The sequence below is a fragment of the Ctenocephalides felis genome, unplaced genomic scaffold, assembly GCF_003426905.1.
Source record: "Ctenocephalides felis isolate EL2017-DRISC unplaced genomic scaffold, ASM342690v1 CF-g0.4_SCAFFOLD_00845, whole genome shotgun sequence".
In the NCBI taxonomy this organism is placed as follows: Eukaryota; Metazoa; Arthropoda; class Insecta; order Siphonaptera; family Pulicidae; genus Ctenocephalides; species Ctenocephalides felis.
This window is the reverse complement of record NW_020536999.1, coordinates 46,881,981-46,954,069: the sequence shown is the minus strand read 5'-3', so window position 1 is coordinate 46,954,069 and position 72,089 is coordinate 46,881,981. Positions and strand designations below refer to the sequence as shown.

The following is a 72,089-nucleotide window of genomic DNA, read 5'->3' as shown; positions in this document are numbered from 1 at the left end:
TTCCATGCTATTTCCATAACAATGACATGCAAGTGGATTTACATGTATTAAAAAAATCCTTTCAAAATTCTTTGATGACTACCGAAAAATGTTGAAGCGATTGCACACGTTTACGAATATTAAATATAAATTTTAATTTGATACAAAAATTAATTATAAATACTAAAAATAACAATTACTTGCAGAAAATATATTATATTTTGATTATATGTTCAGAATTTGGACTAAGAGAATCCAATTGCAGCTATATATTTCTAGAACAGCTTTTTAAAATAATATTTGATCTAATTTATTAAACAAATCTAGATATATTAGACAACTTTATAAAATATATATAGAGACAGATTTATACTCAGAAAAATAATAAGTTAAATATAGTTTTATTTTCTTAATACATTTGACATTAAAAAGTATGTTAAATCTTCTGTAATCAGGTGTTCAGTGAATAAAAATTAGTTACATCTTAGGACTGAAATAATACTTAGTATTTCTGGTATGATTGAATCTGAAAAATCATATCAATATATACAAAATCTGGTACTTTTATGAAATAAAATTATAGTAAAATTTTATTTTCTCTATAATATGAAGTATTAAGTTTTTCCTTAAATAGTTAATGCCGATTTTGCATAAAACTATGTAACAAATTTTCAGTCACATCAGATTATTGTCTTTTAATTTTGACAACAGTTTTGTCCTGGGCTCTTTACTAAAAGCTTTGCTCTTACAATCACAGTTTAAATGTTTAATTCCCTTCTCGAACAGTCTAATATGGGGCAGTATTGATATCAATCTTTTTATGAGAATATAGATCTGAATATGATTTGAAGTGGGAATAGATTTTTAGAGTATCACTTTACTATTGAAAATACTTAATCATAATCTGGGTTACCTACGACAACGACTGGTTAATCCTAGGTTTTAAGGTATCACATCACAACTACCTCATAGAACACTAAGAATTGGTAATAAGAATTATTATCATTGCTGTTCAAATAAAATATTCTTGCTGCTAATTTTACGTACGCTTAATACTATATATAATCAAAATTAATGTTCCACAAAACGATGTAATCAAATGCATAATTTCGTGTGAAAAACACACATTACAAATGTATTCCCGAATTTCGGCGTCTCAGAATCTTACAAAAAGCAAAAAAGAACTCTATCTCGATTATCTATCTGCTCGACAATAAATAATCCTCACCTGTGTAATAAATATAAAAGTCGAATCGAAAAAGAACCACGCAGAGATGACCAAGACATCGGACACAAATCACATATTATGTAAAAAAAACTTAACCAAATGTACAGGTTTCCGGAGGAGCACATTAACATTACCGGAATTACATGGATTTACCTGGAGTCAATATTTCACAAAGTTTAAAGACACGAGAAGAATTTTTGAGATTTTAATTAGCTAACGTATGCCCCAAATTTTAAATATTCGATAAATTACGATTGGAATCGATTCGATATGTTGAAATCAATGTGCCGATAATTATTGAAATTTGATACTGTAATGGGATATTATAGAAAGAAGTGGCTCGAAAAAGGTAATTTGAAATGAATATCTTTTTAACAAACTCTGTATACAAAATTCAATGTATTTGTTTTTTATCTTTTAATATATTATCTCATATATATAATCCAAATTGTATTGTATATCTCATTAATTATGCATTGGTATTTTTGTACATATTATAGAATTTTGTTCTCAATCATTATTAATACCGCAATTATAGTAATCGCAAAATAATCAAAATTTTTGCATATCTCCACGTTTTGAAGGTTTCTGAACATTTTGAAATCCCTTAGAAAGTGGATGTATGTGTGTGTGTATGTATGTATTTTTGGATACAATTTTTTACTTATACAGTTCAAGCAAATTTAAACATTTTCAGATTTTTTTTTTCATAATTTTTGAAATAAAATTATTTTAATGAATTCGACGAATAGCATTCATTGTTTGTGACGCAATATATTTTTTGGAAAAGTTTATTATTAAAATCGCTACTTAATATTTTAGAATTACATCTCTATTTGTATATGAGCCAAAGTTCAATTTATAACAGGACAATTTTTTTTAGACTGTTAATAGGACATAAAATAAATCAAAGCAATAAGTATCCAATAAGACTCTTTTAGACCACACAGTTCAAATTCTAAATTGTTAATTAATTCTATGTCATGTTATATAGATTGATGGATAATTAAGAGCTTTGTAACTACGAAGTTTTACTTGTAAAACTTTAAATAAAGAATGCTAATCTCTCTGAAACATAAATAAATAGTTGTTGAACAGAATTTGTTATACTTAATAATTTTTTGTGTTTTTGTATCAATAATTATTATAAAGCCTATTACCAATTGTAGTTATTCAAGCAATATAATATGATATTATAATAAAATTTAGAATAAATTTTAATGTCTGTTTATAAAATTAGAGGATGGACCACCGCGTTACTCAAATGAAGTGATTCACAGTTTATATAAAAATAGGTTCGAAGAGGTGGCTAATATAGAATTTCCTTTAAAACCAGATAATTATTGATTTTTGTGGCATTGCGATTAAAATTATTGGAAAATATATTCAATAATATAACAAAAGTGAATCAAATAATAATAGTACAAACTTTGGATACAAAGTCAAGGCCTTGCTTTTTTCAACGCAAATCTGTGAGATCTTTCAAATTAAGCAACAGTTCATCAAATGATTTTTATATTTTGATATAAATGTATCAATATAATAATGTAGCTGCTTCATAGATTTATCCTGCTAATTTTTTCATTTTTGGTTCAGAACCATTAATTGATATTAACATCTAACAACATCTAATTTATTTCGGCGGTTTCTCCATCATAATGGTGATATATAATGCTGAAATATTGATTTTTAAATTTCAAAAAATAAAAAAATCACAAAAACAAGCTTGATTATTTTATTTCAGTTTTATAATACTGCAATGAAATCAATTCAGCACCCGCGTACTCTTTAGTAATCATTTACCAATAAAATCTAATAGCCAATTTGAGCTTCGCTAATAAAATCAATATTGTTGCAATTTAAATAAAATATCAATTCCAATGTGATATTCCGCTATAAAACAAATATGCAAAGCAGTTAAAATTTTTATATTTTGCATGTCATTAAAACATTGATATTCTTCGATGCTTTCTTCTAAAACGTACAATGACTGCTGTTTGGAAGACTTTCGCGAAAACACATAATAATTGTTGCATTATTTTTTTCAAACTTTCTCTGATAATTACTTTCAATTTCTTATTATTATCGTCTATTTTGAATTAAATGTGAGTGCGTTTTTCAAATATTATTACGAGATTCGATAAGACACAAATAAGAAAGACTAGGATTAAAAAACTAATACCAGAAATAATTTATATATGAGGTGATAACAAATTTGCCAAAATGATTTTGATCGAGTAATCTAAGATATATGCAAAAAATAAGCTTTGACTTACTAGATTGTAGTAATAATTTTTTTATTAATTAATAAATAGCTCTCAAAATTACATATAATTATTTAAGGTATTCTGCTAAGATTTAACAAAAAAAATATATATATAATTGAAGAAATGATATTAATAATAATATAAAGATTAATGATAATGATAATGATAACAGTAATGATAATAATAATAATAATAATAATAATAATAAAAATATAAAATTTTGAACCTGATTGTTTTGCGTGGTTTCTCTTATTTTATAAAATTTAATAATTTACTTCCAACTTAAATTGAATAAATTATAAATCTTTCAGATATCTTGTGATACTTCCTTTAATGTTGGTACTCCAGATTATTTTACAATATTCAAAATTTTAAGTTTATAAGCTATTTTTAAGTTTTTTTTTAATTTGTACTCGTTATTGTTGAAAAATAACTAACGAGTAATTTATATTTTATTATATTCAAATTCATATTTCCATCACTATAGATATTTCGAATAAATATAATAAAAATGATATAATCAAATGTATAACTTCGTGTGAAAAACACGTATTATAACGTATTCTTAAATTTGGTCAAAAAAGCAATTTAAATTGAATAAATTATGAATAATTTGAATTTTTCAAAAATTATGCTTTGGCTTTAGCATTCTAATAATTTTATTTTATTTTATTCATTTATTTTAGCTTATAAATTTAAATATCAAAGTTGTTAATAATGTCAAAATATTTATTTGCTTTGTACTAAACTAAATATGGTTTAACTATTTAAATTTTCTATTTTATTTTATTTTAATAACCATTTTTCATTTTATTATACTGATCTATTAATTCATAGATATAACTAATAAATATAATTAGATTCGCCATAGATATAATTTTTCAAAATTACGTTAAAGCACCAAATTACAAGAAATTATTTTACTATAGTTTAATTTTGAATCTATCATTTTAATATCAAATATCAAATTTAAAGATTTTAAATTATATTATCATGCTTATTTTATGGAAAAATCTGATTTTACTAAAAAAATTTATTCGTGAATTAAAATGAAGAAAATTTCATTAATTCAGTGACTTTCATCCCTTATTTTCATCGTTATAGGTATTGTTTTTTTAATGACGATATTTTTCAAAATTTAGTTAATTAAATGATTTTGTCACATTGTTATTCTATTATAAGTACAGAATATAAATTTAAAAAAAACGGTACTGAAACTCATCATAGTCCTGTCATTATAATAAGTCCACTTCGAAATTCGATATACCCAGCTGTAAGTATGTAAATACTTGTAAGTTGATACCTAAAAGTTGTCTCGAAACCTACATATGGTAGGGTGTACGCAATATATGTAGGTTTTTAGACAATTTTTAGGTGTCAATATACAAGTATTTACAGACTTACAGCGGGGTATCTCGAATTCCGAGATTCTTGCCTAAATAGTAATACTTACATCTCAAGATGCTCAAAGCATTAGGAAATCATTATTATCATCAAATTATCGACTATGAGTAAATAAAATAAAGGGTAGTACTGTCCTAGGGCAGGTCCGTGGGCTGAGTTAAACTACAACTCGATTCAGAACAAATAGTGTGAGAGATTTCCCATTGTAGTTCTACATGGTGCTTATGCTTATTTTCAATTGGAAACATAATTTTTATCTATATTTTTAAGTAAAAATTTATATCACCACTGTATGATATTAGGTTATCTAGTTTCAATCGGGGGTTCAAATTCACGACCCTGTCCATACAAGGCAGTGCACTTTTATATAACTTTATTTAATTTTATGTAACACAATTTAATTATGATTACCTTTTTAGAACTCTTGCTAGTATATTACTTATATTTAAAATTTACTATTAATAATGTATTTATTGATATATGTGCACTTACAAAGATCGCTTTGTTGACCTTATGTGCGTCAACTATTAATTCTACCGCGTCTTCATGGGCACGCGTTATTAATAATTTTATTGAAATTTAATTACTCTCTTCGAGTTTATTAATCCATAAAACACATATTAATAAAAAATCATCATCCGTTAGTTGATGAACTCTACTGGTGTGTCCGACCTCCATTAATTATTTCGTCGTATCCATTTGCATAGCTCCGGTGGAAGAACAGTCACCTTTTACCTAAACTAGTTTTTCTGGTTTGGCCAATGGGGGTCACTAATATCGTTGGCGTCAATCAATTTTAAGTATATATGTAAGAACGAAATTTGTACGGTACTCGTTATCTGGTAAATGAGTTTGATTAAGCGCCACTTAATGCTTTTTCGGAAGATGAGTTCACCTGAATTCGGAAGAAAGTAATGCCAAGAGGTATAACTGGATGTAGAGCGAAGTATTTTGTTATGTTACGTTTTTTAATGTTTTCAAATTAAAATACACTTAATTCTTTATCAAGAGTTGATTAATTTTATATGCATTCTCTAAAATTTTTATATTTCCTACAAATTTTTGAGATAAGATTTAGTGTAATTTAATGTAAGTATTCACTATTACTCATATTTTTTTATAAATATGTGTAATCTATAACATACATAAAATTACATTAAATTATTAGTTTTTGTGTTAATTTAATGTATTCGAGTCAGAAATTTCACATATATTTAATAATACAGTAGTAGATTAGAGCGGACTTAAAAGTTCGTGGGTAAAAAACTATAACATACATTAAATTACATATATTTTTTAGTTTTAGTTGAAAGTTCGTGGGTAAAAAACTATACATACAAAAAATTACATTAAATTTTTAATTTTAATATTAATTTAATTTAATATATTCCAGCCTTAAGCAGAAATTGCACATATATTTAATAATATAGCAGTAAAGAAAAGCGGGGCTCACAAGTTAACATTTTTTTAACAACAATATTTTAAAGTAGAGGGAAATAGATGTATAACCAGCGATTACCTTGCTTCTTACGACGTCGCTATCAAGATTTAGATGACAATGTTAAAAAATTCAAAACAAAAGTAATTTTTAGCGTTGTAAGTTTTTTTGGGTTGTGAGCACTGTTGTTTAGTTCACGGGGCCTTAATATAACTTTAAGGTATACGTTACTTAATGGTTTTCTAAGATGTATTGCTATTATTAAAGTTAGATTCTACAGTTTTTTGAATAATCTTTTTAAAAGCTTACATGTGGGTAGAGTAAAAAGGACCGTCTGCTCTGACAAAGGTGTGAACAATAATAGGTAAATGGTTTGGTTTTTACAATTTAATTGCTCAAAGTCAAACTGGACCTTTGTGCCCCGCCCTACCCTATGCATAATTTTTAATATAATTTGGGTATAAGATAACTATTCAATATAGGTTATATATTTCTTAAAAACATTGTAATCATATATTTAAATATAGTAATGTTTTATATTAAAATCTAATTATTATGCATGCTTGTGACCATATCATTTGTTTTTTATTCAATATATTTTTATGAACCATAAATTTCATCAATTAAAAAATTTATTTTTACTATTCAATTAGAGCACATTGTCCAAATAGTCGTAAATACGTCTCAATATAATTTATGACAACAAGTTTTTATTACGGCTAACAGGTAGTTGTTGGAGATATATAATATAATATACATCTTGTGAAATTTTTATCTATTCTTCAAGTAAACGCTTCAATATCATTAATGTTAAATTGATTTAGTTTTGTAAACAAAATTAATGTTAATATTGCTAATATATTTATCAAAATTGATAATTCAGCTAAAATTAAAAATAATTATTTTAAAAGTTTTGTTGTACTCATAGGGGGAAGTCCCATAACGCCGGACGGCACCTAAAGCCGGACACTCTATTTAAGCGAGTATAAATTTTTTCACGCGCCAAGACACACCGGTGACGCACACGGCCACGGCTGGAGCAACCCTTTGTTGTTTTAGGCGCAAAAACACGGCGTCACCTAAATGTCAATGGAAGTAATTCTAGTGTATTTATGCATTTATCGTTTAGTGGCATTCAAAAATAAAAGTTGTAGTTAGTAATAAAAGATTACTGACGATATTAATAATAATATTAATAACGTTTTTTTTAAAAAATCGTTAAAAATCAAAAATATCAGTCATCTCAATTTGTAAAATTAATTAAGTAGATATTTTAAGGCCGAAAGTTCAATTTAAAGATATATAAATATATAATTGCAACGTATTGGTTTCAAAAAGTGAAATTGAAAATATGAAATAAGTTTATTTACTAAAATCAATTTTACACAATATATATATATATATATATATATATATATATATATATATATATAAGTTTGCGTTTGTACATATTCATATATACATTTCGGTTATTTAAAACCATATAAAATTTCACACCAAAGTAGCAACATGAGAATTCTGCTCATTTCTCGATCTCACTACAAATTGCAGATCAAGTCTGTTTGAACTTGATATGTATACCTTTTCCTCGACCTGCTACCTTATATTTTGCATTAAATGGTTTGTGCTTTATGAGTATAATGAGCTTTCGATTATATTCCTCTGAGTTCCGTTATAAATTTGATTTTCGGTACTCCATGTGTATTTTGATATCATAAAAAAGTAATAAAATAATGATGGCGAAGTATGGTGAACGATTTGCCAATTAAGCGCATGACCTAATTAAATAATGTGGGTCCAAAAATTTAATTGCATTATTAAAAGAATTAATAGATATCGATCGAAATTGACTGATTCGATTTTAATTATTAAATAAGAATTTAGAGCTTTTGATTTTGTACGTATATTTTGCATAAATATTAAAATATATTTATATATAAATATATATATATATATATATATATAAATATTAGGGTGGTCCTTAATATGGACATATTTTCGAATTTCCTTGCTCCCAAGAGATCAAATAGTTGCAAATTGATATAAAACAATTCTCTGAAAGTTTTAGCTCTTAATATTGTCTTTTAGATAGAGCGCAATTCAATCAAAGATTTGTATGGAAATAGCATGAAAAAATTTTCAAACATTTTGCAGAGCGTCGAATTTTCAATAAAAAATGACCCGAATTTTCACTTTTAATTCATTTGTCGCTAAGTTATACCTAATTTTTTTTTTTTAATTTTCAAATTTTTTTCCATGGTATTTCCATACGAAGTTTGATTGATATGTATAGATATAAGATCTGGTAAATAAGTTGATAGTATTGATAGTAACTATCTTGAAAAAAATAGAAAAAAAACTATTCCATATGTAGTTTAATTTAAGTACATTCCCACGCCTTGGTGAAACTCATTTCTCGGTCATTGTGGTCAATTTTTATTAATTTTGTTTATTTGAACTTGGGATTGGTAACCATAATTAATAATTCTAGAACCATAGTCATAAATAATAACACAATTGCCAAAATTTTACTAGAATTATGACTATATGTTATTTGTTATTATAAATTTAAAATTTAACAAGTGGTGCACGGAACGGTGCCTCAAGACAAATGGAACTTTGGGGCTGTTTTAGGCACTTTTTGCTCCGTATTTTTTAAACGCCTGGACCTGCCTTCGCCAAAAACTAATCAGCACGTCTCCTTATCAATGGGAATCGAATGTTTTTTTAATTATCCAAAACGGTTGTTCCGTTTTGGATATCATTGACAAAAATTCGTATCCGCACGCATACAGACACATACATCAATTTGTTCTAAGTTATGCCAAAATGTTCAGAAACGGGAAGTTAAAAATTGGTCGACATTTAAAAGCTACCCCTAGAATAAAAGTACTTAAGGGTGTTGGAAATTTGCATTTTTAATCAGAATTACAAAATGGTAAAATACTTAATAGTTTCATAATAAAATTATTCGAGCAAAAACAACGTTTGTTTCACTTTTAGTTGAAATAAAAATGTATTTTAGCCATTTGTAAAACTAATAATTTTTTATAAGATTAAAAAATCTATAAATGTCCCTTTATATAAGAAAATGATTTTATATAACCATATATATAATTTGAATGATTTATATATATTCAGACTACTTATTGTCTCACAAACGTTTATGCACTAAAGATTTTAATAAAATACTTAAAAAAAGAGTGCATTGTGTTCTTATTTTGAAAGACAACTAATAAAATTAGTATTTATTTCGTCAATTTTAAACTAGATTTAAAAATAATAACCATCTTTTAGTACTAGTTGGCAAATGATAATGAAAAATGAGAAAAGCTTTTTAAAATCATAGAATTAAAAACTTGAAATGTGGCTGGATTCACACGACAGGGATCTTTGGATCGAATCCCGTCATTTGACTTAGAATTTATGAAAAAAAATATGTGTAGTTAATTTGAAATTAAATAAAAATTGTGTTTGTTAAGTAGAAATTAAATAAAAATTAAGAAAAATAGGAATTACAGAATTCGAAAAGCTGAATTGTATTAGGAGTAAGAAAAAAAATATCAGAATTTGCTGAGATTGAAAAGAAGAATGAAGAAGAAAAAATGGAATTAGAAATTTGATAGAAAACGGCAATAATTGAAGAAATTAAGAAGTAGAAGAATATAGAATAGAATACATATAAATTAAATATGATATAAAAATTGGTATATAGAATGTAAATAATTGAAAATATTGTAGGTGGATAAATGCTCAGAGTAAGCGAGACCAAATCAAAATTAAAAAAAAAGAACTGGAAATTGTCTGTAAGTGTGATTAAGTCAAGCAAGGTACAAGTCAAAGTGTTCGTATAAGTGTTCATCTACACCTGTACACTACCTACTACCTGGTACACTTGTGTCAGCTCCAAACGTGGGAAGTAAAGATGTTCCGAATGCAGAAGCCACAAGCCACTGTTTTGTAACGGTCGAATCCTAACCGTCCAGAACCCACTGGTCAATGGGCCAATGTTACTCTTTTGCTCCAATCTGCCACGGAAAACGATCGAGTGCAGAAATTTTCGATCTCCAGGGTTACGTGTGCTATTTCACATCGATATACCTTTATATATTTTGAAGATATCGTGAGAATGATATTCCGTATAAGATGCGTTTTTGATAGTCGCGAGATGCACGTTCTTAGGTAAAAGGTGAAAACGAATGTATTTATGAAACAAGTGTATTTATGATCTTGTAATAATAGATTTATGATGATAGTGAAAGTTTTGCAAAAACATGCAGTTTCTTGATAAGCTTATTCAGCTCTGAATTTCATACAGAATTTAAAAAAAAATGCCTTTTTTTGTTAGCCACTTGTTGATTTGTGTATAATTAATATTTATAATTTGTCGGTGATTTGCGTTTAAAATTTATTTATGATATTGCCATTTTTCGTGACATATTATTATTATCATAATTCGAGAAAAAAAATATTTTGTTTATTATCACAGTATATTTCAACAATCATATTATAAGTATCAGCTGAAAGAGAATGTTGAAAATCAAAGTCATGGAAAAATGGAAGAAAAAATAAAAAAAATAAATCAATGAATAAGTGATTATTAAATAATATTAAACATAATAATAACAATAATAATAGTTAATAATATAAGTAACTTGTGGAGAACATGTTTCTCTGCATAACAGAAAAAAATATGCTGTTGATTCCGGCAGATCACTTGGCCATTTAGAGAACAAATGTAAAATATAATTTATGATTTTTGAAAAAAAATTAATGTTAGGTATTTATGAATTTTTAAGTTCACTCTTCATAAATTTTATCAAACTTATTAATTTAAAGCACTCTATTTCATTTCACGTGTTATCAAATTTATATGCAAATTTTATACTTCATGATATATAATTTAAAAAAATAAATCAAATGAAGTTAAAAATGTAAATTTTGTAGCTATGTTTGACTACATACTTAACAACTTATTGAAATTATATCTGTATTTACTGAGAGCAGTAATTTCCAATGCAAAATCCATGCACCACAATGTAACAATTCAAACCTTGGAAAAGCTGGAATAATCTTTGATATTTTTTACCAGAACAAAATAGTTTTTCAATATAAAAAGTTATGTTTAGAAGCTAAAAAATTATAGAGATGCAAAAGTTGGTTATTGTTTCAAATAAAAAAACAATGGTTTAGACCTTAAACTTTAGAGCATAGGTTCCAAACTTCTTTATGCTTTGAGAATGACTTTGAGAATCACTAGTTAGAGCAATGATTTCCAAATTTGTTTGACTTACTGACCCTCACCCAAAAATATTACTCATAGCTCCCTATGGGAATTTAAATTAATAGCAATTAGCAAGGAATATATAATGTTCAATTGGTACGAAGAAAAATTTATGAGTAAAAAAAATTATAAAGTTTTATCAGTATATTGAATTTTACAGAAATATTATATGTATTTGTAATAAAATATGCACCCTATAATACAGGATATACTTGTTCTTTTATGTGAAATGATAAATACGAGTACAGACTGAAATATTAGGATCAAACATAACAAATAATGCAGATAACAAAATCCGCAGTATATTGTTACATCTATTTACCTAAAATTCCCATATATCAAGCATCTCTAATTACCATCATCATCATTGCTTATGTAAATAAATTTCTCTGAAGAAAAAAAAATTATATTTCCGTATTGCCACGGTATGAAATCGAAAAAGATGTTGGAACACGTTTCATCTGACACTTATTACATTGTATCAGAATTATATTATTATCAGTTTATAGAATAATCGTGTAACGCTATATAACTAATCGCCAGCACTTTATTTGATCATGGGAAAGTCTTATGGAATAGTCTCGACGCCGTCGGAGATTTTGCTATCAATTAGTATGAACATTTGATACCTCCATTATAAAAACATGTTAAACATTTGTTTGTAATGGATTTACATTGTTATAATCAATATGTGACTGTGGAATATATCTTATTCATTTTAATTTTTGCAGTTCAAATATAAAATGCAAGTATAGGTCTTGCTCGTAAGGAGGTGACCTAAAAGACTGGAACTGAATCAGAGATCCCGGGTTCGATCGCGTTTCGAGCATTCTGTTGTCTAGCAGTAGTGACAACGGTTTTTATTTGGAAATTTAGAAAGATTTTATTTTTCAAATGAAAATGGCCCTGATCCGGAATTGCTGCACCAATATATATTTGCCCTATAACAGAAATTGTGATAATAATTCATCTCACAGAGATGGTGCAACTATTGCCATTTCTAAAACCGAGTAGTATTAAGTCTAATTAGCACAACAGTTCATAGGACACCAAAGATCAGATTGCTGTTTAAAATAATAATAAGAAAGAAATTGCAATTGTTTATGCAGTATAATTGACATAGTTGAAACTGCATTGCGCTCCATGAATTATTTAATCAATCTTACTGATTTTCAATACTAATCTTTCATTATACTGACTTCTAAAGCAATGTCATAGAAAGTGAAATCATACGAGTAGTATTTTATAAATCCTAAAAACTGTTTGATATGATAAAAAATTAAGAAAATTTGAAACTAATTCTACATTGAAACATGGAATGCATAGGTGACTCAATCTCAAGATGCACAGTTTTATTCGAAGGTGCCACAAATACTCAATTATTGTGACCTTTTCTAATCTAGAAATCATTGATAATTTACTAATAATGCACAAATATATATAGACTTTTAGGGATAAAAATAATAGTGTTTTAATGCTTTAGTATTTATTGTGGCCAACTTTATACGTGCGTGTTTCAAATGAGTTTCCAAAAATATGCATTCATTCGTTAGAAATGGTTCTCGCAAGTCTTATACAAAAACTCTCTACCTCGGATATAAATTATCCACAAAAACGATTTCTAAACACCACACCGTGTAATTTATGAAATGTTTGCGAAGCTACATGTAGTTGAGCAAATAATTTCCGATAAAGGTACCGATTATATCATAAATATTAAAACAGGGACCGCGGCGCATCAATTGTGTTGATTTCACTTCGTGCATATTGGTAAACTGAACCATCTCATATGCATTTATATGAGAGATAGTAATAAAAAGTCGAAAAAGTCGAAAATCAATGTGTCAAAATAAAATATAATTGTATTTAAAATTGTGGAAATTGAGAACATAATGTGTGTCCTGTCATTTTTTAACCTACTGTAAAGTAGAAGACAGAAGATGTATAACAGGCCATTGCCCTAATTCTTACAAAGTCCCTATCAAGAGATGAACGGCCATGTATCAAAATTTATAGCTAAAGCTTTTTTGTCATTTCTTAGTTTGAGCTATTTTATTTAGTTTATGATACCTACTACCTACCTCAAAAAAATTTTCAAGTATACATTAATCAATTTTTTGTAAGATATATCTTATATTGTTATTTTTACCCGTAGGGTAATTAATTTCCCATAGGGTAAGTTATTGAGAGAGAAATTGAAAAGTTTCTGAACATTTTGGCATACCTCAGAAAAAATGGGTGTGTGTGTGTGTTTTGTGTGTCCGCATTTTTTCGTTCACGTTTTCGGGCGCACGGATCAACCGGAATCAATAGGAATGGTTCAAAAAACATTCCATTCCTATTGATAGGGAGATGTGCTGATTAGTTTTTGGCAAAGGTAGATCCAGCAGTTACGAAGATAAAGAGCAAAGAGTGCAGAAAATAGAAATCGAGTTTTTGAGAGAACGGAGCATCCGATTTGAATAATCTAAAAAACATTCAATTAGTAATGATTGGGAGAAGTGGTTATTAGTTTTTGGCAAAGGCAGGCCCAGCCATTTCGAAGATACAGAGCTAAATGTGCAAAAAATGGCAGTTTTTGGTAGATCTAAGCGTTCGATTTAAATGATTCTAAGAACTTTCTGCTTGTTTTAACAAAATAATTGAAAAAAATTTTTTTTGTATATCGAAAATAAATCAGATTTTATTTTTACTTCTGACTAATGTTCTAATATACTTTAACGGTTTTATGATACGGGAAGTTCCAGCAATTTGCCTTATGGCACGATGATTTTTATGTAACCTCTATGAAAACTTGCATGTGAGTAATAAGAACCCTTACACTGGCAAAGATTTAAACTTGTAAAAAATAGTAAACAAAGTTGAAAAAGCAATTGTATAAGAGATAAATTTTAATAAAGATAGCTTATAGTTATTCCAAATCTGCTGATGAATATTTCTGATACAAAACCAGATTAAGGTTATATACAGTATGATTTTTGTAAAGAAGGTCACCATGAAATTTGTATTGGTTAAATAATGTAGCTGTTATTTCGAAAAATCCATTTAAAATAAAAGCCAGACATTGGGTCTACTTGCCGCATGTCCCTTTTTACCACGTCTATGAGGTGAAAAGTGACAGATAAAAAAATTTGAAAAAACAGTAAACAACATATTTCTATAATTAGAAATTAACTAGGAATTTTAATAAATTTCAATAATTTTGATAGTTGTTTGTTTGACACGTGTTATGTGTTGTAATGTAGTTAATTTGGTTTAGACAGTATATAGTTTCTGAAAGCCAAATTGAATCGTGTGCCTCGTTCAACCCTATGACTTGAGGGAGTCTTCTACCTTGTAGCCTCAGATACTGTTTTTGAGAATGAATCATAGGCAAACCAATAATGCAAATAAGGTGCGGTTTTTTAGATTCAACGTAATATAAATTTTACTGAAAATATACAGTCTCTCATTTGATCGTAATTTGACCTTGAAATGTCCCTCACGAAAAATACCATTTAGCTATTGACGTTTTGACAAATAATATCAATGACAGTAAAAAATTATTGTTAAATTCTTATATTAAAATTTTCATTATCTGTTACTAAAGAATATCTCCTGATATCGACTAAGATGTTCGGATCGCACTATTAAGCACCTGTCTCCATGCTTTGTGATCATTTGGAAGGCAAAATCTACGTCGGTTTGTGCACGATTTTGCGCTTTATTATATTTATTACCATCTTCGGCAACACGTAACTGCATAGTTATTAGAGTGGACAAAATTGATAGACGTGGGATTCTAGTTATTCGTAATGGTTATGACCGCGCGAATATATGTGTCACCGACCGATTTGTCGAAGATTCTTCCATATCTATTGTTTCAGTCAAATATAATGATTATTATTGCAGAGAAAATTTTGTTTGGTCACCTAGATAGAGAAATGTAATGAGCACTGATAAATGTCAGTTTTACTGGCAGTAAAAATGAAAAATAGTCATTACTGTAATATTTGCTTTACACGTGATGTATTTGTTGTTTTATATTTTCTGGTACCATATTGTACTAGAAAAGACTATATATTTTTTTCATACTAATAGAAATAGCATTGTCAATTAATTATATGTAGAATTTGAGACTGTAGCAACTGAATTGGTAAAAATATTTTAAATTGCATAGGTTAACCATTTAAATATTGCACTAAGTGAATTATACATATGGGGGCAATTACATATTCATATTATATAAGAAAGTTTTTCATCTTGCTCAAATGACAATTTTAATTTAAGCTTGATATATGTCAATAAAATGTATTATTTTTATAAATGCAATAAATTTGGAAGATCGACTCTATTGGAGTGCACTGGGACTAAAGCAACAGAATTTAAAAAGATTTTTTATTTTGTACAGTTATTAACCATTGAAATATTGCAGTGAGTTAGTACATATGGGGCAATTTAATATTTTTATTATATAAGACAGTTTTTGCAACTTGTTCAAAGGACAATTTTAATTTAAGCTTGATGTTAGACAATAGAATATATTATTTGCATAAATGCAATAAATTTGAAAGACTCTACTAGAGTTAAGTAATTTGACTATCTTAGTACACAGTATAGTTTTTATTATTAATTGATGTATAAAAAACAGTAACTGCATTTTATCATTTTAATACTAATGTACTGTTATATATATTATAGTAGAGTACTAATAAAATAAATACTATATACATATTACGAAATCTTGACTAAATTTTCTTAATATATTAGATAAAAAAAGGTGAAAAAGAAATGATTGCTTGGAAAAGGCACAGATTATACATTTGGAGACATTTTCATATAATTGTGATCAAAATATAGATTATATAGAAGTATTAATATTCATAGGGAAAATCAGGAAAAATGTAACTGAAGATATCATTCTAAGCAGATTGAATCTAATTCCTTTTTAGATTTTAAATTCAATATTTTTTTCTATAATTTTCGATACTATTGTTATCCCTTCAACAGCTAATTTTATTTATTGTTTTGAACAGCAATCAGAACTTAAGAGTCCTATTATATGTCAAACTAATTTGACCAAATACTATGACAATTTTACAGATGGCAACCTAAACAATTGTCTCATGCATGTGATAACTTTTATTCGTAATATTTCTGTATTAGGTCGAATATTTTATTGATGCAGCAATACCAAATGAGGGATTGTGTTGAAAAAATATTGCTATGTATATTTCCAAGTGAAAACTGATGTCACTACTGCTTGACATCAGGTTTATCAAAGCGGGATCGAACCCGAGACCTCAATAATATCCTCAAACAGCTAAATATTTAAAATTAAAAATCCTGCTCATGTTGTATGATTTTCGTAAAAGGCAACGTTTGGCAAATAATTTGACCAAAATACCTATGGAATCAATAAAAATACACATCAAACTTAAATCAGTTTGCACAATTTCATTACAATACATAGTTTTAATTTTAAGAGAAACAAAAAATGCTATAAACTTTACCTTACTTCAAAAAAAATTGACCTAATAAAGCGATGCAATTACCGTGATTTATAGATTCATCACACATATTAATATCTATCGCATATTTGGGTTCTAAAATTATCCGTTATATCATCCGGTAACACGAGGTTTAAATGAACAAAATAGCTTTCATGAATTATTGGTTAACTTGTGTATAAATTATACAGAAGAAACGTACACATTAAAGTTGAACAAAAAACTCGAATTCAAAGCTGCTTTCTACGCAGAATGCGTTTTGCGTGAATAAACTTTTCATGAATATTAATGTTGTATTTATGCACGATTTTACACCGAAAGATTCTGAGAATCATTCATAGAATCGTTTAATTGTATAAAGTATGTGTATATGGAGAGCAATACAAAATGCGGTAATTTTACGCATTTTTGAATCTGGGTTTTTATAACCTATAGCCAATTATCATATTAATTACTTGCTCCATAATAAATTATAAAAAAATATAGTAAACGCTTTTGGCAGTACCATACTTTAATTGAAAAGTTTTTATAGCTTAGCGAATACTCTTTTAACATTTAATTTTCAGTGGCAATAGAATTAGATTTTAAAAAAATGTACACTGCAATATTAACTAATATTAAATGAAAAACAAATTTACAAGCATATATTTCAAAAAAAAACACACAAAATCTCTAGAGTTATTTTTATGATCTTGAAATTATTTTTGTTCATTAAGTCATGTAAACCTTAAGTAACCTTCAAATTTATACTTTTTTAGATTTATCTTCCATGGATTATAAAAATAAATGAAAAATAAATTTTTTTTTTTTTTGATCAGTTAAAAAATGTTTTTTGAATTATTCAAATCGGACTTCGCTTCGCCAAAAACAAATCATCACGTCTCCTTATCAATACAAATCGAATGCTTTTTGAATTATTCAAATCGCTTCATCCGTGTTCTCGAAATCGCCGACAAAAATTGTATCCGCACACACAAACATACACGCACACACACGCATACATCCATTTTTTCTAAAGTATGCCAAAATGTTCAGAAAGTTTTGAAAAGTAAAGATATATAAAAATGTTTTTTTTATATGTTTCTAGAGATTTTTTGCGATTACTATAACTTGCCATACGGGAAGTTAATAAGAAAATCCTATCTAAATTCTTTAAATTTTAACCCAATTTATTACGAAGCTTTTATCATATCAGCTGAGATGTAATAACAATTAGTTAACTTTATTGTGAGTATAATGCTCTTGATAAAACTGAAATTGGCTTATAAATTCGCCTCGAAATCCTTTTATCGCTAAGAGCTTCTCCTCGATACAACCACGAATCGCTAATTGGCAGATTATTCAGCGTCTGCCATTAATTAAATAAAAGCACTGCGAGAAATTCGTTGGCCGACGTGGATCGTGGATTCCAAAAAGTTATTTTTCGTACGTTCATTTTTACGATCATCACTGTTGTCTTGTTATTGTAATTATAATCAAAAACTCGAGTTAATGCGTTTACATAGATATGAACATGTGGTGTTATAATATATTTGACCAAGTTTGTTTGATATGTGGGTAATATTTTAAAGGAATTCATATCTTAAGCTTTAATGCAGTAGTCAGGGAACTTGGGATAAATTACCCAAAACGGGGTAAAAATAAAATTTTGGGAGTAAAAAGTATGTATTTTTAATTGATATTTACTGTATTTGCTACGTTGTAGTCTGTATGAGGATAATCTCTCTCTCGCCATGGGGATAATATCAATTTAGACAAAAATATTTTGGGGTAATGAATGAAAAAGTTCCCCGATCGCTGCTTTAATGTATCATTCAGAATTAAATTATAATTTTGTCATGCCATGAGGAAATAACAATGGTTAAATTCTTACAATTCACATTCTGAAATAAATATTAATTATATTGTATTTATTAATTTTATATATTTAATAAATTAAATTATATTTTATTTATATTTTTCAATAAATTTATTTATATTCCATACGGCTTATTTTGAAATTGTAAATTGGGAATAAATAATTTTTATAGATAGTGGCTTTTCGCTCTGATTGAACTTTCCGATATGTGTAAATAATCTTCCTTTATCAAAATATTTTTTTATTAATGTTATTTACTTGTCTACCTTTCTACATTTATTTCCGTCCAATTGTTTAGCCATATAGCTGTTCTACCTGGCCACAAGTTTACCTGTCTACCTATCTACCTACCTGTATATCTGTATACGGGTCTACCGTTTTAATAATTATTCTATTAGTATACGAATCATTAATAAAGATTTGTAAAGATCATATTTGGCCAACAAATGTCAACTTTCGCAATTCGCAATCAAGTAAAATATTTTTTGAATCATGCAAATTGAATACTGCGTTTTTGCAAAAACTGTAATGATTTTTCATTTTTTATCCCACATCTTTGAATCGACTGGAGCTGTTTATGCCACAGGCTGTCAACATGAATTGAATATATTTTGATTCAATCTAATCAGTTGAGCCGTTCTCCACTTTTTGCCAGGTACCTCTGAAACGACCTGTCTTTGCCAAAAACTAATCAGCATGTCACCCCATCAATAGAAATCGAATGGTTTTTAAATTTGAATCATTCAAATTGCTTGATACGCGGGCTCATAATCGATAACAAAAACTAATATCCACACAAAACACACACGCATACATAATTTCTTCTAAGGTATGCCAAAATGTTCAGGAGGTCATGAAAGGTTAAGAAATACTATGAAGAAATTTTCAGTTTTGATTTTTTTGCGATTACTGCAACTTACCCTTCGGGAAGTGATAAGGGATGTCCATTATTCACGTGAGGTTTTTAGGGGAAGAGGGGCTTTGACAAAATATTATAAAATATCACGCGGGGGAGGAAGGGTATCGTAAGATTTCACGTGTATTTATATTTACCTGTTTTTTTTAAAAAAAAAAAATCCAAAAATTTAAAAAAAAAAATTCAAAATTTCACAATTTTTTCTCGTAACTAAAAATACACGTGATGTTTGGAGAAGGAGGGCGTAATTTTAAATATTACCATCACCAAGGGGGAGGTGTGTCCAAAAATCCTTAAAAAATTGATCACGTGATTAATGGACGCTCTCTTAATAATATATTTAATATATATTATAAAGTGCCTGGAAATCTCTCTAAAACAATTATGCATTGAAAATTTTGGTATAAAATGAAGCAAGGCGTTACCTTGAACTGTAAATGTTTGTGATGTTTTACATTTTACTATAGACAAATATATTATCCATTGATCGAGCAATTATAAATTAAAAATATGTCGGTGAAATAAAACAATGTTCCACATTTGTCTAGTTTATAAAACTGCCAATGCCAAAACTTCGTAATAACCTATGATAGCTTTATATGATAGCATTTTCTGATCTGATTCTGGTGTGTCATCGTCCCAATGCATATCTACCATACGGAAGAGTTCGAAAAGAACAATGGGAATATACAACTTATAGATTAATCACAGTATACATCACGACGGATTTGCCGTAACTTGGCTCCACGGATAATTCGAATCGTTCCCCATACAATTGTGCAGTATGCTCGAGTTCCTGGCATGCACGACTACCAGCTTTGAAATATAACACCAGAAATGGACTATGCTGGACGTATAACACTATTGCCATCGTGCTTAGATCTGAAATGTGGATAAAATCAGAAATGTTTGAGAAAATTGGCAAGATATAGATCAAATATGAGGACGAATGTGAGACGATTTGGGTACTGGATATGGGGATTGAATACTATAATCATTACAATTTTTCGGTTAAGCAACAAATTATTTGTCATAAGAGTAAATTTTTGTTTCCAACAAAAACAATATGATTTTGGATGAACAAAATTTTCATAAATGCTTATTATAATAATTTTTGTTGTAGTGAAATTATAATTTATTTGGCTTGTAGTTTGTGAGATTTTTTTTTATATATTTATTAACAGCAATCAAAAATTATAAATTTCTATAAGTTATTATGCTAAGTTCTATAATTAAACATACATTACAGGAAACCACATACACATATAAAACACAAACAAATATACAACATAAAAAATAATGTGAAATAGTACAGTTTGAGAGATAAAAGCGAATTTTAATTCAATTAAAAAGTTTATTGAAATAATCAAAATATTATAGATCTTTGCGCTTGACTGGTTCATCCGGAGAAATTTTTTATGTCAAACGTGCAGAATTAGCGAATTATTTGAATTAATGTGTAACGTTAACACTTTCTACATTTAAATATCAAAATCTTGTAGTGACATTCAATATTGGCCTAAATATCAAAAATATTTTCTGCAGACTTCATAGAACGCTCTGTAAGATTTTGTAGTTGAGAGAATTTGGTCAAGATTACAGTAATACTTCTTGTCGAAATAACTTCTGATATCTCTGTTTGTTATATATCTCAGCATTTTTACCGTTATTATTAATAAATTTTAAAAGCATTTAAAGACTTGTTTCAAAAAATAGCTAATTGTAGAAGAGAATGCTAACAAAAGGAAGATACAGAATACATGTTATTTACTATGAGCACAAATTATCAGATGACATTTTTATTTTATTTTAAGAGTAGTCAGAACCAATTGGTGTTCTATGAGCTGTTTTTAATGCTGCTTGATACTGGGTTTTAAGGAATTATAATTTATATTAATTTCTGAACGCTATTAGAAATCAACGACATGACTGTTCTTACTTGAGATTGTCTTTATACTATAACTTTAAGTGGAATTTGACATCATTGTAGTTTATGCTTGGCCACCTCCTTACCCATTAAGCTACCGCCAGCACAAATATAAAATTAATAATTTTTGTTAGTTAATGTACAACGTATATAATATTAATATAATCGATCAAATTCTCTCAAATCATTTATAATATAGGCTTCGATGAATAGTATAGTAAGTTTTTTTTTATACATATATTTATTAACGGCAATCAAAAATTACATATTTCTATAAGCTATTCGGCAGAAGTATACAAATATACATATATATATATATATATATATATATATATATATATAGATATATTTAAAATAATTCATTTTTTTTTAAACAGCTTAATTGCATCTCTAATAGGCTGTAATAATCCGATTAAACTTACTTTATTAAGACCTTTACGAATTTAAATATAACCTAAAACCTTTCGATCTAATAAAGTTAAAAAAGATACTCCAATTAACAATATAATAATTATTAAAATTATACTAATTAACATTATAAATAAATTTATTATATTATTTGTATAATAAACATTTATGAATTTTAAATTCATTGCACTAATCTGCCAAAATAACAATTTTATTCAAATTTAAACAATTATTATAAATAAATGGTCTTTTAGTATTAATTAATTTTAAAAAATTAAGGATAGAAACCTAGATAATTTATTATTATAGTTAATGAGCTTGAAATTAAGCATATATTTTGAAAATATAAAATATAATTAAATTTCATTAACTTTATTAAAATAGTTAACTATAAGGGATATAATAGATAATTAATTATTAAATTTTATTATTATATTATTAATAATTTAAGAGATAAAATAATTAAAATATAATTTAAAGTAATAGGTAAAAATCTTTTTCAAGCTAAATATATTAATATATCTTATCGATACCGAGGTAATGTTCCTCGTACTCAAATAAATAAATAAATATATATATATATATATATATATACGTATATATATATATATATATATATATATATTTATATAAACACAAACATGAAAAAATATTTGACATATTTTTGTAGTATTCGAATCTCTCCAGCTGGAGATTTACAAATAAGTGCTAGGTAAGTAAAAGATAATATTTTAATATGAATATCTTATCTATAATTACCAGTAAACAAATATTAATTAATAAAAAAAAAAGTTAATACAAAATTTTTTTTTTCCAAAATCAATTATTTTGTTAAGACAAGCAGAATCATTTAAATCGGACGCTTAGTTCTCTCAAAAACTGCCATTTTTTACATATTTATCTCCGTATCTTTGAAATGGCTGGGCCTGCCTTTGCCAAGAACTAATAAACAATTCTCCCAATCATTACTAATTGAATGGTTTCTAGATCATTCAAATCGGATACTCCGTTCTCTCAAAAAGTCGATTTCTATTTTCTACACTCTTTGCTCCGTATCTCCGAAATGGCTCGACTTGCCTTTGCCAAAAACTAATCAGCTCTTCTCCCTATCAATAGGAATTGAATGCTTTTTGAACTATTCAAATCAGTTGATCCGTGCGCCCGAAAACGTGACTGGAAATTTGTATCCATACATACATACACATACACACACACACATCCATTTTTTTCTGATGTATGCCAAAATGTTCAGAAATCTTCAAAACGTCGAGAAATGTAAAAATTTTCAATTTCGATTTTTGGCCCATTACAATAACTTACCCTACGGGAAGTTAATAATAATAATAAATAACTAAAAATAACTAACTAACTATAATAATAATAACAAATGAATAGAAATAATAGTCATGTTTTTTTTTTCAATCCATAATGGCACCTTTATTAAGCACCTTTTATAAACGCTTCTGAACAACGCAACAAATATACCGAATGAATAAATTAGAATAACTCAGACCAAACCTCCTATCATTGTTGTCTAAGCATAAGATCTTTGCCGTTTATTTGTGAGCAAGCACTTGATCTCGTCATCAATTACCTGTGTTACCGAATATTTCTTCCGGTGATAGTTTCCGCATACGGGCGTGACTCCACCTCGAGACACCTGGATGGGAGAAGGTGCTATCAATATGGCTGCTTCGGTTATGTTTTGATTTCTTTCATCGTGATCCGATATCAGTCCGGGGACGACCGCGGCGCTCGGCGCATATTCATATCGATAATATACACCTGTATACCTGTTTGTTGACAGACAGACAAAAAGTATTTATTACAATAGTTGATCATACATTTGCATTGTTAGTTATCACATATTTTTCTATTATCTATATACCTGTTTGTTGTCTTTTTTGCTTTTCCTTAATAACTGAAATCAGTTCCTTTATCCGTCGCGAGTTCTGTGATTAATGTTGACAAATGATATTAGTTTTGTGTGTTATGTGTGAAGAAAATGATTCAGAGAATCTTGTGCATTGAAGACGGAACTGTTGCATTGATCGAATCAAAAGAGATTTGAGCACGACGCTTTGCTTTTTTTACGTTTTTTGATATTAGCATGGATTATTGACCATTGGGAATATTGCTATGTGCAGTAATGTAAGTTTTAAAAATTAGGATTAAGATATAAAAACATTAGTGATGATATTGATATCATCATAGACTTATTCATGATGGTATAACATTCAATATATAGACATAATTAATGCTTACCTGCTTATCATAATAAAAGTAACAAATTTTATTTAATAACAAATTCATACAAACTTTTTCTAGAATGTCTTGGTGAAAATACTCTCTTAATATAAATTCAATATTATATATTTTTGATTAATGATTCCTGGATTATTTTAATTATACATATATATATATATATATATATATATATATATATATTTTATGATTCTGAATTTGATGTTGACATATGTATTAACAAAGTCTAATAATCGGGCATAACATCAATAAAAAACATGAATTTCTTTCAAAAATTTTTGAAAGAAATTCATGTTTTTTATTGATGTTATGCCCGATTATTAGACTTTGTTAATATATATATATATATATATATATATATACATATACATAAAAAATTAATACAACTGATAACACTAACATGCATCATGCATGTTTTAGAAATGACTATAATACTATAATACTACAACTTTTAAAAAATAAAAATGTATAATAAAAATTAATACAACATTGATTGATTTTCGATATTGATTAATTTATTTAACAAATTCAAAATCAAATTTATTATGACTTCAGTGGTTTTTAGTAGCTAAATTTATAGTTAAATTGCAAATACCCTAGAATTTATATGGTTTTAAGAGTAAAGATTATGAAAAACGAAAACATTTTTTATCAAAATAAAATTTCGGTTCATATCTAAATTGAAAACTTTATTATAAATATTGATGTTATAATCACATGATTATTATAATATTAAATTGATATAATTAAATTAAATCAAATTTAGTTATTAATATTTATTGATGATACATTAATTAAAATTTCATTGTTGTTATCACATTTTATTGACAAAATTCTCGCATAAACGAATTAAACAAAAATAAACTTTGCAAAATGACAAAAAATATAGTATACAAGAAAACGTTAAATTAATTAAATTTTTAAACAAATACAGAAAGTAATGAAATGAAACTTTATAAACCTTTATCAGACTTAAAGATCAATAAGACATAGAAACATTTTATAGTACAGCAATGGTGAAATGTTGAAAAATTTACTTATTATTAACCTACATTAATCGATTTATTCCAAATAAAATTATTTTTTGTTAGAAATTTTTGTTTATAGAAACAAAACTTAGTCAGCGTACAAGATTTTTATTTAACCTAATCAAATTGTTCATTACCTACAGCTTATGTTAGTGTTAGATATCAAAAATCAATTAAAAGTTATATTTTTTTTTTGTTTTTGCATGTATTAAATATTTTAATTCAGGTTCAGTCAAGCCCACTTAAATATATTTTCAAAATTGTTAATGTCGTTGAAGATAGATATTTATTAAAGATTTGCATGAAAAAGTTATTAGTTGACACTGTGAAAAGTTCTTTTCCGTGACGGACCTATAATGGACCTGGTTTCGGCAACTTTTTTCCAACTTCCAAACTAGAGCTGATACAAAAAAATGGTTTGCAGATTTGAAATCAGCGCAAAAAATACTATAAAAATCAGCTCTAACATTTGATGCACCAAACAAACAAATTTTTTCGTAGGCCTGTGTAATATATTTATTACACACACACACACACACATATATATATATATATATTCGAGAGTTTATTGTAATATGTATATGCACGTGATATTTAGCAACTACTAAAATTTCATTCAAGCAATAATCATCTTTACCAAATAAAAATTACAAAGACTTCAATTAGAGTAATACAAAACACGATACCATATTTCATCTTTTGTTAATGTTTTCGATTCTTATTTCTGATCCATTTTATAAACATTATTGTTCATAAATTTGTTCAGTTGTTGAAAGACAATCAACAAAGAGGATATTTTGAATCGAATAACATATTGTTTTTTCCTATTTCAAGCAATGCAATACTCATACGATTGGAGTTCATTTCCTTATAACACAACAATCTTCAATGCACAAAAGACAGAACAATATATAAACTATAAACTGACCGTGAGAAATGCTGAATGGATCATTTGATCTCACATTGTGTAATTATTAATGCGATTCCGATTTATTGGTTTGATCATTATGAATAATACACATTCATATTCATAAGTACACACATTCATATATGATTATATATATATATATATATATATATATATATATATATATATGTATGTATGTATGTATGTATATATATATGAAAATATTAAATTTCTGAAGACTAGTGTATGAAGTCTTTATTGATGAAAGTATAAGCTTGTATAACTAATAAATGTAATAAAATTAATAAAAACAAACAATCTGATTTGAAAATTGAAAGATCTGGTGATGCGAAAGTTTTATCTCTGAACTTCTAATAAATATATCATACTATTACAATTTGTTAAGTCAAGGTAGAAATATATTTTAATTTTTAATTTTTTTTATTGACCTTGCTTACTTGAAGCATTTTGCTACTAAAACGTTTCACTTTAGTATTTTATACTATCCCCATATACATTCTATACTATCTTTTTATATTCTACACTATCTTGTATGTATAAATTCTATAGTATATTTCATTTGTATCTAATTCTATCCAATTTGTTTTTGCTCTTCACAACAGTTTTCTTTATTTTCCTTTTTTTCTGAATCTAAGTCTTGCTTTTCTTTCTACTTCTAACTTTTTATTCAAGTTATAATCAACAAATCAAATTCTATTTAATTTCAAATAAAGTATATTTTTTTATTATATGTCAATGGAAGAATTTGATCTTAAGGTTTGTCGTATGGGTCGGGCACGCTACTGAGTGAGTTATGCCCGCCACTTTAGCAAAAATAATATAAATATAATTTTTATAATTATTTTACTTTACCTTTATTCATGATAAGTTCTAAATAAAAAAATAGAACTATTTGTAATGAATATAAAATAAAATACTTTATTAGTAGATATAATATTTTAATCTAGCACAAAATCTATGCATCAAAACTATTGATATATATATTAAATAAGTTTATCTCTAACCTTTATAAATATTTGTAATTAACCTACAATGAGTGAATGTTTTTTACTTGCAACATTTTGGTCAAGAAGTAAAAGAAATTTTATTGAATTTACACGTTTAGAAAAATAAATATCTAAATTGGAAATAATATATAATTGTGGTAGTTTATAAAACCAATAGTACTTCATTTCATAAGATTTAAATTTAAATAATTTAATAAGTAATTTAATTTAATTTAAGAAATAAATATTCTAAATCAGATAAATAATTCGTTGATTTTTATTAATATATGACCTCATTCTTTGGTTTGAGTAATAATAATTGAATTTTTAAATAAAAAATAAGTACCAAATAATACTATCTTCTTCTAAAAACTTTAGTTCAGTAAATCAAGAAAACCAATATCAAAATTAATAAAATTTATTTAAATAATTATTAACAAATCCATTATTAATTTTATAATCAACCTTATATATATTTATTATATGCAAGTCTCATCTTCAACTTACAATGTTTTTAAAGTAATACTAGTTACTTATTAATAACAAATATCCCAATTATTAATTTTTTAATTAACAGCACACGTTTTTACTATACGCAAGTTTCCTCAGCGACTTGCATTGTTTTTAAATTACAATAAAACATTGATTTATTTACTATTAACTTATTTTTCTTGTTCATTTTTTGTATAGGAAAACTTTAGCTTACTGAGAGTTGATGTTACTATCAAATATTATCCAAGTTTTGAGACCTAATTTATGAAATATGTGACTCCAATTTTTAGATAATTTTAGTACTGGCGCACATAGTGACCCGTTAAAATACCAGTTTTTGAAACATGTACTAATAAAAACGAACTTACCGAAATGTTGCCGTTTAAATCAACATGACTACTTATAATTTGACCGTGAATTCCATATCTATCATCTTCTTTCTAATTTCGTTATATACCTCTTAATACCATAAAATAACACGTATTCATATTCATATTCATTTCTACTTTTTATTGACTTTATTAAGCATGCCGAGTAGATCGTAAATTTCGGTTTTAATATTTACATTTATAACGTTATTATTTGAATTATACATAAATGAACAGGAATTAGATGCAAAATATCATAGCGATCGTAACATTTTTATTACGGGCTTTTGATTTATTTCATTTTTTTATTAGAATGCTATTTCATAAGTTCAGCTAATTGGTACGATGAAAACTTTCATGAGAGATATTTACACACACACACACACACACACACACACATATATATATATATATATATATATATAAGCCAAAAAATTAAAAATTAATTTATTTATTAATTTTTTTTAATTATTTGTTAATTCTAGCACGATTTTGATTAATCAAAGATAAGTTAGTAACGCTGAATTGAATAATACTTAGAAATGAGCTTTTTCTTATAAATAAAAATGTAATCACAACAAATAACACATATCAAACAAACAACTATCTGACTATGTTCAATATATTGTATAAATGTGTTTTTCATAAATTTGTTACCTGTACTTTTTTACACTGTAGACGGGGTAAATGGGGACGGCCTGGAGACAAAACAGTCCAATGTCTTACTTTAATTTTAATTTCGACATAAATATTCATCAGCAGAATTAAAATAATTATTTATTTAATTTTTTTCTTGCAAAATTGCTTTCTTAATTTAGTTTACTTTTTTATTAATTATTTTTATTGTTTACACCTTTGTAAAGGTTTAATTGGAACTTTTTGCCCTTCCCATGTCTAAGCTTTTATTAAAGTTATATAAAAAAAAACTGTTGAAACTGCCGTTATTTTGTTAGAAATATTTATCAGGGTTAGAATAACTATTTATTTAATTTGTCTTTTGTAAGATTTCTTTTTTTAACTTAATTTACTAACTTCATTTACTAATTTTTATTGTTTACAGCTTTGCCAGGGTATATTAGGTCATTTTTTCTCCACCCACGTGTTAGCTTTTATTAAAAATATATGAAAAACTGTTGAATCTAACCTAAAACTAGCTGTAAGTGGAATTCTGTCTTAAGGCAATTAAGGCATCGTGCCTTGAGGCAAATTGCTGGAACTTCCCGTACCAAAAATTATTATTTTTTTAAAAACGATTAACATTTTTGAAAAAATTTTACTTCGAAAAAATGAGATTTTTTAGAAATTTTAAATTGGACAAAAAATTACTTTTTTTGAAAATAAATTTTTTTTTTAAAAAAAAATTTTAAACAATTTTTTTTATAAAAATTTTTTTTTGGAAAAAATGTTATCTTCATTTTGATATATTTTGGAAGACCTGAACTTTTTTTCAAAGCAATCGTACTGCTTTAACTGCATAGAGACAAAATATAAAGCGCGTAAGCGCCGCGTCGCTGTCTAACAGAAAAACAATGGTACGGAACCCATAGGAATGTAAACAAAACTTATACTTATTGTAAAAATCTCAATAAAATATCTGATAATTTGATATGCATATGTCTAATGTCTAATGATTATTGTTGACCGCCAAATGTTATTTTTTTTTAGTTTTTTTTACTAGATCTCCGAAACCGCTAGTCCTATCTTCATGAAAATTTGATCAAATCTTCATCTTGTTAATACAAGTAAAATGTTTTTTGAACTATACAAATCGAACGCTCCGTTCTCTTAAAAACTAAGTTACCGTTTTTGGCCCTTTTTGCCCCATATCTTCGGAACGGCTAGAATGTTTTTTGAATTATTCAAATTGCTTTATCCGTGTTCCCGAAATCGTCGACGAAAATTTGTATCCGAACACACACACATGCACGCACACACACACACATACACACACACATACATCAATTTTCTCCAAGGTATGCCAACATATTCAGAAACCTCTGAAACGTGAAGATATATAAAAATTTTCATTTTCGATTTTTTTGCGATTACTTACCCTATGGAAAGTTAATTATAAATAAATCAATTTATGATCTCCAGAACATTAACAATCGTCATTTCATTTCGAATCAAATTCCAAAAAAAAATAGTTGCCAAATTTACACAAAATTGAAAAAGTGCTCCCGCATAGTCACAGTCTAAACGCATTTGCAAATAATTCTGTGCGACATTTACACTTATGCTGTGCTCAGTTTGGCGGCATTTTCACATTTTTCAATAATTTTCACAAAATTGGAAAAGTGCTCCAGTACACAAACAGTCTAAACGCACTTGCGTAAACATTTCTACCAGAGTGGCGCTTAGACTGTGCTTAGCTTGGGTGATTTTTTGAATTTTTAGTCCAAAATTACAAAAAAATTTTTTTGAAAAAAAATTAGAAACAAAAAATTTTTTTTCCAAAATCAATTGTTTTGTTGAAAAAAGCAGAAAGTTCTTTGAATCATTTAAATCGGACGCTTAGTTCTCTCAAAAACAGCCATTTTTTTTAATTTAGCTCTGTAACTCCGAAACCTCTGGGCCTACCTTTGCCAAAAACTAATCAGCACATCTCCCTATCAATAGGAATCGAATGTTTTTTAAACCATTCAAATCGGTTGATCCGTTCTCTCAAAAATTCGCTTTCTATTTTTTGCACTCTTTGCTCCATATCTCCGTAACGGCTGGACCTGCCTTTGCCAAAAACTAATCAGCACATCTCCCTATCAATAGGAATCGAATGTTTTTTAAACCATTCAAATCGGTTGATCCGTGCGCCCGAAAACGTGGACGAAAAAACGCGGACATACAAAACACACACACACACACACACACACACACATCCATTTTTTCTGAGGTATGCCAAAATGTTCAGAAACCTTCAAAACGTCGAGAAATGTAAAAATTTTTGATTTCGATTTTTGGACGATTACTATAACTTACCCTACGGGAAGTTAATTAACAATACTTCTTATGAAAAATTAAATAACGTATACTTGATAGTTTTAGTAAGGTCACATAAACTAAACAACAGTGCTCATGACAAAAAAAGTACTTTTGTTATGAATTTTCAAACACTTCCATATATCTCCTGATAGCGAAGTTATAAAAATTAATGTTATTGCTCGTTATACATCTGTTTCCCTATACTTTCAAATATTGTTGTTAAATGTTCTTAACTTTACTTGCTTTTGAGATGTCGGTGGTGGACCTTTTTACCTCCGGACCTTTTAGCCTTGCTTTATCCTATATTATATTTAATTATTTATTAATCATTGACAAAGAATTCGACTTCCGAATCGGTAATTGAACTACTTGTAAGTTAATGTTTCATGTATTAATATATCACTTTAATCAGTTTTTTTTTAACATTTTTAATTACAATATGTCACACGTAGGTTTTAATTAGTATAATAGGTAGAATATAATTTTGCTACAAGATTTTTTTTAATTACTATATTTGTCACAACTGCTAAATAATTAACATCTAGTAACAGTAATAAACAATTATAAAAATTTAGTAAAAAAAACACAAAATAAAGGATAGAGTTTTCAATAAAATGATGTCCGTAGTATGTTGATATAAAAGCAAATATTAATAAAAGTTGATGAAAGCAAATAATAATAATAATAAAATTAATAAGTGAGATAAATAAAATTTCTGAATAATAAAATTAATCACTAGAAAAACAATAATGTAGAATAAAAACAATAAGTGAATAATAATGATAAATATAACAAAATAACAATATTAGAAATAATAAGATAAAAATAATATAATAATAATAATTTTGCTCCAAGATAAAAATATATAAATATATACATAATTTATACATACTCACTTCAAACCTGTATTTTTTTGTACATTTTAATACTTTTATTTGATCAACATAGTATAATAACACATCACTCGCTTTATTTATAAATATTTCTTTATTTAAATAATTAAAAAATATTATATGATAAATTTTAATTTAAGTTAAGTAGAGCAAACTTTATGTATATTATTATTGTTTTAAATTAAGCTGCTGTTTCTAATGTAATATTATCCCTAATATCATGGTTCTCATGCTTGAAGGAAGTTCAAATGACTTAATATAGTTTATTTCATTTTTCCAGATCTGGAATACCCTACTTCAAACCTATATTTTTTTGTAAATTTTAATACTTTCATTTGATAAACATAGTGTAATAGCACTTTTTTTATTCTTGGCTTTTGACTTATACAAAAAAATATTATATGATTAATTTTAATCTAGTGTTTTCAGTAGAGCAAACCTCATTTTATTTAATTAGGCTGCTATCCCTAATATAATAATATTCCTAATATAATTACTGGTTTACACGCTCTAAGGAAGTTCCAATGAATTAATCCAATTTATTTCATATTTTTCTAGATCTGGAATGCGTAGCGGCTAGTATGTCAGGGGCCCGAGCGGGCTCTAGTTGTACACCACGATGTTTGCTGCTGTGTGCGGCCCTTTGCATCGTGTGGGGGTCGCGTGCCGTCACGGGCGCGCGTACCGGCCAGTGCGCCCATCGGCAGCGGTCGGCGCTCGACTACGCGCTTTACAATGTCTCCAGGCACCACGGAGGAGACTTCTTCACAGTAACAGGTAAATAGACAGAAATTAATTTATTTACTTATTATATGGGCTCGCCCATATATAGGTGAGCAATTAAGAGCGAGGGGACTTGATTAAGAAGTCCCGGGTTTGAAACCTGCTTTAACCCCTTAACGAGTTAATTCGAGCGCGTTAAACCGGCCAACCTGTGCACACTCGAGATAATTCGAGCGGTGCTGAACATATTTGTTGCTGAAAATAAATATTAGTATTATTTTTGTTGTAAAAGTATAAATAAATATTTTAACTGATAAAAATGTTTTACACGAAATAGTAATTCGAAACAAAAAATTAAAAAGTCGATGGACGTGTAACATTGCAATATTCAACTCTTTTCTGCAATGTTGATCAAAATCCAAAATTAAACTAAAAATTTTGATTAATTTAGATTTTTTTTTATTTTTTTGCCAAAACGATGTTCTAAAGTTTGTTTTTTCACATTAAAAAAAAATGGCCGGGTTTTTTTCAAAAAAACTGTGCGTTAAGGGGTTAAGCTACCTGTTGTCAAGCAGTAGTGAAAACGGTTTTCACTTGGAAATATAGACCTCAATATGTTTTCAAGTAAAAATAGCCCATGCCGGGCTATAATCTAAAAGTCGGCCCTTTTAGATTAATTCTAATAATGGATGGATTTGGTTACCATCTAAAAATCCGTAGTAAGAAGTTTTAGCCCAACAGCTCATAGGAAGTAAATTTCTGATTGCTGTTATGATATGTCTAAAATTACTATAACTTATCCTACGGAAAGTTGAAAAATGTTCCGGATATAATATTACGATTGACTTTTGGCGAAATTAAACTTATAGAACTTTCCTAACTTTGCAGAAACGTGAGTCTTTGTTTACATAAACCAAACAATAGCTAAACTAATAAGTAAATTAGATTCATTGCTCAAATAATAACAAAGAAATTTTTTTGTAGTAGATTTATTTAGCAATCAGAAAAATTACAATATTTTTATAAGCTAAGAGAAAACTAAGTGACTGTTAAAATAAGATAGAATCCACTGATCTATTTTGCAATGTGTTGCTTAAAATATATATCTTCAATGATTGTAATTATATACTATGTAGAGGCCATTTTCTCTTCAATCTTGAGTTTTGTTAGGGAGGAATCCTTTAGAGATTCATTTGGGTGCATCTCTAATCTTTTGTGGTATTTTGTTGACAGTTCTTTGTAGGTTTCGTGCACAGTCAACATCCTTAGGTAATAATAACAAAATTTACACAAATTTTAAACATATTTTTAAACTGACTCCTGAAGCCTGCTGATGAATATAGTACAGCATTCATTAAATCTAATTCACTTATACATTCTACAAGTAAATCAAAACAAACCACGCTAAATAGGTGCGTTTCAAAAGCATTCAAAAATTATGTAATTTCAATAATTTTTACTTAAGAACAATTTTAGTAGTTTTGTTTTAAGGAAGCGTGTAAAGTCTCAACTAACTTCTTAAGAATAATGTAATTAATTAATAAAATAAATTTTAATAGAATGTGTGTTAGACTCTATAGTTTGTTAATTCACTTTGCAATTCTGATAAGAGGCAAAACTTCCAATAACTTTCTTGAAATTTGTTTTCCTTGTGCGATTTGCTCAACAACTATGGATTAAACGACAACTTCCAGCGTTATTCGAATTCTTGAGACTTCAGTTACTCACTAGTATTAGATAATAAAAAAAAATATTTCAATATATGTACATATTACGATTTTAAAACAAGTTGATCGATACTCGTAATTCTAGTCCTAACACATATTCATTGATGACTTAATTAGAATGAATTCAACATCTACTACTACTAATATATAATGGCTTATATAATTTGAGATATTAAGAGTAGTAATTATACATGGTCATATTTCAATTGTCGGCGTCTAAATTATTATCATTATCATTACGTATAATAATAGAGATACATTTACAGTAACGAATTTATCTATCTTGATATTCAAAATGTATGTGCCGATATGTCTGTCGTGAATCAGTGTTAATTAATCGGGCAAAGATAATAATCTAATTAATTAATATTAAAGTCAAGCAAAAATAAAAAAGTATTTTTCATGAATGCATATCTGTTTTATCTCAAACGGATATTAGTTTTCCAATCTTTTTCAATCAATTTCCTTCCATTTTTATTTCAGGCCCGCCCGGCTGTTGTCCGGAAACGTGCGTCGGAATATCCTCAGGTAGCGCTGGCTTAGCCACTTCTTCGGACGAAGATGAAACGGGATGTTTGTGCAGATGTCACGAACATCTGCCGACTTTTCGCGAAGATTTGAAAATTTGCATAGATGACATCAATGGTAAGTGGTAATTAAACAATTTATGTTATATATATACGAGTATATATATATATATATATATATATATATATATATATATATGCAAAATGAATAAAAATCTATTCACTCCGGATATGTATGAGTTTTTCTCTTTCAAGAACTACTTGCTTCTGCTTAAATTTATCTATTTTTAAATTTTTTCTTAATATTATTTATGTCTCATTATTATATGTGTAGAATATTTCTAAACAATAATAATTAAAAGAATGACAAAAATCTGTCACAATCTCATAATATAATTGATAAAGTGAAATACATTTTTTGAAAAAATATTCATTTACCTACTCCTCATTTAAATTATCTACTTTTTTATTTTCAAAACTTGTCTGAAGATTACAAGACTATAAAAATAGTATGAAAAATATGTACAAATGTATTTGGATTATCAGATTATGTTTGTACATAACTCATTCTTAAGCTGTGTATAATTACGTTCACCTTAATATTCATGAGCGACGGGAGTTGTTTCAGAGGTCCCGGGTTCGATACCCAATTTGAGCAGCCTGTTGTCAGGCAGTAGTGACAACAATTTTTACTTGGTAATAAAGATAGCAATATGTTTCCAAGTGAATTCATGTGTGTGTGTGTGCGTGTGTGTGCGTGTGTGTGTGCGTGTTTGTGTGTGTGGATACAAATTTTCGTCAACGATTTCGGGAACACGGATCAACCGATTTTAATAATTAAAAAAAACATTCAATTCTTATTGTTAAGGAGACGTGCTGATTAGTTTTTGGCGAAGGCAGGTCAAGACGTTCCGAAGATACGGGGCAAAAAGTGCCGAAAACGGTAACTCGGTTTTTAAGAGAACGGAGCGTCCGATTTTAATAATTCAATAAACATTTTACTTGTATTGACAAGATTAAGAATTGAATTAAGAATTGATTAAGTTTCATGAAGGCAGGTCTAGCGGTTTCGGAGATCTAACAAAAAAAATAAAAAAATACCATTTGGCGGTCAAAAATGATCATTAGACATATGCACATCAAATTATCAGATATTTTATAGAGATTTTAACAATAAGCATAAATTTTGTTTACATTCCTATGGGTTCCGTACCAATGTTTATCCGTTGGACGGCGACGCGGTGCTTACGCCCTTTGACATTTCGTCTCTATGCAGTTAAAACAGTACGAAAAAATAGTTCAGAATTTCCAAAATATATCAAAAATATTAATCGTTTTTATAAAAATAATAATTTTAATACGGGAAGTTCCAGCAACTTGCCTTAAGGCACGATGCCATGCGTCCCACTAGTTTTTCTTTTTTTTTATTAAGAAATTGTAATTATGTTATTTGATTGTGAAAGAATATAATTGTTATATAATTTATAATATAAAACCTTGATCATTTAAATCATTTTTAAAAGAAAATTTAATTTAAAATATGTGTTGATTACCTATTCAAATTATTATTTATTTATTACCGCTAGTATCATTGTCAATTAAATTATCGGTCGGTTAAGTCATAATCAATCCAAATTCGCAACAGTTATAATTTTGTGCTTAATGTTCTTCAAACAATGACAGGTAATGAACCAATAAAACTTAATGTATATTTATGTATTGTTTTCTTTTAATTGCAATTCATGTTGCAAGTGCTCGTCTAATGTTATTGTAAAACGTTTGTTCTGATTTATGTCTATATGCCAAATGCTTCTAACGATTATGCGTTGGTTTGGACATAGATTCTCAAACATGGAGAATAAATAAATTATTGATAGTTTATTTTTTAAATACGTATTTTATAGTTCATTTGTTTGCATATTTTATTACAGAATACATAATCATAACTTTCTTGATTAAAACAGCTTACACCAATCTCTATACTCTTTACTACTTTTATTAATCTTTATATTATTAGTATACAATCATTTTTATTGTCAGAGACACTCTAACAACATATTACTCATACTTTGTTAAAAGAAGAAAATATTTGTTAACACATTAACTGCTAATGTGTAATGCTTTATACTTTCCTCTGTGCTACACTTCTTTATTTGTGGATATGAGAGCTTAAAATTATTTGTTGAAATTTAAATAATTTAATAAATTTATTTCTGGATATGAAAGTTCAAAATTTTATAAAATGTACCAAAATAGAATATATTATTGGCACCAAAAGAGTTTCATTTTTATTTGAAATAATTATAGTACAAAATGTTCTTTACATAGATACATACACATTTTTCTAACATACGAAATAATTTTTTCAGTTTTAATCTTTATATCTGAATATCTTTATATTGAGTTCATGTGTAACTCAGATCACGAACCTGCCCGTGCCCAGTAGGGGAGACTGGCTACGGTTGTGCCAGTTTTTTTTTTTTTTTTTTTTGATGAACTATAATTCTGTTAATTCACCAGTCAGCTGGGAGAAAAGTAAACTAAATGGTATTTGAGCATTTGTCTATATGAAAATACTAAAATAGCGTCCTCAAGTACGACGGATTAGTCATAAAATTATATCATACAAAAAAAATAGACAATGTCACAACGGCACAACCATCCCATTATTATCTGAATATCTAAACTATTGTGAGGATTTTTTACTACTTTGCTAAATTTGACAAACAAATTCTTAATGTAGGGTTTTAAGAAATACAAACATCATTTTGCAGCAGGTATTGTATTCTTCCTTTTTCCAAAATTTTACTCGTACCTTTTCGAGATTTTTCTTAATATCTGCTCCGTATGTGACAGAAATATACCAAATGAATAACTTAATCAAATGGTTGAGTACCCTTGACTAATTCATCACAAGTGATGTGAATTCTCAGCAGTAGAAATATTTATATTAGCGAATTGTGAAAAAATGATGCTTGGACGATAAGTGCGAACTCACGTTGAGAACAAGAGTACTCTTTCGTGTCTCTCGGTGTGATGGACGCAGCGGTGCGTCCGTAAACGATTTTATTGCCTTATGAGCAATTCGTTCAGGATTAAATAATTTTATATAATAAAATCTGTTCTAGGATAATCTTTCTATTTTAACTTATATCATAATCAAATCATTTTTTACAGTAAAAGCATGCATTGAATTCTTTTGTTCCCATTTTGACTTATGAGTAGTGAGATGAAAGCATAATAGTCTAGTCATTATAGTAAGTTTACCTCGGAATTTGAAATACCCAGCTGTAAGTCTGTAAATACTTGTATTTTGTACCCTAAAAGTTGTCTCAGAACCTACATATGTTGCGTACACTTTACCATATGTAGGTTTTGAGACTACTTTTAGGGTGCAAAATACTAGAATTTACAGACTTTTAGCTGGGTATCTCAAATTCCGAGATTCTAACCTAATTTAAGCTCAATTGACTGGACTATATGCTCATCTAAGAATAAGCTTACCAAAGTAATAATAAGATATCAAATTTGTTCGCTAATAATAAAAATAGGTGTAATTTATAAGATAAAGGTACTTTATAAATCAGGAGTCGTACAATTTGTTATGAAAGGTCTGCCAACTTTTTATGTATTTTTTGGCAGCAAATTAAAATTTGTAGACAACAATAGACAACCATTTGTTTGAAATTATTTTTCATTATTAACCGGAAGGTACAATTCTTCAAATAAATAAAGAAAAGTAAAACATTTAGTAGTTGTTTTGTAGTGGACCCGTTGTCATTTTTAGTCCTTATATTTATGAAAGAGAATTTTGATTAGCAGTAGGTATATAAAATTATCAAATCATACAAATTATTATAAGAAAAAAATCTTTTTAAAGCTAACACACGTAGTATAAATTTGAGTATATTTGATTTGATTTATTTGATTTTATATTATTTACTTAATTATCTATCTATCAGTATAAGATGTTAAATCAATTGTTAACAACGTACAAAAAAAAATAAAAAAATACGTTCACTGATTAAGCAGTTCTTTGCAGAAATGGCAGGGTAAAACGAAAAAAATATATAAAGTAGATTGACAAGTAGATCTATAATAGTTTATTAGGATTTTTTTTCAATTTATTTTGTTAATATTTGATTTAACTTTTTTGTGCCAACAGTATGTTGTTGTACTATTGTTTATCTCTAAGTTCCTCACTTTTTATGGAATAACAATGGAAATAACGATCAATTATCAAAATAAATTCGTTTATAATCATTATATTACTAAAGTATTATGTGAATTAAATTGTCCAAATTATTCCAAAGTCACGTTGCTGAACAGGGTAATCATATCCTCTTTATCATAATATTGTAATGCATCCAAGGAATTATGATACATTATCGTAATAAATTTATAACCCATAATGTATGTTGGTCAATTAAGGAAGCATTAATAACCTGAAATAAGTACGCAAAAAACTAAATTGAATTTTAATTAAAAGCTCAATTCAGTGATAGTGCGCAATTTAACAACATATTTATCATAATTACATCGATGTTCCGGGCCAATAAAGTTGCATTTTTCATTATACATCTCCAATCGAATTTATTATATCAAAGTTCTAAGTTAAATGCAAATGAAAAAAATATTTCAGATTAAATAGTTATAAAAGCATTTGTTTTCTCCAACTGTGATTTTAATTATACTTTAATCTATCAAATCTCTTGAATTAAAATTATTATCATTGTTGTTTTGTATTTTTTGAAGTAAGAAAACAGTTCAAATAATTGTGAATTTAATAATAATAATTTTTAATAATAATTTAGAATACAGCCTTACGAAAAATAGTTTGCTAAATAAAACAGAGTTTAAAAAAAAGTAGCTTTGCTGTTTCTGTGAGAAATTTTAAATAATGAATTGATCATTTAATGATCGCTTGAAAATTTATTTTAATTACTTTCCTTACATTCGAGCTTAAAACAATCATCTCATAATGACTGAAATTACAACTTGTATACAGAGAGTACTATAAATATTATTTTTCAAAAGATGATCTGATAATATCACCACGATGTTTATCAGAGCGAAAAACTCACTAAATATATACGGTTCAATTTATTTTAATCGTCTTTCAGAACATAATATAACCAGCAACAGTTTCATAAATTCGGCTGTAACGACACACCCGCAAAAATATTTTGTTCAAGAAACGAAATTAAAACAACACTAACACATATCATAAGAGACGCTTTTAGTCGCCGTAAAAATTGTAGTGATATAAAACATGAAATTACCTCTGAAGGTAATTAGTGGGGAAGCTGATCGAAAACCTATAAGATGTGAAACCTATATATATTTTTCTCTGTTCTTCTTAATATTTTTAAACTCTAATTCACAATTTGGAATCAATTTTACCAAATACATCATAACCATTTGGAACCCAATGAATCTTACTTGTTAGCTTATAACTGAAACTGAATATTAATAAGACATTATCTAAAACTCTTCTAGTTGTTACTTAGGGAACAACTTTAAAATAGAAGCAAAATAAAAAAATGCACTAAAAGATTTTCATTATTCTATATACATACATAAAATCACAACTAAGTCCTAATTATGAAAATGCGTTTTTTTTACTACATTACGAAAATTTGTCTTCCGTCAACAAACAAACACTTTTTATAAACAATTAAATAACGTTAATAACCAAAAAACTAACAACATAAGAAATTACTTTTATTATAGATTTTCAAACATTGCCGTTTAACTCTTAATAGTGACGTCGTAAGAATAAAGATGATGGCTGGTTATACATCTTCATTCTTTTACTTTTGAATATTGTTATTAAAAATATCCTAACTTTACCTGTTTTTGAGATAACAGCGGTGGACCTTCTTACCCGTGGACCTTCAAGCTCCGCTTTACCCTATGTAAATTCAACATTTATTAACTTCTCGTGGGGTAAGTTATAGTAATCGTAAATGAATATTTTGATATATCTTTACGTTTCAAAGATTTCTGAATATTTTGGCATACCTTAGAAAAAATGGATGTATGTGTGTGTGTGGGGGGATACAAATTTTCGTCGACGATTTCGAAAACACCGATCAATCAAATTCAAAAAACATTTTGTTCGTATTGATAAGGAGACGTGCTGATTAGTTTTTGGCGAAGGCAGGTTTAGCCGTTCCGAAGATATGAGGCAAAAAGTTGCAAAAACGGTAAATCAGTTTTTAAGAGAACAGAGCGTCCGATTTTAATAATTCAAAAAACATTTTACTTGTATTCTCTTGGTCATAAACTCTCAATAAAAATAAGTTAAAAAATTTTATTTGGTGGTCAAAAATGTTTATTGGACATATGTACATCAAATTATCAGATATTTTATAGAGATTTTAATAATGTGTAAACATTTTGTGTAAATTTTTTTGGGTTCCGTACCAAAATTTTTGATTACGGTACGGGAAGTTCCAGCAATTTGCCTTAAGGCACGATGCCATTCTCCCACTAGTTTATTTATCAATTACTGAATAACTTTTACACCAGCTTTCTCTCTATCCTACTACCACGCGAGTGCTCCATATAAATTACTCTTACGGTACTTTACGAGGTAATCATACATGTGATCCCATATGATAAGTTCTGTTTTACAGCCCGTGCCGAGATGTTTAAAACAGCCAAAGTCAAAAATAAAAACTGTTTTAGTCAACTAACAGAATGAATTATCTCGCGGACCAATGTAATATATATCTTCCCATCTTTTTGGTGTTAATTGTTCGTTGGTGGCTTAAAACACTTCAATTTATTTTAGGTTAAATACGTGCTTGACCACAGTTAATCTTGAGAAAAAATTACACGTGATAAATGATAAATGTTTAATGTTATGTATGCCGGTATAATTTCTCAGTTTGGTAAATGAAACGTTTTGAGAGTTGCTAATTGCAAAACGTGATGGGCTTCTTGCTGTCTGGAAAGGCATATATTCATATCAGATAATACAATCATTAATTTACAAAGCATCAATTTACAAAGAGTTCCTGATTTTTATGTAAAATGTGATAGAATTTGACTAAAATACAGAATAAAAATTCTATATATTTTTTAAGTGATCATTATATAATTTGATCAATAACAGGATGAATCAATATATTGAAAAAATATGCAATATAAAAAAATTACCAATAATTATGTAATTATATTTTTAAATCGAGTTTGTTAAAAATTATATTTCATAGATATTTTTCATATGTATTGTATCTATCATATAGGCTTTTATACACTATTAGTAGCATTTATTCAGAGTATGAATATGATTTTTTTGTTTTACTTTTTTTGGTTGTGAGCACTGTTATTTATTTTAATTGTTTTATAAGATGAATTGTTAATTTTAAGTTAGATGCAACAGTTTTTTTCATATAACTTCTATAAAAGCTTATTCGTGGGCAAGGCAAAAAGGACCAACTGAACAAAAAAGTTAATTAAAAAAAACAACGTTTCATGAGATAAATTAAATAAATTGTTATTCCAACTTTGCTGATGAATATCTCTGACCAAATCAAGGTGATACACATTGTTATCTCTCTAATGGGTACATGTAAATTATATTTTTGTGGCTGGAATAGCTCACTCAGGAGTGTTCTCGACTCACACGCTGGAGAAATTCGGTTCGAATCTTCAGCAATACCAGAATTAGAAGTATAAAATATTAAGAATTGTTAATTTGTAGAATACAAAAAAAAAAATTGTATTAGAAGTAAGAAGGAAAAAAGAAGTTTAGTTTAGAAGATGAGAAGAACATATTGAGAAACAAGCAAAAGAATAAAAATCAGCAGAAAGAAAATTGAATGGAAGATTAGGATATAAGAAGAGATACTATATATATGATGAATGTATAAGAAATCTATATGTAAGAATTGTATAGAATATGATGCAAAATAAGATGAATAATGTAGGTGGCTAAAAATGCTGTAAAGCGGAGCCAATAAAAGCCAATAAAATTTAAAATATATGTATATGTATATATACATATATTTGAATTAATTTATTAATTAATTTAAATAATATATATATATATATATATTGCATTAATTGAATAATGTAATATTTCATAAAATTCCTTTAAAATTAAAAGTAAGGCATTGCACCTGTTTGCTCCCTGGCCATCCCAATTTATCCCTTATGAGGAATTATAAGTACTAACTAACAAATATTTGAAGTACAGCAGAAAGCTAATTTCTACAATTATGAATTAGATGAGAGTTTTACTGAACATAATCAGATAGTTCTTTGTTCCATATATGTGCTACTTATTTTGATGTCAAAGTCAAATTGGACTATTTTGCCTTGCCATACCCTATAATTATATTGCTTTTAATATCATTTTTGTTATATGCGATTAATCAATAAATTACCCTTGAGAAAAAATAAATTATGTGCTACCGTCTTTTCCATGTTCCTAATTATCCTGAATATGTATGAGTCCATTCTTCCGCAACTATCAATTTAAAGGCGTTGCAAGAATGTTAGCAGGTCCATGTAACTTGTTTCGACTGCTGATTTTACGACTGTTGTTATTTTTCGGTTTTTAACACTGATCACTTGCGTGCTCTTTGCTCATCAATATCAAAATAAAAAGATCTTCATTTTTAAAACTCTTATACGTTCCGAACTCATAAAACTGAAAATTCGTTCTCGCACTTCGCACAACGCTCCGAATAATTGATCAAATTCACACCAACTGGCAGGGATGAAGCCATCTCGATGTTATCTTTAGTAAAATATTTATGATATAGCAGTAAAACGAAGCAAATTATTTTTAATAGTAATTATTAAGATTGATAATATTTAATATATTATTTTATTAATATAGGCATGTTTAATTATAATATTAGGCATTGATGATAATATTAGGCAGGTTTTGCATCAATATCATAAGTAATTGACAACCTGGTAATCAAAATAATATATAATATATATGTAGGAGAGTTAGAGACTTGTTGTAATAGTTTTTTTTTAAAAAAAATACTATATCTTGAGATCCACTAATTATATTTCCAAGAAATAAAGATAAATAGATGCTATAACTTGTAGTCTACCGAATGTAGTAAAAAAAATTCTATAACTGAAAACAATAATGATACAAGTCAATTTTAAGAAATTTTTTAGTAGGATTTTGTATGAAAACTTGAACGTAACATAGCCTTGCCATAACATTGTTCTATTTTACGGCAGAATCAGCTCATATATTTTCATTAACTTCTCGAAGGAGAAGTTTATGTTTTCAAAAAAAAATCCGATTTTTATTGACAGTAGATACCATAGTCTTATAGATCATACTAAAATATTACGGCCCTACGACAAGTCGTTCAATTTTAAAAATTCTTCAAAGTTTGAAAAAATTAGTATCGTTTTTTTTTTATTTGTCAAAATTAGACCTTTCATCGACATTTGCTCAAAAACGCCTGAATCGATCTCAATGAGGACTATCGTTTGTCAGTTTTGTGCGACGATCAGCCAAACCGTTTCTTTGTAATTTGGAAAAAAGTGTTAAGCTTTTCGTCTATATTTCAGCTCATACTACCTAATCGATTTAAAAAAATCAAAAACTGTTCGAAAGATATTAGTTGGGAATGATACTGATTAGTTTTAGGTGAAAATCTACCGAGCCGATATATATCATGGTCTTATAGAACTTACTGAAATAATAATGCCTTACGACAAGTAGTTTAATCTTAAAAATTCATCAAAATATCAGAAAATGAGTAGTTTTTTTGATGTTTGTTAAAATTAAAATTAAATAATTTACTTGGTACAAAGATAGAGTACTTGGTCTTAATGAATATACTAAACCATTAAAGTCCTTCAGAAACTGGTTTAATTATAAAAATTGTTGATTTTTGAAAATTTGCTTTTCGAGTTAACGTGTTTGTTTCTTTTCAATTATATGTAATAAATCCACTCGGAATACTTTTAATCACTTATAAATTCATTTAGTTTTTATTGATTAGGTTGATTATTTACACATATTGGAAAGTTCATGTAACTTCCCTCAAGGCAAAATACCAATACCAGCTAGTTTCGATATGGACATCCTTTATATTAATATTGATATTTATACTGATATTTATATCTTGTACAATTTTGAAAATTATATTCAATAAATAACCCCCCAATAAACTAAATTTCTGTATCTTCTCCCCGGCCCTGCCTTTGGTATTGACTCTCGAGTAACAAGCAAGTACTAGCAAGTGCTCTCATTATTTCGTTATTACAGTTGTTACGTGCAATCGATAATCTCCTTGTGAGGTTTCCTTTGAAAAATGACGATAATTTGGGTGGCCCCGTGTAAGGTCCAGATGATGTGAGAATATTATATCAGAGTATGTAGAAGATCATGTCATTACGATTCAATGAACTGGATCAGAAATGAAAAACACGATGTTACACTGACCCGTGTGGTCTTATTAATTGGACCCTTAAAATTAATGTATCGTAATGATCATTTTCAGCGGCACTAAATTAATATATAATGGAAATTAGATATTTAACATAATAAATGAATGATAATTCAATAATAAAACACCGTTGGGAACTGGTCACAGCTTGTTATGGATTTGGGTCAGGTAATTTTGAAAATAGTTTAATGCAATCTGGGCGGATTATATAGCATTTTGCATACATAATATATATATATATATATATACATATAATATGTATATATATATACGTATATATATATATATATATATATTAGCTGTTCGGACAGATATTGTCTTGTACCCACGTCTACTTTTCAAAAGTTCCAATTTTTTTTATTACATTCTATGCCGAAATGTATGTACATCAATAGTACATTAGTAACTTTAAAAGTCAAACTGCGTTATATAAATTGCTGATCCTCAATTCCTAAACTTAAATTTTCAATTTTACTGTGAAAACCAAATCAGCCACATCACAACACATATCAAATTTTGAACAAATATCCTGATCTGTTCATTATATAAAAATATCCTGATACGATTATATATCAAACAAATAAATATCTTGAAATGTTCAGGGTGATCCAGGAGATTCACAAAAAGATACACTATGATTTTTAAAATATATTTATTTCCAATAGCTCAATTTATTTCAATGGCAAGGGATATAAAATATTTTTAATCGTACGGTAGATACAATACTTTGTCATTTTGTCGATGTATAAATAAATAATTTTTTGCCTTTTCAACCCTCGAGCATGCAGCTTACAATTGTCTACGACTAAAACATATATTATTTATTTGTCAGTCCTTGTGAAATATTTAAGGTCATAAGATATATAAATATATTCATAATCTCTTACTATATTTTAGTTGGTTTTTGGCAAAAATAATTTCTAAATAACATTTTTTCTAATAATTTTTTGCTAATGTGTTTCTTTGTTCGGCAGTGGTCCATATAATTTAATTATTTAACAGCCATGCGCCGAAATAAATAATTATTTTGGAGTTGTGATAACCCTGTGTTCCAACTTTTAAATTACATACTTTATTTTATTGTTTTGTATATCTTAAACTAATGTTAGCTTAATAGTTTGTGTGTTTTTTTTTCCTGGTGTGTTATTGTAAAGTTTTGCTGAATGATGACACACATACCGTGTCGAAACGTACTCAAAAAATATGTCAATTTTTATTGTTCTTTTACTTCGACGATTTGGCAGTAAATTAACATTTCAAGAATATGTTTTAATATAATATATATATATATATACTTAAACAACAATAACCTTGATAAATATATTTATATATCTTCTAATATTAATAAAAACATTGAGGCTTTTGGTAATATTTTGCAATATTATTGCATATTATCATTTATATATATATATATATATATATATATATATATATATACAAGTTGGAAATACACAATTAATGTTCTTTTCCTTCCTCTTCAAGATTGAATTTCTCTGCATATTTAGTTAATTTCAAGCTTCTTGCATATTAAACCTTGCTAATTCGCTTGCGATCAATCATGTTTCTGATGGCATATTTCTTCATTATTTTTTGATTGATGCATCTTAACTAATGATTATAAATATGACTTAATTAATAAATACAATGAATAACGATGTAACAGGTTATAATTTATGATATGAACCATATCTTCTGAATTGATATGCAATTTTATAACATAATTTATAATAAACATAAACGATCATTTTATTTTGTAAAAAAGTTGTGAAATAAGATACAAAATGGTATTTATTGCAATTTGTTCAAAGATTATACACTTCTATATTCTATTTGCTGAATGTTCTAAATTTATAGAGAACAGTGGTTTCAAATCTTTTCATACCGCGCACCCCTTCCCTATACTCGAAACCTTCCATACCTTGAAAAAATACTATATCTTCAATTTTTCAATCTAATTTTATAAATACTTTACTGATAGATAATTCATTCATCAGGCTACAAATTAATATGAAATATTATCTAATAATATTCATAGAATAAATTATTTATTAATATTTCAACGTTTTTGGTTTATTTTTTTGGAAATAGTTTTTTAAAAACAGCTGTAGGCTATATATGTGCTAACGAATAATCTGAACTTTATATAAAAACTCATCAGTTTTTTTGCGAAAATTTGTTATTATTTTAACAAAAATTCTGACTATATAAATCGACATCGATATTTTTGTATTATTCATATAATTTTTGTATTTTAATTTATACTATATTACAAAGAAATAATAAGATATTATTCGTTTCTGCACAAGAGACCGACAGGTTCTAGTTGTATTCATTTCCTAGAACCAATTGCCTTCACGGTAATTTTCAAATCACTTTTGAACTTGGCCGTGTCTTACCGGTTTCCTAGTATTAAATTTGTTTCTTATAACCTTTGTAGCTCTGGGCAATCAATGTAATAAAATAATAGCTTTTATTCAAACTGAAATAGAATAAAAGATCTGTGTACCGCTGTACAAATTGTAATTTGATATGAAAAATTGGTCAGTGCATTCGGATTTATTATTGTTATATCGTGAATCTTGGAGTTGATGGACTGCAAGAGAAAAACTTTATGAAAATGTAAATTGAAAAAAACAACATATATGTATATATATATATGTGTGTGTGTGTGTGTGTATTTTTTATAAAATTTAAAATTTAGTTGAAATCTCTGAAATATTGCAAGAGAGTGTAAATCATCATAAACCTAATCATTTTAATGAATTGCAGACCGAATCGACTAAGAATATTAAGCATAAATATTATTGAGTCATTTAAAAAATTTTTCACAAATGTAATAGAATAAAAGATTTTTGAAATTGCTTAAAATATACTAAAACATACATTTCTTCTAAAATGTTATAAAAAATATTAAGGAATTGCGTTCAGAAAATAGTAGAGAACAATTTTTATATAGTCATTATTTAAATTTCAGTTCTCATTTTGAGATTTACATGAAACCATTATAAAATACTGCATTTACCTTTTTATATATAGTGAATATAATTTAATATTATAATTCTAATTTTTATACAACAATCAGTAGTAGTACCTTTTGATAGGTACCAGTATAACTAATATAAATACATCTTCAACAATAAAAATGATAGTTATGCAATTAATAAAACGAACTGATATTAGATTGATAAAAGTGCAAATTCTTTGAAGTTTTACATGAAACATTTATATGCACAATTACTAAAAAAATATTTACACAAAATTTGTTGTAGCAATACTTAAAGTTTGAGGATTTACAAAAATAGTCGTCTCCATTTACTGTTGGATCAATTTTGACCAAACTTTCTTGTTTCTTAATTGAATTTTAATACATATTTGAATTTAAATAAATTGGTTATCATAATTACTAAAAAGGATTTATAATAATACTTAAAGTTTAATAATATACAAAAACTAGTGGAGTATGACGTGATCGTGCCTTGAGGCAAATAACCGGAAAATCTGAATCATTTTAGATATTAAATTTTTTTTCTGAAAATAAAAAAAAAATCGAAAAAAAAATATTTTCCTAAAAACAATCGTTTTGTCAACACAATCAGAAAGTTGTTCGAATCATTCAAATCGGATGCTTATTTCTTTCAAAAACTATCATTTTTTGTACTTTTTGCTCTGTATCTCTAAAACGGCTGGACCTGCCTCTGTAAAAACTAACCATCACTTCTCCCCATCATTACAAATTGAATGTTTTCTGAATCATTCGAATCGGATGCCTCGTTCTCTCAAAAACTCGATTTCTATTTTTTGCACTCTTTGCTCTTTCAACAACTGGACCGACATTTGCCAAAAATTAATCAGCACATATCTCTATCAATAGGAATGGAATGTTTTTAGAAGCATTCTAATCGGTTGATCCGTGCGCCCGAAAACGTGGACGAAATATTGTATCTATAACTACACACACACATCAATTTTTTATAAGGTAAACCAAAATGTTCAGAAATTTTCAAAATGTGAATATATGCAAAAAATTCAATTTCGATTTTTTACGATTACAATAACTTACCCTACGGAAAGTTAATAAGCATCTCCATTTACTGTTGGATCAATTTTGACCAAACTTTTTGTTTTTTTACTGACTTCTAATATTATAATTCAGAAAATTTGTTTACCATCATAATTACTAAAAAGTTTATTTATACAAATACTTAAAGATTAAGGATATACAAAAATAATTATCACTGTTGGATTATTTCTTACCAAACTTTTTTGTTTCATCACTGACTTCCAATATTCAAATTCAGAAAATTCGATTATCCATTCTTAATTAATGGCAGATGATGGCTATTGAATACTAAACCGTCGGAAGGCTTAATATAAAATAAATGCTTTACACTTTTTATACTTAATTACCAGATCCAATTTAAATCATGGCTTCTGTGCATGCATCTTCCGATTTTTTTAAACCGATAACATTGTCCAAAGTTAATTTCATTTATAAAAATTTGTGGCTACTTCTCGATGCTTATAAAATATTCTTCTTCATTCATTATTCTGTTTATATATGGGAGCGATGGCAATTAAATGCTTTTGCATCATTTTATGATAACATAAATTTGCAGGATGTACAGTTATATTTTATATAATGGATGCATGTGTGTGTGTTTGGGTTGTAAGAGTCATATTTAAAAAATATTATGAATGTTTTAATTAACAAGAATGTTTACTGATTTATTGCTGGCCTCTCAATACACAAAGAATAAAAGAATCAAGTTTTCTTTTAATTTTAACGATTTTACATGCTTTTTACGCAAATATTTTATATATAAATAAATAATAAAAATGATTAAGATAATTAGGGAAAAGTCCAATTTTTGAACAAATATTCGAAAGTAATCATTACGTTTATCCCTGAAAAATTACATCTGCTGAATATTAGAATATTTCTTCTATTGTAAATATAAGTCAACTGTTAGTTCCATAGTTAACTATTATAGTCCTACATTTTGAAATTAAGACATTAAAGTGTTGATTAACAAAAAAAATTATAACAAAAAAAAGTATTAATATGAGAATTTACTTAAGAATATTTTACAATTCAGTAAAATCTATCCTATTGAAAAAGATATACTCATTGTCAGAAACGTGCTAGTCGGTACTTTCCAATAGTTCTTTTTAATTGTTTATTTATAATTTGTTTATTTAAATGCAAAGCGGCGTTTCAAAGTGCGATTTTATATTTAAATAATAGTAATTACCAATATTTATTAACATCATATATAATTTATAAATAATATATAAGAATACAACATAACAATATTAAAAGAATTTATTACATTGACTAAAATAATAAATAATTTTAAGAAATGCAATATTAAAGATATCCATTATTTCATAAACTGACCATATACTATTATAACAAAAATGAAATATTAAAATCAAACTAAATTGAAATTTTGGTAAAATAGGTTACTGGTAAAATTATATTTTTTATATTTAATGAAATTCTTCCAACTCAAATTTTTTTTGTAAAGTTTCTGCAAAAAATATTTTTTATTAGTAGAATAAGGCGAGGCACAAAGGTCCAACTTGATTCTCAGTAATTATACTTTTTAAACCATCACAACAAATAACACGTTTCAGACATACTACTAACAAACTATGTTCAGCAAATTTCCAATCAATTCCTAATTATAGAAATATGTTTTTTAGAGATTTTTCTAAATTTTGTCATACGTTACTATTTACCCCAGCTGATGGCTATTGTGTAAGGCTGAGTAAAAAGATACAGTCGTCGAACAAACAGAATTAATGTCTTATGTTAGAAGAATTTTACAAAATAAGAGATGAATTACTTAACCAATACAAAATTAAACATTTCATAAGCAAATTTTTACAAAGAGCATATAACCTTTATCTGGTATTTTGTGAGATATATACATCAGCGGAGATTAAATAAATATTAATTAAATTTATCTTTTGTAAAATTGCTTTAACTAATTTTACTGTTTTATTTACTATTTTCTTTTCATACTAGTTCATACCTTTGCGGTGTAAAGATTTTATTGGTTCTTTTTACCCCATCCACATGCAACCTTTTATAGAGTTGCATGTGGGTTATAGTTTTATATAAAAAAACGGTTGAATCTATCTTGAAAAACAATATAATTTATGAAACAATTACCTATATTTAAAAAGTATATTCAGGTTTCATAAACTAATTAAAAGGAGTCGAAACCAAAAAGATCTACCAACAAAACAAATTACCCTTCTTATGAATATTGATATATGGGCGTTAATTTTTTGATAGCGATATCATACGAATATGATGAAGATTCACATCTCTTTAAAATAGTATCGGTAAAAAAATCCACATTTTTATTGTTTTTGAGATAATGGTAGTAGATCTTTTTACTCGCAAACCTTTAAGTCCCTCTCCACCTTACCTCATAGATTTATTATACACAATTTTTAAAAACCTAGAAAATTAACTTCAATAACAATCACTAATACCTCTAAATTTTAATTTTCAACGAATTTTCTCATTAATATCTCTAAACTTTAGTTTTCAACAAAAAATTAAATATTGGGTCATATTTTTCTCAAAAGTATCCATTCTGAATATTGTTTTTACAAATCAAATATTTCTTTTGATAACGATACCATCTCTGGACCTCCCGTGAACTTTATTGGGGTCTTTGATATGTCAATCAGCATGTTAAAATATAGTATTGGCCAAATATTATCATCAAAGTCAACTCGAGAGATTTTATTGGTGATTGTGGTTCAATTTGCATCGTACCCAAAAATTTATTTTAAAATTATGGCAAATATGCTGATTGAAAAAAATATTTAGTTGCTCAACCATGTAATGTACTTATTTATATAGAGATATAACTTTTAGTATACATTGCTAAAACTTTTTCAAGATGTATGTTATTAAAGTTTTTTTTTCAAATTTTCAGTTTAATATAGTTAAAAAAAATTGCTGTTTTTTATTTATTTTTTATCTTTAACTTGGTTCGTGTTAAGGTTTCTACAAATGAATTCATCGTTCCATTTCTAATCAATATTTATATTAATATAACTATTAATATAATATATTAAACATCAATTTTTATATGTATAATAAAGTTACTATCACTACTATCAATTTTCAGATTAAATGGTCATATGAAGGTTGGCTCCTTCTGCTGAACTTTTAATATATTTTAAGAACTTTTTCAAAGCTTATGTAAATAGTTTTTTTTCAAATTTGCTGTTTATTATAGTTAAAAAAATTGCTGTTTTTTATTTAATTTTCTATCTTTCATTTGGTTTGTGTTAAGGTTTCTACGAATGAATTCATCGTTCCATTTCCAATAGAATATTTATATTAATATAAATATTAATATACAATAATATATTAAACGATATTTATATATAATAAAGTTTACTATCAATTTTCAGATTAAATAGTCATATGAAGGTTGGCTTTTTTTGCGGGACTTAAGGGCCAATTCTGCGGTAAAATTAACAATAACATCGCGTTACTATGGCAACTGCATCTTTGTGATGCAATGCTGATCGCACAGCAAATAAATAGCATTTTTACAGTTTTTAGTATCAAGAAATAAGTAAATTATCATACAAAGCTAAGTTATGGTCTATTTTACTACAGAATTGGCCCCTAAGTCTTCAAAAAATGATACAATATTAAAAACTATTATTATTGATGCGATCACATGCTTAAGATAACCTGTACAGGTAACATTACTGTGTCATTTAACCCTAGCCATATATTTAACTCCTGGAATAATTAATTATCCTCCGTTATTATTGCTTCACATTTTTTATGTCCATCGATACAGTTTCAAAAATTCTTCATTTTTTGTTAACAAAATCGCGAATTACAGGGTAAGTATAACGATATCGGTAATTTAAAAACAATTTCCCGGTTCTGAAACGAAGTGTGCGTCCAAACGAGGGCAGGCGTTTCCTTATAAATTATATATGTTCATGTTCTGTTTACTGCACAGTATATTGAAATTGGACTCGGGATCTTTGCATAAATTATTATTTGGATTGTTGAAGCAGTCATTGTTTTTGGAATGAAATTCGAATATTAAATTATCTGACCGCATCGGAAAATATTGATCAAATATACTGGCGAAACATTGCAGCATCGATATGTCATTATTTGTGTTTTTTATAAAACCAAAATATTTTTCAATAAATAAAACAAAATTAATTTTAGTCGATTTGCAGATTCGTGTTCCGTTTATCTTTATGCGTTTGTTTTCTTGTTGAAGTTTTTTATTAATATATGTGGTATGATATTTTAATTGTTGCCATAACATTGTGTGTTGGATGTTATGGCATGTTTTGGGCAAAGTCATTAAAAATCATTGCGAAAATTAAATGCAGTTGCCATATCATTTCTTAACACACGCTGGTTCTCACATGGGCGATGACATTCTTTAATTTTCTTGTTAATGCTCTTACAAGATTGGGATTTCTTAATCACAAAAATTATGTTGTTGTAAATATTTGTTAAAATGTCGCCAAGAGATTAACTACCGCTTCAATATTGTCCATCTCCAGAATAAGTGATTTAATTTATGTTTATTTAAATGCATTACAAATACTTATTTCTTCAACGCCTTGGTTAGTCAAATTTAACCAAATGCTATCACACTTTATTTTCACTATTAAGAAAACCATGATATTACAAATATTCTGGTAATATTTTTAATAATTACAAGGATTACAATCATAGGATTACAAGTGGTTAATACATCATTTGATAAACTGATTATTGAATGCAAGATTAATCACCACAAATGCTAAATAATTTTACGCCTTGTTATTACAAAAGCTAATAAAATTACGATTTAACTGGCCACATTTCCAATAATTTTATATGTTACATTTTAATTTTTTATTTTGAACTGCAATCATAACTTAAGAGTCATATAAGCTGTTGCACTAATTAGACTTAATACTCGGTTTTACAGATGATAACCGAAACAGTTATCTCATCTCAGTATGATGAATTATTATTACGATTTCTGTAATAGGGCTACTATTTATTGGTGAAGCAATGCCGGATTAGGGCTAATTTCACTTGAAAATATATTGCAATCTTTATTTCCAAGTAAAAACTCTTGATACTACTGCTTGACAACAAGCTGCTCTATGCGAGATCGAAACCGGGATCTCTGATTCAGGTCTAGTTGTTTCAGCCACTTATCTAAGAGCTAGCCCTAAAAGTGATTAATAAAGTATTTTTTTAACTTTTTTACATGAATAAAATAAACATTTTTATTATATTACAAACATGCAACATGATATGATAGTAAAAATAAATAACTGACAGAGGAAAATTATCACTTATTGTCATTTCAGTTTTCAAATCAAATTGATCAGTGCATTTGGCATTTATACACCTCGATTTTTGTGTACTCGAGAGATTACATTTTGATCCATAAATAATATGTGCTATCAGATTCAGAATTGGATTGCTTTATATTTTTCATCATGTCATTGATTAATTTTCGACCAATACAAATCCAGCTAGTAATCAAAAATAAAATTGAGCGTAAAATCAATTAATGAATTTTGATAATAAATTGCTCCATTAAAAGAAAAAGAACTAACGAACCAATAAGTGATTCCAGTTTCGACCACACACGTTGAAAAAATCTTGATAAATTATCAGAATTCAGTTAAATTCAATTGTGACAATTTCTGTATCACTGCAATGATCAAAATTCAATTCACTGGTATTAATTATAAATACAATCAGATTTTTTTAATGTATTTTGTAATTTGATTAAGTACGTTGTTTGTAAAAACTGTACATTCACACATACGTGATCCACAATATTTTTATAGTAAAACATGCTGTGATATTGTCAATAGAATTTAATCAATAAAGATATGTTAAAAGTTATGGTAAAACTATAAAAGCATTGTCATTAACTTTAGACATTTCTAATAAAATATGTTACCTGCTTTAATATAACTTTTGAATAAAAGAAAAAAAAAGGATTTTATTATTTGCAAATGAATTATTAATTATTATTCTTATCTAATTAATTTTTATCTTTTAGTTTAATTGATACAATATTTATGTAATACAATTTATAGACTATTTAGAATTATTAATTTCATTTAACAATAAAATGATATTTTGTCAGAAATATTCATCCGCAGAGTTTCAGCTACGCCTTTGCCAAAGTTTGTTGGTTCTTTTTACCCCATCGACATCTAATAATTATAGGGGTTATATAAAAACATCTATTAAATCTAATTTAAAATTAACATACGACTTATAAAACAATTGAATAATGTATACTTAAAAAATATATTATGGTCTTATAAACTAACCAACAGTGCCGATAAAATTAGCAACAAAAGAAAATATTTTTTATATAGATTTTCAAACATGGATTTAAGGTGATGGCAGATAGCACATCTTCTTCCCTCTGGTTCCGATTATTAACAAATTTCTAACTTTGCTTGTTTTTGTGATATTGGTGGTGGACCTATTTATCAGCGGAATTTTAAGCCTGATTTTATTCTATATGAATTACCAAGATATAATCCAGTAAAAACCGAGCGGCGGTAGCAATCTGAAATCCACATAGATTCCACATGAGTGTTTACTGGGAAATGATTAAATATTTTGTTCAATTTTTGAGATTATGATGGTAAATAAAAGTGCTCTACTGAAAAATTAAATGCAGTACTTAACCGCAGAAAAATTTATATGGTATCATATTATCATCTATCGTCTGTTTTACTTAAAATGTAGGTATCATTATCATGTATTTAAGTAAAAAAAATCGGTCCATTATCCTTTTAGGCTAATCTGCCTGACAGAATATTACGGCCTCATATAAATCGTAATGAGAGCTCGCAATGTAATTTAAAGTAATGCACTGGCAGGTAATAATATATCATAAGTTTATCGTACATCACCTCCGAGTTATTTAATAAGTGTTCCTCTTTTGGCGGGTTCGTAATTTGTAAAAAAGTCACTTAATCTTTCTGATCTGGATGAAGCGGCTTTAGCCAAAAGGACGTAGCTGTAAAAAAATTACTTTGTACTCTGAATTCAATCTGTCAGATTAATGTGCAGAACAACACCGGATAAACACTCTTGTTGAAGAGAGTATCGCCATTTAGACGTATTGGTATTGCCTTTAAATGTAATAAAAGTTTTATATTATTCAATAATATTGTAATTATTTATAATTTAATGTTTTTATTACGAAGTAATTATAAGTATTCGACAGGAACATATAACATTCTTTGGTGAAATAATTACTGAAAATAATAAAGTAATTAGTGAAAGGGTTACTTGTATATTATTGTTGTGAAAGTTGGAAAGTTGTTAAACATATTGAAAATTAGTGAATATCCATAACAAAAAAAATGTAACATTAAATGTGAGACGATTAATATATTTATATTAATAATAATAATGAATAGTAGTTTGCCCTAAGACAGGTCCATGGTTTGAGAGCCCCACAAATCAATGATTCCCTTTCCCTCCCTTGTCTATTATTCCCATTACCATTTTGTTACCATTAATCACATTTCATTCATTTTTATGCATTTTTCTTACAAAACTTCCACTCCCATGCTATCTAATTTTGTGCTTCGGCTTTCAGTTCCCTGTATTTACTCTTCTCGCATAAGTCATCAATCATATACTTATATTATATATTTATTAATATAATTTTTTCTTGCAAATTCTAACTACAATATAACAAGAAATGTGAGAAATATAATACAATATATTTTTTTTTTAATGTTGAATACTAAATGAAGAATTAATTCTTCACGAATTCTTTTATGTTATGGCGTTTATATGTTTATATACCTACAGCAATTGTTAAATAGATTACAGCATCAGCAATTATAAAATATTTGTAAAAATATCTACTGAAGTCTCTTAAACCAGACAATGTGTTTGCCGTATGTATGAGTTACAGTATGTATGTGTATATAATTTAATAAATAACCCTATAATCGGGGTAAAAAGGGACAGCCAGAGGGCAAATTTAAAATTTTTAATTTTGGATTTTATAAATATTTTATGAAATAATAGGTAAAGTATTCAACTAATGCTCAATACAAATTTCATAAACTTATTTATGATCATACGAAGACCATAACCTTGATCTGGTATTTTGCCAGAAATATTTATCAGCAGAGCAACATCTTTGTAAAATTGCTTTTTTATATTAATTTACTTTTTTGTTTACTATTTTCTAATTATTCACACCTTTGCCAGTGTCAAGATTTAATTGGTTCTTTTACCATATTTACATGAAGATGGTTAAAACTAACTTAAAATGACAATGCATGTTATAAGCAATTAAATTACGTACCTTCACACAAAAATTATGTTCACATTACATAAACTAAATAAAAGTGCTCAAAACAAAAAAACTAATAACAAATAACACTTTTGTTTTGAATATTAATACTTTGCAGGATCTTTTAACTTGCGGTCCTTTTAAAAGTATTGCTCTACGCTATCTAAATATTATTTTAACCTTTCGTTTATTTGCTTTAATAAAATATATTTTTATATATTATTATAATTATTTTATAAATTGATTTTAATTAATTTTTCTTTTTTTTCAGAATGCAGTTTGGCTCCATTTGTAAGTGCTTCCACATCTCAAAAGATTCCATTTGTTTTCTTGCCTCTTCGAGGGCAAATCGTTCATCCCAGTAGAGAAATACGATTCGAAGGTCAGTAATCATATAAATTAAATTTTATAACAGTTATTTATTAAACTAAAATTAATGGTCCTGAATTTATTACAAAAATGATTTAAAGTTTTAGCAAAATAAGAAAATGAATTATGTAATAATAAATAAACTTATTAAATTACATCTCAATTTCCACGTTGTGAACTTTATTTTAAAAAATATACTTATAACAGGAGCAGCAATTTTGTACCGATAAATTTTAACTGTATCCTCCCAGTTCTGGTTGCTCTGAGTTTTAAATCCAGTTTAACATGAAATCGATGGTTCATAAATCGTTCTGTATGTAAATATTTGTTGAAATCTTTTTCAACGCCTTCGGAAAGAATAAGTCAGAATCACCATGTAAAACATTAATATAATGTTCTCATACTTGTTGGACGGATTTTAGTATTTACTCGTTCGAAAAGCATCTTGTACGATCAATAATTGCGGGTAAGGTTTCAATCATTCTCGAAAACATATAAATTTTGAAACGATGTGATGATAACATGTCTTAGTATCGAAAAAAGGGATACATGCATTTGGTAAATGAAACAAGAGAAAGATTTAAGAGGGATAAAAAAGTAACTACAGCTATTCAGTGATAGTTTGAAGAACGGTAGTGTTCAACTTAACTTAAGCCAGTTATGAAAATATAACTAAGTCATCAAAAATCATATATGATATAAAGCAACTCTTCTATAGTTTCATTTTCATTAATATGCTTTTGTAAAAATTTATGGGTTATTCATATGATATCTTTCTTCAGATTGACCTATCCTCTTACATTTTACATTGAAAGCTTTTTTTTAGAATCGAACCACATTTTAATGGATCTAGTGAATAAATTGAATTGTTTTTTCTCTCAGGTATTCAAACAGCAATTTGCGCTGTAGCAGGTGCTCAATATTTGTCGCGTACAGGATGGAATGAGGTCAGAAATCCTTTGGACATGGATGTTCCATTTAGACTTTTTCGAGATGATGGAAGGACATATTTACAGGTTAAAATTTATACTGGAAAAAGAAATTGTTGTATCTCTTATTCATTTTATTAAAGCTGATCAGCTTTAAATCATTTTCTGAATTTTATTTTATTTTAGAAAAAGTAGTAATTTTATTTCCAAAATTGAAATTGGTGGACGACTCGTCCTCGCCTTGTTGTGCTTTAGTGCTAATTTGATCAATTTAAACAGTCATAAGCTGCCATAAATAATTCAAACATCATCCTTTAGCCTCTGAACAATTTAAACCTATCTTTACGAATAGTTTTCTAAATTATATCAACTAAAACATTATTAGATCTATCAATTACACGACATGTCTTTATGACTCCATGCAGCTGTCGATTAGCGAACAAGCACGCGCTGCATGAAATAATTTATTATGAGATTATTGTAAGATTTCTTGTGGCAAAGATCACGGCTCTGACTATAACTCTTTTGTTTGCTCTATTGATTAATAGTTGTGTTAGCAAAATATACACTTTATCTAACATGTAATCATTACCATCCAATGTAACTACTATGCCGAAGAATAGAGACATCATTCGTTTCAGCCATAGACTTAAATGTATACTCTTGTCTTATAATTGTGAATATTGAATTATATTGGATAAATGATATAAAGTAAACATTTGAAACATTAAATACTAAAATACAATTAAAAGCAAGTGGTTCTAGTAAAAAACGTTTTTAAATATTATGTTTACCTATACTTCATATTTGAATTTAATCGAAAATTCTTTTTATATATACCTCATTTTTATGATATACATGTTTATATATTAATTTCTTACCTATTTGGAGCGATAAACTTTTATGAGAGACTACAAAACTACACAATAGAGTTATAGCCAGATACTTCGGATAAGAAATCTTAAAACCTCTAAAGTCGAAAGGTTTTGCAATTTACGGGTTAAAAAATGAAATGAGTTATAACAAAAGTACTTCATAATATAGCAATAAATATTTATAATTTTATAATTCATAAATATTTTTTGTTTTTTAGTTTTTGCTGATCAGCAAGTAAAATTTATTTCTGTATGATTTCAGTGGCTTGGTGAATCAGATCTTCGTTCTAGATTAGAAGGTAGGTTGGTTCTTGTGAATTTGATGTGTAGAGACACTGCTCCTCGGAAAGACAATGCTCCAACTCCGACAACTGGAGAAATTTTCACACCTTGCGTAGCTTTTCGAGTTGTGGGCACGCCTGCAAAACATATCACAAGTAAGTAATAAATTAGAACAAATTCTTCCATTAAGATCTAAAAACTTGACCATTTTGTAGCTTTCAATTCAAACTCTAGTTTTTTTATTAAACTGAATTATTTAACATATATCCTTTCCAGATGTGAGCGAAGTGGTATTCGCTCCTGATGCTCGTTCCACGGAAGCAGCAGTTAGTGGTGCAGGACTGGGCATGGACGAGTACATAGCCATAGGAATCAGTTCGGTTTTACTAGGCTCTATCTACGTGGCATCAGTTTTTCTTTATTTACATCTAAAACGTAGAAGGCAAAAGAAGGAAGAGGAAATCGAGCAGCAACACCAGCAGCAAATACAACAAGTTCAGCCACTATCGCATCATTTAGATAAATCTGTTATTAAAAATAACCCACTTTTGGGACTATCCACAAGGTATTTGATAATAATAAATTAATAACTTAATTAATTGAAATACCCGCATATAAGTCCATTAATACATATTTCTTATATCTCCATAAAATTCACAATAATTCCTAATTAATACATACTTCATATTGTAACTTTCACATTCAATTTTTTTATACTAATTATCATAAGCAAGTGATTGATCAGCAATGTGAATGAACGCAAGTTGTATCTTGGATGCTTTATTTGATTATAATTTTTGTGTGACATTTATATGATTCATTTATAAGAATGAATAATATACAATTTATATTTTCATAACAATAGATTGAAATAACAATGGAATATTGTAACTTTTATGTAGTTCTAAAAAAACAAATTAATTAGCTCCAAATATTTTACGTGGATGTATTCAGGGTAGATGTATTTTATTGCTGAAAAAAGACTTAACAAGCAATTAGTTATCCTATAAATTATCCCGATATATTATATACATATATTATATACATACATCTATCTATTTTCCAGGCATTTTCCGGTGATCAGCGATAGTGGAAGCTACCGAAGCGATACCAGTCAAGCGCCTTCCGAGCATGAGTCAGATTTTGGGAGGTTGCCTTTAGTTTGTTCCTCGGGTTTGGGAAGCATTGGCAGAAATTCGAAGCAGCAGATTGGTGCAATTGTTCATCCGCAGGCGAGACCACCTCCACCTCCTCCTCCAGGAACCGCTTCACCGACGAAAATTCAACAAAATTTGCAGCAGGTTGAAATCAGTTATAAATCTAATGCTAATAGAGTTTTTGTTTGAATTTTGAATATTCAGAATAATAATCTCACCTTTGTCTATATCATATCTATTAATTTTTACAATAAAAATTATTCCTGATAAAAATATTTTAAATTAATATTATATTAATTTGATTTAATTCTATATTTTAGCAATCTCCTCACGTTAATCCTGCACAAGACTTGAAACAAATACACAAAGCTTGCATACAGCAAATTCAACAACAGCAGCACATGCAGCAATTACAGCAAGATGCTGAAGATTGTCTTCCGGAAGAAAATGTTTCAATCGTTGAAGAACCCGAAGAAAAAGTGGATCCTGTCAAAGCTATAGTAAATGGCACAGCCCGTAGGAAATTATATTTTAACCCTGCTTATTTTGAACCGCAAATGTTACGCGTAAGTTCAATGATAAAATATTATTTTTTTACACATTGATTCCTGATAAAATATTTTTTGAAAGTATTATTTATAAATTTTATTTAACAGGCTCCACCTCCGGCCGCCGTCGAGTTTCTTACCAAGATTCGTGAGGTTATAACTATAGCAAAACATAAAATGAATGCGAGACGTTATGTGCCATCTTTAGGCCTCATTGCTGAAGAAGAAGCAACGGCCGGAACAATCGGTTTAAGTCTGAAACGTGAAAACTCTCGAAGACGCGGCGATTGTTCTGGATGTCCAGGCTGCGAGCCCAGGCGCTTAAATTTGCCTCCACATTCTTGCCACGACTCCGGTAAGCAACAAAGCATACAAAAATGGCTTGAAACAGTGGACAATTTGACCAGCGAAGAGGAAGATCAAAGCGCGGCTCTAGCAAAGAGTTTGAGAGCTCTGACCGATACTGGTAAAGCATTGGGTAGAGGAGCTAATTTGCTAACAGGAAGATCACATTCACCATTCAACAGAATAGTAAAATCTCCCCTAAGCAGGATACGAAATCCTGATCATTCTTCTCCAAGAGGCACACTTACAAGAAAGAAACCATTATCCGAGACTGCAAGTGATAGTACATCATGTAATACTTTACCTAGAAAAGTCGACTATGATGCTGACTCTTTGGAACGTGGAGCCAGTAGGCGTACGCCTGTAGAATATGGTGATTGTTCATCCCAATCAAGTCCTAGCTTGAGGCAAGCATTACCAATGGAAGAAGAAATGACAATAAGAAATGAAACTATCGACAGCGAATACAGCCTAGTTAGCGAGGTGTACGTTAACGACACTTATGATAATGGTTCTACCAAACGAGCTAAAATCGAATATAAAGAACCAGGTCATTTATTAATTGAGGTCGAACATTGTCCACCACTAAGAAAAATTTCGGATACAGACGGATTCGAACCAGATACTTTAGATCGTAAACCAACCAAGAAGATTACTCCGCCAAAGTCAGGACAGATTTTGTTAAGAACTACGGGTAGCTTTAAGAGCGACAGTTTGACGAGGGCTTCGGTCATTGCTGACTGTATAAATAAATCACAATTAAGTAGAAATTTTGGATCGCTAAGAGAAATTTATGAAGCGAGATCATCTACGAGAGTCTACACCCGACCTTGCTTGAGTGCTGTGGATTTTAAGGTAAAATAGATAACTGTGCAGATTAGAGTTTTAATGATTTGATGTATTTCATATAATTTTTTTTATCAATATTTACTATTAAAACAAATTTATTTAATTATCTATTAAAATACAGGGTTCGACACGTAGTCTTGATTGCTATGCTGAAGGCCGCATATTAACGCTGGAGGAACGTCATAGTCGACGTCAAAGGCGAAGTGAACAACCAACTCTACCCGCTAAACCCAAAGCACCTGATGTTATTCCATCTCAAGATCAAGAATCGCCAATTTACCAACGCCCCAAACCTCCAAGACGAGTTGAAGAGTCAGACTCTAAGCACAAGTCAGTCCTTCGAAATTTCCTGTTGCAATCAAATACTAAACCCTCACTTGGAGGACAAGATAAGCTCGTTTACAGAACGGAAACTACAGATTCCAGAGGAAAAACATGGAAAAAATTAATCGAGATGTCAAATAATAAAACAAGAACCAATAAACCTGAAGATTCTGGATATCTTAGTACAGATTCGAATGATTCTGCTAAAAAGACGACGATTGGAGTTTGCCCTAGTGAAACCGATGAGTCAGTTTGTGATGGCCAGAGCGAATCTGGAGCTGAGAGTGTCGAAACCCATTCAGTATTTTTTGGAAACTTCCGTAAAAAGAAGCAACAACAATCTGATAGCGATAGCGATGGAGGAAAAAGCAGTTTAGTAACAGTTAAAAATCCAGGAAGTTTGCGGTCTAACCAATCGACTATATCGGGTGGTAGTCGTAGAAGATCCAAAGAATCGCTCGTTCATTGAGTATGAAAATCGTAAAGCCTTTTTATCTTTAATAATAAGCTTAAGCAATTTTTCTTTTCCAAAAGAATGGGCTAATATACTTACGACAATTCAAAAAAAAATGTATTAAATAATATGCAATAGGTATTTAGGTTTTTCTGCTTATTGTATTTACAAGCATTGTGATTGCCCTTAAGTCAATTAATCAATAACAATATATCTAAATATTAATATATTTCCAAATGTAATTAATAAGAGCTTTTTATATAATATATGTTAAAAAATGTAATATCTTACTTAAAAAATATTGTATTTGTTAACATGATTTATAAAGTTAATACTTATTAAAATAAGTTTATAAATATATTTATTTTAAGTTAATTTATATTTAGATTTTATATATGTCGTGCAATTTCATGTCTCTTTTATATAAAACTCCTTTATTTGATTTTTTAACTAATAAAATAACAAGGTTTAAATGTGAAAAACATCGGTTTAGAAATAATAAATTTAAAATTTGAAACTAAATTCAGGGAGTATGTAAAAAGAGACACAGTTGTGATATATAAGGCCGGCAGTGCAATACTTTACAATATAAGTTGATAATGTAAACTAGATTTAATATATTCTGCAATCTAGTGATAGGTATATGAGTAACATGTTCATCCTAATTTTATATAGAGAAGATCTTTTTAACTTTATTAAATATTATTTAATATATACGTTATTTATGAAATAGTTTATACATTGTTGCCATCAATTAGATTTTGATTGGAAAAGATATGTTGTAATATTAGTTCATATTTTATATTTACTGTGCAAATGAGCGGAATGATTGTTGTATTCTAAAGTTATTTTATATGATAACATGGATATTTAATACTTAGAGAACTTACTTTATTTTTAATATATACTTAGATAACATTAAGAAATTTCGTGTTTTCTTGTGAACGAAAATGAGTCTTAGTACCATGAATAAAAATATAAATAAATAATATATCTGATATATTATAGTTATGGCAATGTAATTAATTAACTAATTAAAATTGGTGTAAGATATAAATAATTTTTGAAACTTGGTAAAAATGCTGTGCGAAATGTAAATATGTAGGCGCACATATTAAATTATTATAAAATATATTTTTAAAAAATAGCAATACTTTGGTTGCTGCAATTAATATATGCGTATAATATATATCTGTTTAATTTAGAAAAAATAATTTATAGTAATATATTGATTTAGATTATTTTCAGTTTTTCGATGTAAAAGCATCTATATGTAAATAAAAATTATTTTAGATATGTTTTAAACAATTATCCGCTCGCTTCCGAAGTACCTGTATTTGTAAAGTGTATATTTTATAACAAAACATGCTGTAATCATATTTTTAAAAAATATTTATTTAAAATTACTTCTCATTTAAAAAAGTTTGCGATTTGTATAAATCTTTATCAAAAAATTATTGTAAAAATGAGACTATTCAAAATTACATTTATAGGTATTTGTAAGTTATCAAAACAAATTCTTGCATTTATTTTGCATAGGTGATTCAATATCATTGCCTCGGAAGAAAATTGTGCAATATAAGGATCTGTGCAATATAAGAACCAAAATTATATCTAAATAGATATAAAAAAAATTAAGTAGCATTTTCGATTAAAGAACACAGATTACTAATTAAATAATAAAAACTCAGTAAATAATAATTATTACTGTAAATAACACGTAGAATATATTTATTAGCTTATGAAATATTATTTTTAAATCAGTAAGTATTCTATATTTATAAATTAATTTGTTATAAAAACTAATATATATTTGTTATAAATTATTGAAATGTTACATTTTGCAATTCTTTAATATATTTTTATATTAGCTAATATTATATTACCCAGGTAATAAAATGATTCAACATATGCCTTGATTTTTTTTAACTTTCAGAATGTAGTTAGATCAAGTTTTGTTGTTTCGATGGTTTGCTAGGACTATTGCCCGTGATTTGTCGAAGGTCTTATTTATTGTTGATTAATGCAGAAAAAAATTTCTTTTCAATTTGGACCTGGTAGAGTTGTTCTGAAGTTTTGTGGCGGGCAAGTTTACTGGCGATTTTCATATTTGTGTGAGAAACCAATTATTTCATTCTTAACTATGCTAGTGCCTGGTTCTTTATGTATTAACCAATTTGGAACATACTTTGGTGCTTTCAAAATTTCTTTTAATAATTTGTTTTGAAATCTTTGAATTATTAAAGCGTTTGAGTTGGAAGTTGATCTCCATAGCTGTATCTCGTATGTCCAAATTGGTTTAATGATGGTATAGAGGTGAATTTTATTATGCGTGTCAAGTTTTGATTTTCGTCCGAGGACCCAATAATAGCTTGTTCTGGCTTCTTCAAGCTGCTTCCTCTTTTTCTTAATGTGTTCTTTCCATGTTAGTCTTTTATCCAGGTGTAAATCTAAATATTTGACTATAACTGTTTGATCTATGACTTCGTCATTAAGCCTTACTGTAGGACAAGTCCCTTTGCAAAGTGTGAAATTTTGAAGTAATGATTAATAAAAAGCCTTAACCATTATGTAGTCTAGGGCCTTAACCATTATATTGTCCAGATGTTTTGTTTATTTATCTATGATGATGTTATTGCATTATCAACTCCCCGTAGGGTAAGTTATAGTAATCACAAAAAAAATCGAAAATGAACATTTTTATATATCTTTACGTTTCAAAGGTTTTTGAACATTTTGGCATATCTTAGAAAAATTGTTGTATTTGTGTGTGTGTATTCATGTGTGTGAGTGTGTGTATGCGGATACAAATTTTCGTCGACGAACGCCGATCAGCCGATTTGAATAATTCAAAAAACATTCGATTCGTATTGATAAGGAGACGTGCTAATTAGTTTTTGGCAAAGATAGGTTTAGCCGTTCCGAAGATACGGGGGCAAAAAGTGCCAAAAACGGTAAATCAGTTTTTAAGAAAAGGGAGCGTCCGATTTTCTAATTCAAAAAACATTTTACTTGTTATGACAAGACGAAGAACTGATTAAATTTTTAGGAAGGTAGGTCTAGCGGTTATGGACTCTCAATAAAAATAAGTTAAAAAATGTCATTTTGCGGTCAAAAATGTTTATTGCACATATGTACATCAAATAATCAGATATTATATAGAGATTTTAATAATGTGTGCACATTCTGTGGAACCCAAAAAATGGTTCCGTACCAATATTTTTAATTAGGGTACGGGAAGTTCCAGCAATTTGCCTTAAGGCACGATGCCATGCACCCCGCAAGTTGCAACCGTTACTGACCAACTTCACTTGGGTAATAGTTGTGTGATGCGTTACTAATTGTTTGCAGGTTGGTACTCTCAGCTGTCATTCAGTCATAGATAATTGACAGATAAGCACGTTGAGTTTTAAAAGAAAAGGTTATGCTTTTAAGTAATTGATTTTTGTGGGGTGAAATATTAGTTATAATCTATAAATTATCATTAAAACTAAAATAGTTCTTCATTAGTGCACTAACAATATCACAAAATGGATCTTGACATGTCTGATGATAACATATTTGAAACTAGTATGGATTCAGATGAAAATATTTTAGAGACTAATATTGGGGCTTTGGAAAATTCATTTATAAGTGCTAAATCCTCTACATCATGTGAACAAGTTTTTGCAGATGGTTTAATAACTAAATCAAATTTTACTTCTAGTGGTATATTATATAAAATATAATTCAATTAATATAATATATTAATTTTATAATTATTGGAATTATTTTCTTCCAGAACTCGATTTTGATACATTTTCTAAATTCAGAGATAATGATTTCACATATATGTTACCAAAGTCTTTTCTCGGTAAAGTATCTCATATGGTACCTATGCCTAAAATAATAAGTGTAGAAAACAAGGACCCTAAAATTGATTTTGTTGTAAGCTTGATGAATGGTGATTTTCTTGTTTTAAAAGAAGGCTTCCCACTTGCTCGATGTTGTATTGGTTTCCCTGCGGAACAAATTCTAATGTAAATATATATGCCCAATATATAATTTTAACAAATCTCGATAAGAGTTTATTGAACTGTGCATTTAGAAATTAAATATCTTAATACTTATATTACTATATTGTTCATTTATATTTCATAGACATCCAGTAATGATACATCAAGAATTACACTTGTATTTCATTTTATCTAACAATGATAAAGTTACGATAGTCGAATTATTAGGCAATGAATTGCAAGTAAGCAAATCCTGATAAGTAACTTAGTATTACTTTAATATATATCTGATATATAATTTATAAATACCCTGCATTAAAGCCTAAACTTGATTTTATATATTAATTATAAACTTTTTGTGTGTAATGTAAATATCATCTGTAGGTGATGAAAAAGTATAAGAATGTGATAAAATATGATATTGTCCCAGAAGATAATCATAATGAAATTGTATTGTTTAATTTAAAACTTTACTACAATGAGTCAAGTCATAAATTGGACATTTTTAAATTATACACTGACGAAATTGGTGAGGAATCATTAAATAATCAAACAGAAACGTTCGAACAACTAAAACATGATTTGAGATTCACTCAAGATCTGCTCGAATCGAAACAAAAACTTTTGAGAAAGCAAATTGAGTTAAAGGAAGAAATATTTGAAGATCTAGTTTTATCAAATGTAAGTATTATGGAACTCTTGATCTGATTCAATTTGAATTTGAATATTATGAAATTAATTAAAATTGAATCATTATAGAATTCAAGTTCTTCCACTAAAACTTATCTAATAATTTTAAAGACGAATTGGGTATATATCTGCAATCAGAAGCTTGTAATAGGATTTGTTTTTGGCAATACTACAAGGTCAGTGGTAGTTTAATCTTAAATTTTTAAAATGTAAAAAGTATTTATATGTTTTTACACCCTTTTATTTATATGTTTTGACACCAGATGCGTGTCATCATTCAGCAACACCAGGACAAAAACACAAAAATTTTTTAGAAAATTAACATTGTATCATAACAATTTTATGGAAAAATAAAAATGATGAATAACGAAAATAAATTAAAACAATTTTGAAAAAAGTTATAAACTGTAAAACATTATGACGCATGAAACGCGCCCATTTCAAGCAAACGACTCGACTATTCTGAAGAGAGTCTCGAAACGTATAAATGAAAGGTTTTAAATACTTTTTACATTTTTTTATTTCGACGAATGGGCTGCTAGTTACTCCTAAATATATATACACACACACATATATATATATATATATATATATATATATATACGAGTATATATATATTCTGCTGTCCAATATATTAATTAAAATATTGCAATTATAGCTTGTAAAGTATATTATGTGTTCAAATGTTACATTTTGTATAGAATTATATTATTTTTCTCATGGATTAGTATTATATTAATTTTTCGTCAGTTTGTAGAGATTTGTAGAAAAAAGCTAAAATAGTAAAATAGCACATGTTTAACAAAAGCACAGCTGCAAAAAAATAAAATTCGTAATCCAAATCCATATGTAGAAAATTGACAACTGTTACTAAAAATAAGTGCCCAATTCCCATTGCAAAATGGAGAAGAGCATTTATAAAAGTTTTCAAAGATTTTGGCGCTTCACTGTATGTAAATTCATGTAGTGTGATACCAAAATATACTTCTCCGAAGACTAATAATACGCTTTGAGGTATCATCCAGAGCATATGAACACTATTTGGCTCTGTCACTGTAAAAAAATCTACACTATCTTCACTTATAATGATAGCATATTTTCCGCCAGAGTGCATAGCAAAATTATAAATGTCTCTTCCGTTTAATTCTAAAACATAAGATTCTGGTTCAACTTCTACGATTCTATTCGATTCCGTGACTATAGCTTGTCCTGCAACCATTGTTGGTTCAACATTTAAATATATTTCCACATCTTTAGAATCTCTTATTATTAGAGAGTCTTCTTTTTTTGCACCAATTACTGTTAGTTCTGGCAACCCAGTATCAGCGTGAGAATCTATTTCAGCTGTATGCGAGTTAACTGTTGGCGCACCATCCACATTTGTTATAAACACTGATGTAGCTGATTTTGGTTCCAAAGAAATTTCATGCTCTGTATTTGTAATGCATTCACCACTAAGGGAGATTGGAACTTTTGTGTTACCTTTAATGGGTACATGTAAATTTTCGAAGGCACCATGTGAGTTAATCTGTATAAATTGGGGCAGGGGGCTCGATGCAGTGACAATGCACGTGCAGTTGAAATTATTATACATCCGTACTTGAGCTTCGCCCTTTTTAGGATGTGGCGTAGCTGATTGTTTTATTGTTGTTTCTAAAAATCCAGCAGCGACGAAAGCAAGTACGGTCATTAAGCCGCCGAAAATCATTTTTCTGAAAGTTCTGTCCATCTTTATCTTCTCTAGAAAGGCATCGAAATAATGTGTTAGAAAAGGTATCATAATTATGCCTAAAATTGGATGTATCAATTGAAAATATTCTGGAATAATCGTAAAAGATCCAATTCTGCCGTCCAATCTTGTTGCTTGAAATAACCATTCACTATCTAGCTGGCAATATAAGGATTCATACAAAGGAACAGCAGTGAAAATTAAAACCATCTTGCCTAATTGTTTGATGTCTTTGACTAATTCAGCTCCGTATTTTGGTTCAGCGTGATCTAGCCAATGCTCCTTTGGATTAGTTTTCCGTTCTTTCACCCAATGACCGAATCCGTAACCACTACACTTTATTATGTCGAGAGCGATGTTTCTTTCGGGTTTTATATTGTTATAAGTCTTTGTTCCTATTAAGAATATGAATAGCGTTAAAACAGCTAAGATGAAACTGATACTAAATGAAAAAAAATAGCAATCTTGTTCGCCTAGACATCCAATGTATGTCTTAATTGCAGGACCTACAATGAATCCTACGATTATTCCTATTTTATCCATAATATAAAGAATTCTAAAGAATTTCTTAAAAGCATCTTTTTGATCGGGCAAATTGAATTGATCTCCGTGGAATGGTGCCATAACGCTGCATACAATTATATTTAAAATAAGTCCAACGGAATATCTTGCATATACCAAATATTCCGCAATATATCGCAATTCAGGAATCGAAGATGAAACTACAAATCCCTGAATAATCATACTTCGAATATAATACAATATCATTATGACATATTTATTTCCCCCGCTATCTATTATCAGGGCTCCAATTGGCGCTAAAAATAAATTAATCATATCTGCTGAGTGTGTTAAGGATATAACCTGTATTGTGCTGAAGCCCAATTTATTTCTCAGGAATAAGATGTTCAGGGATATCAGTATGTGCATTTCTATAGACTCTATCAATTCAAGCAGAATGAAATAATGTGTCGCTTTGGGCAACTTGCCGCCTCCTGCTGCTTCGGGCATCTTGCACTTGATTAAAGATCAACGTTAATTGATGTAGAATTGAAATAATTATGACAGTTATGACTGGATTTTCAATGGGGTACTAATTAAAACAAATTTTATATTGGGAATCAAGGCCATCTTGTAAAATATATTATTACTTTATAAGTGATGCCTTAACTTCCGTAATTTCGTAAATAATATGTCTGAACCATTTAGTTCAATATTTTCATTGTTGATAAATATTAAGAACTTCAACTGTAGATGAAAAAAAATGGTATTTTGTAATTTGAGTACTTTATTAAATATAATCATTTAATATATACAAATTCAAGTGCAACAGATCCATATGCAACTAATGTAATTGGATAACGTAACATTTCGGATTTTAATATAATATATAATTATTTCGTAACAATTCCATATCACGCTAGTACCCGCTTTAATAGCTACGTACTACTAATTAATATTTACATTATCTACATAACTTTGCTTAACTGATGATAAGTATAATGCCTTTTTTTATTGATTATCATATCATTAAAATAAGTATGTTGAAATTTGTTCGAAATGCAACTATCGGGTATAAAGACAAGAAAAGGTAAAATACTGCCTGATTACCTCAAGTATAT

At 27.9% G+C, this 72,089-nt stretch overlaps 3 protein-coding genes across 3 annotated transcripts; 2 read left to right on the top strand and 1 right to left on the bottom strand.

Annotated features, from left to right (window-relative positions):
* The first annotated feature begins 32,718 nt into the window (after window positions 1-32,718).
* Window positions 32,719-64,081, top strand: LOC113384429. Its single transcript, XM_026622146.1, has 10 exons — window positions 32,719-32,914; window positions 35,071-35,232; window positions 58,193-58,303; window positions 59,173-59,306; window positions 60,357-60,531; window positions 60,653-60,941; window positions 61,443-61,677; window positions 61,854-62,099; window positions 62,190-63,281; window positions 63,397-64,081. The coding sequence occupies exons 1-10, from the start codon at window positions 32,719-32,721 to the stop codon at window positions 64,066-64,068; spliced, it is 3,312 nt and encodes a 1,103-aa protein (XP_026477931.1). The 3' UTR covers window positions 64,069-64,081.
* A 3,424-nt stretch (window positions 64,082-67,505) lies between these two features.
* On the top strand, window positions 67,506-68,930 carry LOC113384419. The gene is made up of 5 exons (XM_026622135.1): window positions 67,506-67,761; window positions 67,835-68,072; window positions 68,194-68,290; window positions 68,433-68,729; window positions 68,808-68,930. The coding sequence occupies exons 1-5, from the start codon at window positions 67,584-67,586 to the stop codon at window positions 68,928-68,930; spliced, it is 933 nt and encodes a 310-aa protein (XP_026477920.1). The 5' UTR covers window positions 67,506-67,583.
* Window positions 68,931-69,468: 538 nt separating this feature from the next.
* Window positions 69,469-71,478, bottom strand: LOC113384410 (peptide transporter family 1-like). The gene has a single exon (XM_026622125.1). The coding sequence runs from the start codon at window positions 71,476-71,478 to the stop codon at window positions 69,469-69,471; it is 2,010 nt and encodes a 669-aa protein (XP_026477910.1).
* Between the last annotated feature and the right edge of the window lie 611 nt (window positions 71,479-72,089).

Bases quoted from the DNA above. Each gene is read 5' to 3' on its own strand.
- LOC113384429 (XM_026622146.1), top strand. From the start codon at position 32,719: ATGTCAGGGGCCCGAGCGGGCTCTAGTTGTACACCACGATGTTTGCTG. The intron at 61,678-61,853 runs GTTGAAATCAGT...TCTATATTTTAG, and splicing joins TTCAACAAAATTTGCAGCAG to CAATCTCCTCACGTTAATCC. The intron at 63,282-63,396 runs GTAAAATAGATA...ATTAAAATACAG, and splicing joins TGAGTGCTGTGGATTTTAAG to GGTTCGACACGTAGTCTTGA.
- LOC113384410 (XM_026622125.1), bottom strand. From the start codon at position 71,478: ATGCCCGAAGCAGCAGGAGGCGGCAAGTTGCCCAAAGCGACACATTAT.
- LOC113384419 (XM_026622135.1), top strand. From the start codon at position 67,584: ATGGATCTTGACATGTCTGATGATAACATATTTGAAACTAGTATGGAT. The intron at 68,073-68,193 runs GTAAATATATAT...TATATTTCATAG, and splicing joins CCTGCGGAACAAATTCTAAT to ACATCCAGTAATGATACATC. The intron at 68,730-68,807 runs GTAAGTATTATG...GAATCATTATAG, and splicing joins AAGATCTAGTTTTATCAAAT to AATTCAAGTTCTTCCACTAA.